This window comes from Zingiber officinale, chromosome 6A (assembly GCF_018446385.1).
Source record: "Zingiber officinale cultivar Zhangliang chromosome 6A, Zo_v1.1, whole genome shotgun sequence".
Classification (NCBI taxonomy): Eukaryota; Viridiplantae; Streptophyta; class Magnoliopsida; order Zingiberales; family Zingiberaceae; genus Zingiber; species Zingiber officinale.
Window position 1 is genome coordinate 99,150,657 of NC_055997.1, and position 70,471 is coordinate 99,221,127.

At 40.1% G+C, this 70,471-nt stretch overlaps 6 protein-coding genes across 11 annotated transcripts in view; 2 read left to right on the top strand and 4 right to left on the bottom strand.

Moving 5' to 3' along the window:
* Positions 1–22,673: 22,673 nt before the first annotated feature.
* Positions 22,674–26,686, bottom strand: LOC121997129 (glutaredoxin-like). The gene is made up of 4 exons (XM_042551388.1): positions 26,525–26,686; positions 25,198–25,286; positions 23,157–23,255; positions 22,674–22,939 (listed from the first exon to the last, which is right to left on the bottom strand). Exons 1-4 carry the CDS (start codon positions 26,578–26,580, stop codon positions 22,863–22,865), a joined length of 321 nt encoding a protein of 106 aa, XP_042407322.1. The 5' UTR covers positions 26,581–26,686; the 3' UTR covers positions 22,674–22,862.
* A 495-nt stretch (positions 26,687–27,181) lies between these two features.
* Positions 27,182–31,722, bottom strand: LOC121997126 (malate dehydrogenase, glyoxysomal-like). 4 transcript variants are annotated; one of them, XM_042551384.1, is made up of 10 exons: positions 31,504–31,722; positions 31,343–31,422; positions 30,707–30,916; positions 29,660–29,974; positions 29,422–29,511; positions 29,249–29,332; positions 28,697–28,732; positions 28,511–28,600; positions 28,344–28,438; positions 27,182–27,566 (listed from the first exon to the last, which is right to left on the bottom strand). In XM_042551384.1, exons 2-10 carry the CDS (start codon positions 31,412–31,414, stop codon positions 27,494–27,496), a joined length of 1,065 nt encoding a protein of 354 aa, XP_042407318.1. In that variant the 5' UTR covers positions 31,415–31,422; positions 31,504–31,722; the 3' UTR covers positions 27,182–27,493. The 4 variants fall into 4 exon arrangements, with proteins under 4 accessions (XP_042407318.1, XP_042407317.1, XP_042407316.1 ...); XM_042551383.1 differs by having other exon boundaries at positions 31,488–31,722; XM_042551382.1 differs by having other exon boundaries at positions 30,707–30,922; positions 31,504–31,721.
* A 148-nt stretch (positions 31,723–31,870) lies between these two features.
* On the top strand, positions 31,871–37,663 carry LOC121997128 (syntaxin-32-like). 2 transcript variants are annotated; one of them, XM_042551386.1, is made up of 6 exons: positions 31,871–32,104; positions 32,285–32,544; positions 33,814–34,064; positions 34,137–34,306; positions 34,749–34,946; positions 36,027–37,663. In XM_042551386.1, exons 2-6 carry the CDS (start codon positions 32,307–32,309, stop codon positions 36,184–36,186), a joined length of 1,017 nt encoding a protein of 338 aa, XP_042407320.1. In that variant the 5' UTR covers positions 31,871–32,104; positions 32,285–32,306; the 3' UTR covers positions 36,187–37,663. The 2 variants fall into 2 exon arrangements, with proteins under 2 accessions (XP_042407320.1, XP_042407319.1); XM_042551385.1 differs by having other exon boundaries at positions 31,872–32,104; positions 32,257–32,544.
* Positions 37,664–38,329: 666 nt separating this feature from the next.
* LOC121997130 (receptor-like serine/threonine-protein kinase ALE2) lies at positions 38,330–43,809 on the top strand. The gene is made up of 15 exons (XM_042551389.1): positions 38,330–38,479; positions 38,550–38,820; positions 39,423–39,542; positions 39,619–39,777; positions 39,955–40,068; positions 40,148–40,276; positions 40,356–40,544; positions 40,622–40,699; positions 40,788–40,856; positions 40,941–41,048; positions 41,122–41,493; positions 41,597–41,887; positions 42,044–42,430; positions 42,582–42,825; positions 42,922–43,809. The coding sequence occupies exons 2-15, from the start codon at positions 38,745–38,747 to the stop codon at positions 43,607–43,609; spliced, it is 3,024 nt and encodes a 1,007-aa protein (XP_042407323.1). The 5' UTR covers positions 38,330–38,479; positions 38,550–38,744; the 3' UTR covers positions 43,610–43,809.
* Positions 43,810–43,946: 137 nt separating this feature from the next.
* On the bottom strand, positions 43,947–56,833 carry LOC121997131. 2 transcript variants are annotated; one of them, XM_042551390.1, is made up of 4 exons: positions 56,663–56,833; positions 56,407–56,547; positions 44,457–45,377; positions 43,947–44,364 (listed from the first exon to the last, which is right to left on the bottom strand). In XM_042551390.1, exons 3-4 carry the CDS (start codon positions 45,362–45,364, stop codon positions 44,178–44,180), a joined length of 1,095 nt encoding a protein of 364 aa, XP_042407324.1. In that variant the 5' UTR covers positions 45,365–45,377; positions 56,407–56,547; positions 56,663–56,833; the 3' UTR covers positions 43,947–44,177. The 2 variants fall into 2 exon arrangements, with proteins under 2 accessions (XP_042407324.1, XP_042407325.1); XM_042551391.1 differs by having other exon boundaries at positions 56,407–56,576.
* Positions 56,834–69,690: 12,857 nt separating this feature from the next.
* LOC121994225 (uracil phosphoribosyltransferase-like) overlaps positions 69,691–70,471 on the bottom strand; it is a 5,595-nt gene continuing 4,814 nt past the window's right edge. The window contains exons 8-11 of the mRNA XM_042548331.1: positions 70,340–70,407; positions 70,197–70,252; positions 70,079–70,126; positions 69,691–69,989 (exon numbers count right to left, since the gene is read on the bottom strand). Of these exons, the coding sequence (XP_042404265.1) occupies positions 69,938–69,989; positions 70,079–70,126; positions 70,197–70,252; positions 70,340–70,407 (224 nt within the window). The 3' untranslated portion in view covers positions 69,691–69,937. The remainder of the gene's footprint in view (positions 69,990–70,078; positions 70,127–70,196; positions 70,253–70,339; positions 70,408–70,471) is intronic.

The window sequence follows — 70,471 nt, forward strand, 5'->3', positions numbered from 1 at the left end:
ACAAGGTGGTGGTGATGAAGGTGTGTGATGGCTGGACTATGGGGAGATCAAGAGTTTGCTAAGGAATCGTTAAGACTTTTCTGTTTAGAGTTCTTTAGTTTTCTTTAAATGCTATTATGAGTCAAGATTGTAATTAAGTTTATTCCGCATTTGTAGTTGGGTTCTATTGATGGAGTGATATTGTTGTTTGCTATTATCAGGGTAGTTTCCTTCTTTTATTTGTGATATTATACTGCGTGGTTGTGAAGATATATGTTCCAGCCGCCTGTGGCTGTGTATATAGTGTTTGTATCCCAGTTTGGGGTCACCGGTACAGGGGAGACTCTGCCGAAATTTTTCGGTAGGGATTTCTCGAAGTTAAGTAGCGTACCGGTTAAGTAGTAGTAAGAAGGGTGGTTGTTACAGTTGGTATCAGAGCGATATCGACCTTTACAGTTAAGAGGGAAAAAAAAATAGTAGTCAAGTAGTGGTCCACCTTTAGAGAGTAGTAGTAGTTTACAGGAGAAAGGTGGGTCATTACAGTTGGTATCAGAGCGATATCGACCTTTACAGTTAAGAGGGAAAAAAAAAATAGTAGTCAAGTAGTGGTCCACCTTTAGAGAGTAGTAGTAGTTTACAGGAGAAAGGTGGGTCATTACAATAAATATGAACATATTTGTCATAATGGAAGCGCAGATGAGCTACATCTCTTATGGTAGAGTTAAACCATATTTGGTTTAAACATGAATTAATCATGAACCAACTTGATTTAGTTGTAAATCAAACAAGAGGTTAATGAACTAATTTTTTGTTAAGGGATAATGAGTTAGATTTAGATTTTCTAATCTAACTCATTAAAGAGAATTATATATAGATGTAATTGGGAGAGAATTACATACAAATTTCATTATTTGGTTGATTGGATTTTGGAAACTCAATCCTCCTCTCCCTCTCCTCTCTCACTCGCCGCCAACAAGAGGGTGCTCCCTCTTGTTGCCGTGACCACCACCAGGGATGGATCCAGAAATTAAAAATATACTGGGCTTAAATTTGAGAAGACTCAAATTTAATATATTAAATTATATATATATATATATATATATATATATATATATATATATATATATATATATATATAATAGAAAAAATTTATTATTTATTCAACCAAATGTGATTATGAGATTTTGAAATATAAAAATCATTTATAATAAAATTTACATCTATATCCTTAACTTACTCTCGTTCAATAAATTAGACCTATATAATTAAACTCATTATATTAAGTAAAATTTTTATTTGATATTGGTATTGAAACATAGGATGGAAAAATAGGATGGACCCACTAGCATACACATAAGTGTATCCGATTGCGTCCACTCACACCTTGACATGTTACATCAATATCATGTCAAATTCGACTGACATAATTAATTGATTAGAAATTTAATTATTTTATAAGGTTGGATACTAATCCAAAAAAATCAATCTATCCAAATTATATATGTTTTATTATATTATTCATGTAATAAAATTATTATATGATTTGACCATTTAGATCGTCAATAAATTATTTTAAAGTATGATTTAAAAGGATAGTTAAAAAATCAATAATGAAAATATCATATGTTTTTATTGATTTATTTGTTTTTTCAGAATTTATTATGCAACGTGATTTATTTCTATTTGATGTTCAATGTGCAAGCTACGTATGGAAATGAATCAGGCTCATTTCAATGCCTCGGTGAGCAAGAAAGATTCAATAGGAAAAGTGTACTTGCTTGACTTTGGGGTGGGCTACAGCCTAGTATTGTCCTAATATAAATCCGTCTCTGACCACCACAAGGGAGAAAAATTCTCTCTTGTGAGCTTCTCTTCTTCTTCTTCTTGATCCCTCTTCTTCGCTCATGGCTAGTAACTTCTAAAGGAGAGACTTGTACTCAAGGAGTTGTTTTGAGGAGCTCGACGTGGATACGAATAGAGGTAAAGTTCGACAACGTCACTACAGTTGATACTTTATAGGTCATTCGTAAGGTATACTTAGCTTAAATTTACTTCACGTAAAATTTTAATAATGCGATTATATTTGACATGTTATATTCTTGTATATGTGTGGTGTGTGTGATGTAATAATTAAGAATTATTATTGTTTTAATTTTCTCTGCACATGTTTACGAAACATGTTCTAGCACACACCCGCATCGGACATATCCCAACAGTGGTATCAAAGTCTGATCATGCTTCAACATGATCATAAAATTATTTTACGGTTCGTAATTAGTGTTGTAATTAATTTTAGAATTTTTCTGGAATTATTAAGACTTTTTCTATTTTTGGAAGTTTGCTAAATTGTTAGAAAATTCTATTTTTGAAAAGTTTCTGATATAATTTTAGAAAATAAAATTTAGAAATATTCTGTTAATTTAGAAATTATTATTTCTAGATTTTTTTAAAATTTTTAAAAATATTTTATTTTTGAAAACTTTCCTACTTTGTTAGGTAATACCAAATATGGAAAGTTTCTTAAATTATAAAAAAAATCTAGATTTGATATATTCTAAATTAAATCATAGAATTAATCTTTTTTAGAATTTTTAGATTTATTAAAATATTTTTTTTGGAAAGTTTCCTAAATTGTTAGGAAATATCAAATTTGAAAAGATTTTAAAAATGATTAAAAATCTAGATTTGAGATATTCTAAATTAAATTATAGAATTAATATTTTCTAAAATTTTAAGATTTATTAAAATGTTCCATTTTTTGATAGTTTCCTAAATTGTTAAAAAATATCAAATCTGGAAAGATTTAGAAAATCATAAAAATCTAGATTTAAATTATTCTGTAATAACTTAAGAAATATTAATTATTTATTTCCTAAATTGTTAGGAAATTAATTTAGAAATGTATTTCTAAAATAATTAAATATTCTTGATAAAATATGTTAATTAAATTTAGAAATTTGTTTCCTAATTTGATTAGATAAATCTTGATTTATTAAAATCAGATTTATAATATATTTTTATTTCTAAAATAGAATTATAATATATGTAAATATATGTCATGTTCATACCATATTGTATGTCATATATGCATTAATTATAACATAATTAGATTTTTCCATATGTGTGATGTGATTATATATTACCATATGTGTAATGTGTCATGCTATGTCATGTGTACAATGTATCATGTCATCATTTATACCATGTGTGTGACGTGTCATGTCATCATTTATGTCATGCATGTAATGTCATGTAGATAAAATATTTGCATGATGTAGATGGGACTAAATCCCTTACTTAATATTAAAACATATATCTTCTGTTAATATGATAAGTACCAGAGTTTAAGTTCTTGTTGGAGTTGTTAACTAAAGTCAAGCTCAAACTTGAAATTAAATATATTTAAGCTATAAAGATACAATCTCATGATTAACGGGTTAATTTTAAACTTGAAACGTTGATTGTTTATGCGAAGATTAATCAGTTGCTAGCATAATGTGATAGTTATATATAAGTAATATGCAATCGGTAAATTTGTTACCTACCGCTATAGCTAATAATGACTTGTTTGCCAAAGTCAAGGTTATTCTTATCTGTAGTAGATATCAATCCATTTGGAGAAAACCTACCATCTCCTAAATTTAAAATAAGCATATTTGAATTTGATAAATAAATAGCAATAGGTAGCATGAACTCAACTAGCCATAGAAGTCAACTTCTTGGCGATCCACAAAATGTTTTTAAGTTTGTTTTTTTTCCACTAATCAATTATGAAATATCTCCTCGGCTTCCATCAATGCATCATTCTTGATTTTCTACTATAAATAGCTTAATATGAAATTCTATGGAATAATTTATAAGTAAATTAGTAACTGCAATAGTACTTATTATGTATGCATAAGTTGTTTGATATTTTATTTGGTTTTATTTCTAACTTATTATTGGTGACATCGGTTGTATGCATAAGTTGTTTGATATTTATTTGGTTTTGGTTCTAATTTATTATTGGTGACATCGGTTGTTATATGATGTCGATAAACATGGCATGATCATCACTTAACTATATAAGACGTAGATTAATGTGTACTTTATGGAGTATGTATGGAATACTCATAGTTTATTTGGTTGTCAAACTTTATCAAATTGTAATACTTGCATATCGTCAAATAAAAAGTAGGGAGAATAAATTGATTGTGCATGTGGAATGAATGTTTTGCCTTACAAAACATAGCGATGAAATACATATTAGTGAACTTTGAATGGATAGGAGAACATTTAGGATATTGTGTGATATGATACAAGATGTTGTGAGTTTAAAATTCATAAAAAAATACCACTATTGATGAAATTGTGGCCTTATTTGTTTACGTGTTGGCACATTATAAAAAAAATCGAACCATGAGTCTCCTTTTTAAACGAAGTCGGGAGATAGTGAGTCATCATGTCAATCTATGTCTATGAGGAATTTTACAATTGTACAACATATTGCTGAAGAAACTTGAATCGGTACGTGATTACTGCGAAGAATATAGATGAAAACCATTTAAGGTAAGAACTTTTTAATCACATATAATTCTTTAGTTTAATTATATTTTTATTTCAATATATAAATCTAATAATTACCTTTAACTATTATAATTAAAAATTATTATAGGATTATTTAGGTTCTTTAAATGATACTTTTATCCAAGTGACACTCCCTAAAGAAGAAGAACAGCGTTATCACATAAGAAAGGAGGGATTACAACAAATGTGTTGGGAGTGTGTTGCCCACAAATGCAATTCATATATATATGTTGCCTGGGTAGGAAGGCTCTATTGGATCGAGATGCATGTGAGAGGGGGAGCGGAGGGGGTGAATTACGTGGTTTTAAAAAACTTTTCTTTTTTCCCGTTTAAAAACTAAGTACGAGTGTACGATAATGACGAGAAAATAAGAAAAAAGAAAAACATGTTTTGTTTTACTTAGTTTGGAGCGTTCGACGACTCCTACTCCAAAACCAAGGTCCCGCAAACCTATCAATGGGTAATCTACTAATAATCTCTTCCGGAACTGCCAGAAGAGGGGATTGAGTACCAAAAAAAATAAGAACAAATGTAACACGCTACACTTTTTCTTTTGCAATAATTAAGTACATAATTAAACTTTGTTATCCAAGACTTTCAAAGATGATCAGATCAGGCTCGATATTGGATGACTTCTCAGTGGTAGTCAAGCATAGAAATGTTGTAGTAGAGTAGCAGTGAGAAGCTGGAGTAGTCAAAATGTCAAATGGACGCGTAGAAGATCATAGAAGAGATGTGTGAGAAGCCTTGGTCGATATACTCTTTTATAAGGGATGGAAGACGCCTTCCATAGCACAGAAGGCACCTTCCATAGGTAAACTTTTATCCCGACAAATCTGCTCCTTATCGTCAACGAAGCTTTCTACCTTATCCAACTGAAGGTGTCTTCCATGAACAGTACTCAAGGTATCTTCCAAGCTCCCGAAGGCGTCTCGGGTACTATTTACCTGAGGTATTTTATGTTCCTTTTACCCTATAAAATGTGTTAGTCCAACATAAAAAATCTAACCTATAAAACCAAGTTAGCATAATAATAATAAGCAGTAATAATTAGTTCCTGTCCTTCCAAGACTAGGAAATAGTGAATGTCTCAATTTAGGTTTTCGAAATGGACTTAAATTGAACTGACATCTATTGTCCTCTCAACCAGGGCACACCCTTACTGAATCACTCTCTTCTAGTGACTTACTTCTATTTACCTGCCAAACATCTGGTCATCCATACCTGTTTGGATTTTCTCTGGTCTTGCTTAGTATCCAACCAAGCTGGTCTACTAAGACTTATCTACAACATTGAGTTAGCACAATAGATAAAATAATAAAGTAAAACGGTGTTACTAGATTTCAGGATTCGCTAGTCTGGTCGACCAGAAATCAGTCGGTCACACATGCTTGGAGATTTGATATTCTTGTAATTTTATTATTATACAATGTATCATATTATGTAACATTCTTTCCCCTTCATATTATGTTTTATGTGACTTTGATATGACTTGAATAGTAGGATGGAGCATGATCATAAGGAATCAGTGGGAAAGAATGTAGCACAAGGAAGAGGTAAAAACAAAGTTTTCTGGACAGAAGAACAGAGTTGGACATTAATAAGATGTTTGTAAGATATGACAATCGATCCTCTTTGGAAAATAGATGGAGGGTTTAAGAACAACTACATGGTCAAGATAAGAAGGATTATGATTCAAAAGTTGCTAACTTTCATAAAATATGTTAGACACATTGAATCTAGGATCAAAATGTTAAATAGGAAATTCTACGCTATCAATGAAATGTACAGGCAAAGTGGTTATACTTGGAATGATGTCGGAAAGAAGATAGCTTGTGAAGAAACATAGTATCTCGAATGGATTAAGGTATGTGTATTAGTCATTATTGTTTTTTTTTCAAATTATAATGTCGTTTATGGATATGTTATGCTCTTGGCATAGGTATTTATGGTTACAAGTTTCTTGACTTTGTTAAATTGATTTGTTATGTTTTTTTTTTTTGACAGAATCACAATGATGTTAAAGGTCTCTATAATGTATCATTTCCTTATTTTTCAAAGTTAGAGATGGTATATGGCAAAGACAGAGCGACATGCCTTGTTGCGGAAGATCCTATGATGGCTGCACAAAATATCACTTATGTGGATACAAGGTTGACCATATCAGATGACATTCACTTGCTGAAAAAAGAGTTGAAGTTGATTCAATGTCAAATCAACAACCTTTTATTACATCAAGGGTATCTCACTCTAAGGAGAAAAAGAAATCATCCGGTGACAAAATTCAAAAAGTTTCGAAGAGGACATAGATTTCAATTGTGCAAAATATCGATTCTGACTTCAAGTTACTCAATGATCGGGTTGAGAGATTTATGTAAATTGTTAGTTCACACCTTGAGTTAATGTTATCTTGGGTTCAAGATAAATCTTCAAAAATGTCATAAGTTCTTGAGATGTTGAATAAGCATGGGTTCATTGGTAAGAACAAGTACAAGGTTGCTTAAGTATTTTATAAAGATTATGTGAAGGTTGAATTATTGTTCAATTTAGATCTATCTGAAGTTGAAGATTTTGTGCTCAACTACTTGAAATAGTATGTTTGTAATGTTGGATTTGATTAATACAATTTTTGCTTCTCACTTTTGATATTGTGGTAGATATTTTAATTATGTAAGATCATTAATAAAATTATTTGTATAAGTTAATATGTTACGATGATTTATTTTGGAGATAATTATTGTGCTTTATTATATCTTTGATATATTAGGATGAAAGACAAAATACCCACCATATTAAGTTTTTCTAATAAAATGATACTGACCATGGTTTTATAATTATTTTTTATTTTAGATAAAATAAGAATTTTTTACATTTTCATTTCATAATTTAAATTAAACCAAACATCATTAATCAATATTAATAGGAATAATATTCATTCTAAAAATGATTAATCAGGTTGGGTAACGTCGAATCTAGGGTGATCGGTCCGATCACACAAAAATTTCCCACTGGCTATCAAAGTAAATCGGGAAGCACTTGTAGCGGGCAGCCCAGGAGCCAGTATCCTTTAGTTGCGTGCCCCATTTGGAGAAAAAATTTCTGCAAATTCGCCATAGCTAGGGCTCGAACTGCGAGTGTTTTGGTGACAACCTGGATGCCCTACTGCTGCACCATAATCTCACGGGTGCCTGGGTAATAACTGAGCTAGGGGTGCTCTGGTTATGACGTTGTTACTCATTGGTTGATGTGCCAGGTTCGAGCCCCCACTTGCGCAGGCTCTTATCAATTAAAAGTTCCCAATTTGGGGCATGTTGACTGAGGTCACCACTTCGGTGGTAGGACGCTCTTATAAACCAAGTGGTACTGAGGCTACCAAAGAAATCCCTTCGAGGATTTATACGGTATGAGATCGTGAAGCGATGGACCCCGTCATTATAAAAAATTTACCCTATCTTAATTTAAAAAATAATATTCATTCTAATATCTATATCAAATATCATTAATTAAATAATTATTCATAGGAGTTATCATCATTAACCTTTCAATTAAAATTCATTATCATTCTCATTCATGAATGTATACCCAATCTTCCCTGGGAGTTTTACAATGAGAGTCTCATGATGGCAAAAGGTGAATATACTCGCCCCAAACACCCCCACCAATCCGTCTCAGGGCCAACACAGAGAAGGTAAATTATGGACGACTATTAACTTTTGGAATAGTGATCACTAGCACATAAGGGAAGTATTTACCTCGACTTTATTAAAATTTGAATCTCTGACCTCATGATTATACCATCTCATATGTTAACTACTAAACCTATCCGAAGGGACACAATATAAACCTCATGCAACTACTTTCTGGTACAAATATGCATGCATAATTAACGCCTTCATAAAGTCACATTTCAATTTTCAAACGGTCCATTTTATTAGTCACCAATATTATGGATCTTAAATTTAGTCTGGTAGGTGATGATGCTTGCTGATTTAGTTGCTTAGGCGAAGAGAACTGACAGTCAGTTCTACATTCATCAGATTAGTTCAAGAGAGATCCCTGTAGATTTTGTAAAGTTTGTTCAATCTTTTTCTTCATTTCCATTATAGGCCGAAGGCCTAGATAATAATAATAATAAAATTAATATCATTGATATATTAAGCTACTATTTTGAAGTATCACTTGTGATCCGGTGATAAGGACGGAGGATCCTCGTTGGCGGAAGGTCAATGGCATGTGGAGGTCAAAGGTCAAGAGATTCAGCCCTGAGACTGGCTGACCGGACAAAGCGGGCCGACCGTTCGGGCTATGCAGGCCGACCGGCCGTGAATCCCCCGAACCGAATGAAAGACAACCCGACTGGGGGTCAGGTTTTCGATGCTCAAAGGTAAAAAGGTCTTAAGGCCGAGCGGGATGTCCGTTCGGCCGGGGCACCAGGCAACAGAGGCAGGAGCAATCTCATACGAGCATACGACCGGGAGTTATCCCGGTCGGACCAATACCTATAACCGGCGACAGAAGTAATACGCCTGCCGAGCGGCCAAGCCGCTCGGCCCGGGACAGACAGGGAACGCAAGAGGACAAAGGAGATAGGGGATAACATCATCATCGAGATACCTGCCGCCGACAAGCGGCAGAGTTGGCGACCGAGCCGTACACAGGATCATACGATGGAAGCTTCCACCGTCACATCCGGGATATGCTCGGATGATTGTGGAATGGCGCCAGAGGTACTTTTCTGACACAGGCTCGTTAAGGTATGTTTGGGAAGCGTGCACACATCGGGAAGCGTGCCCGCGTTTCCCCGGGGCCCTATATAAGGACCCCCAGACGTCGACGAAGGTATGCACAACTCTTTACTGTAGCCACATTACGCTGCCTCTCTCGTTGCCTGACTTGAGCGTCGGAGGACCGTCACCGGGAAACCCCTCCCGGCTCGGCTTCTTTGCAGGTTCGCCGGAGAGCTACACCACCAGTCAGAGACAGCGGAGCGTGCCACGTCCCCAGCGTCCGTCGACTCAGCGCTCGGACAGGATCAAATTGGCGCCGTCTGTGGGAATGCACCTGAATCCGAGCCAAGAAGATGGAAGAAGTTGGACGTCAACTTCTGGTAACGCTCTCTCCCGAAGAGCTCGAGGCACTCGTCCAAGCGCGAGCCGCAAAATAGTGGAGCAACAACAGAAAGCTCAGGCTGAACGGGCAGCGCAGCAGGCGACATCAGCCTCGGGTGGCCGAGCGCCACCCGAAGATAGGCAGGAGCAGCTCTCAATATGGGGGTAAAACAAGGGGTCGGCCGACACTCAGATGGGGGCGCCGCCCGCCCCGATACCTTTTCATCGGGCTCTGTTCCAGACGCCCTCGGAGGTAGCACAAGCCAACCAAGACAAGGGATCTTCATCGGACGAAGCACCCATCCGGGACGTCAGAAAAGGAAAGGCACCCCGATCGGACTCGTCTCCCGAGCGGATCAACCGACAGTTCTCAAAGGCCATTCTTCGCGATCCACTACCGAGGCATTATGTGCCCCCTGCGATCGGGGAGTACAATGGGACAACCGACCCAGACGACCACCTGGGTAAGTTCGACAACACCGCCACTCTACACCAATACACAGATAGTGTGAAATGCCGAGTGTTCCTCACCACGCTTTCGGGATCGGCGCATCGGTGGTTTCGGAGACTGTCGGACGGCTCCATCACAAGTTTCAAGGAATTTCGAACGGCGTTCCTCCATCATTTTGCAAGCAGCAGGCGCCACCAGAAGACAAGCGTCAACCTGTTTGCCATCAAGCAAGGCGCGAGGGAGCCGCTCCGAGCGTATATTCAGCGCTTTAACCAGGTGGTCATGGACATTCCAACGGTCACCTCGGAAACAATGATGAACGCGTTCACGCAAGGGCTCGTGGACGGTGACTTCTTCCGCTCGCTCATCCGGAAGCCGCCTCGGGACTACGACCACATGTTGCACAAGGCCAACGAATATATCAATGTGGAGGAAGCCCAGGCGGCGAGAAGAAAAGAAGCCCTGAGTGACCAACTAGCTTCCGCCAAGCGGAAGCAGCCCATCAGTCACTAGCCACCCAGAGGACCGCGAGCTGAAGCCGTCCGTCCTCATCAGCACACTCGGCTGCACACCGTCCAGCAAGTCGCGGCTGATGGCCCAAACCCAGGGGGAAGGTATGGACCCCAATTTTTGTTCCCTCCATCAGTCGGCTACTCACAACACCCACGACTGTCGAAGCCTCCCCCCCCCCCATCGCTCATCCCGCGCCGAGGAGTTACCGCCGCCGATCGCCTTCACCAGACCGGCAACATCGACAATGGAGCCCCGTTCAAAGGATAGAAAGGAGATCCCCCGAGCGGCAGCTTCGTCAGCAGCCTGGAGCTCACCATCGGGCATCACACGAACGACCTCGACCTTCCGCTCGGGAGGAGGAAAATATGGGCAACGCGTCTCGGGGAGAGATCAACATCATCGTCGGAGGCCCGACCGGCGGAGATTCCAATAGAGCTAGAAAGACACACGCAAGGCAGCTAAGGATCCTCGTAGTCGGCTGCAGCCAGGAAAGGGTGAGCGGACCCGAAATTAGCTTCGGGCCCAGGGACCTCGAAGGAGTTGAAGTCCCCCACGATGACGCCCTGATCATTCGAGCGGTAATAGCCAATTATACTATTCACCGCATTTTCATTGACACAGGCAGCTCGGTCAACATAATATTCAAGAAGGCCTTCGACCAACTGCAAATCGACCGAGCTGAACTACTGCCAATGACGACCCCCCTCTATGGATTCACGGGAAACGAAGTCTTGCCGGTCGGCCAAGTCTGGTTGGCTATATGGCTGGGAGAAGAGCCGCTCAGAAGGACGAGGACCACAAGCTTCATTGTGGTTGATGCTCCTTCGGCGTACAATGTTATCTTGGGATGACCGGTGCTCAACGAGTTCTGGGCGGTCGTCTCTACCTTCTGCCAGAAGATCAAGTTCCCGGTGGAAGATCAAGTAGGGGAGGTGCGGGGAGACCAACTGGCGGCTCGGAGATGCTATGTGGAGATGGTCCAAGCCGAATCCAAGTCCGCTCGGAAAGTGTCGCGAGTCGAGGTAAATACTATAACCGAGAAACCTCCTTCTTTGGTTTATGAAGAGAAAGAGGAGGTGCAGATTGACTCTTCCCGACCGGAGGCCACCACCTTCATAGCATTCGATCTGGAGGAGAAGCAGAAGGAGAAGTTGATCAAATGTCTGCGGCGAAACTGCGACGTCTTCGCTTGGTCGACCCATGAGCTGCCAGGGGTTTCGCCAAGCGTGGCGCAGCATGAACTTCACGTCCAGCCAGACGCTCGGCCGGTGAAGCAAAGGAAGAGGGACTTCAGCGCGGAGCAAAATGTAATCATCCGGGCGGAGGTAGAGAAGCTTCTAGAGGCCGGCCACATAAGGAAAATACAATTCCCGAGTTGGCTTGCAAATGTGGTTCTGGTCTCAAAGCCGGGCAACAAGTGGAGGGTCTGCATCGACTTCCGGGACTTGAACAAGGCATGCCCGAAGGACTTCTATCCCCTACCTCGGATCGATCAGCTGGTGGACTCCACGGTCGGGTGCGAGCTGATATGCATGTTGGATGCATACCAAGGCTACCATCAAGTGCCGCTCGCCCGAGAAGACCAGGAGAAGGTCAGTTTCGTCACGGCAGACGGCACCTACTGCAACAATGTAATGTCGTTCGGGCTGAAGAATGCAGGAGCCACCTACCAGCGTCTGATGAACATGGTCTTCAGGGAGCAGATCGGACGCAACTTGGAAGTGTACGTGGACGACATACTTATCAAGTCCTTCCGGGCGGCCGATCTCTACACGGACATGGAGGAGACCTTCCAAACATTGAGAAGATATGGCGTCAAACTTAACCCTCAGAAGTGCCTGTTCGGAGCAAAAGGAGGACGCTTCCTGGGTTACATTGTGACCGAGCGGGGCATAGAGGTGAACCCCAGCAAGATAAAGGCATTTCAGGACATGCCGCCTCCCAGAAATATTCGAGAGGTACAACGTCTCACCGGTCGGATAACGGCACTGTCAAGGTTTATCTCTAAGACTGCCGACCGGAGCTTGCCATTTTTCAAGATTCTCCGTAAAGCCACCAAGTTTCAATGGGACGAGGAGTGTGATCGGGCGTTCGAGGAATTGAAGACTTATCTGAATTCCTTACCCGTGTTGGCGAAACCAGCTATAGGTGAGCCGCTCCGCATTTATTTATCTTCAACTGAGCATGCTGTGGGCTCAGCATTAGTAAGGTCGAGCGGCGAGGAACAACCAGTGTACTTTTTAAGTCATATCTTAAAGGATGCTGAGTCTCGCTACATCGGTCTCGAGAAGTTGGCTTTCGCTTTGGTCCTTGCCGCTCGGAGGTTGCGCCCTTACTTTTTGGCGCACACCATTATTGTGATGACGAATAGCCCGCTAGCAAGGGTACTCCTGAACCCTAAAGCATCCGGACGACTCATCAAGTGGACGACAGAGCTGAGCGTATTTGACATCCAATACCAACCCCGCTCGGCAATCAAAGCACAGTCCTTGGCAGATTTCGTGACCGAGGTACAAAAGTCCGAGCCCGAAGCTACATGGAAAATATATGTTGACGGATCGTCCACTCGGCTCGGAAGCGGAATTGGGATCCTTCTACTTTCGCCTCAGGGAGAGCGGATGCATTTGTCCGTCCGGCTGGACTATCGGGCAACAAATAATGAGGCTGAGTACGAAGCCCTCATAGCCGGATTGCAGGCCGTACGGCATGTTGGAGCCAGCCGGGTGATGATTCACTCAGATTCCCAACTAGTCGCTCAACAACTCATGGGTGCCTTCAAGATAAACAATGCAAGACTCAAGTTGTACGCGGACGCCTTTGAAAAACTCAAGACTAGCTTCGTCGAGGTGGTGGTCCAGAAGATACCCCGAGCGGAGAACCAGGCGACAGATGAATTAGCCAAGCTCGCGAGCTCGATATCGCCGGTCGTCATCCAGCAACCAATTGAGCAAGTATCCTTGGTAGCGCACATAGACCGGATGGAGGGCCTCACATTCCCGAGCGATTGGAGAACAACCATCACGGAGTTTCTGCGCTCGGGCGCCACGCCATCCGATCGGGAGGAAGCCCAGCTACTGAGGAGGAGAGCTGGCCGGTTCACGCTCATCGGAGATCAACTTTACAAAAAGGCATTCTCCCGACCTCTGCTGAAGTGTGTCAGTTTGGAAGACGCCGAGTACATTCTCCAGGAAGTGCACCAAGGATCTTGCGGAGGTCATCCGAGCGGTCGATCTTTGGCTAGGAAGATCCTGCAGGCCAGATACTTCTGGCCAATGCTACACGAGGACGCCGCTCGGACCGTCGCAACGTGTCTTTCCTGTCAGAAGTACCACAGCTTCTCACATAAGCCGACGGAAGAAATGAAAGCATCCACAGTGTCTTGCCCGTTCGACCATTGGGGCATGGACATCGTTGGACTCTTCCCTATGGCGACCGGACAACGGAAGTTTCTATTGGTGGCAGTAGATTACTTCTCCAAGTGGGTGGAGGCTGAGCCATTGGCCAAGATAACCGAGAACATGGTCAAGAAATTCATCTGGCAAAACATCATCTGTCGGTTCAGCATTCCGCGTTGGCTCGTGTCGAACAATGGACGACAGTTCGTTGGGAATCAGCTCGAGAAATGGTGCAAGGGATATGGCATTGAGCAGCACTTCACGTCTGTGGCGTACCCCCAAAGCAATGGTCAACCCGAAGTAGCCAATCGGGAGATACTCCAAATTCTTCGGGCTCGGCTCGACCATATGGGAGGGAGCTGGGTGGACGAGCTGCCGAGAGTCTTATGGGCAATCCGCACGACCCCCAAGGAGGGAACGGGATTGACACCGTTCCACCTAGTGTATGGGGGCGAGGCGATCGTCCCAGTCGAAGTCGGCGTGGAGTCCGTCTGGATAAAGAACTACGACGAAGATCATTCCGAGCGGAGGCAGCTAGAATTGGACTTAATCGACGAGGAGCGAGCCAAAGCGTCCGTTCGGCTGATGGCCTATAGGCAAAGAATGAAGCAGAACTACAACCGCCGCGTGATTCCTCGAGCATTCCAGGTGGGCGACTTGGTCTGGAAGAAAGTGAAGCCGGTCGGGGATGTAGGCAAGCTAGAGGCGCCTTGGGCAGGACCCTTCAAAGTAGTCGAGAAGCTTCGATCGGGAGCCTACTACTTGGAGGATGAGGATGGACGGCGGCTGGATAGGCCATGGAGCGCAAACCACCTCCAGCCCTATCGGGCCGGATGAAAGGTGCGCCGATGTAATATATTTTCATGAGTATTCTGTTCGGATGTATCTTTCGGCTACAGGAATGAAAGTTATAAGGACAGAGCAAGGGCATGAGCATTGTACGCCCATCGGATAGTTGTATAAAGGATGATGAAGACCCTGTGCCGTTCGGGCGGGCATATATTATCCGAGCCAAAGGCTCGATGGCGAAGACCCCGTGCCATTCGACCGGGCGTATATTATCCGAGCCAAAGGCTCGATGGCGAAGACCCCGTGCCATTCGGCCGGGCGTATATTATCCGAGCCAAAGGCTCGATGACGAATACCTCGTGCCGTTCGGCCGGGCGTATATTATCCGAGCCAAAGGCTCGATGGCGAAGACCCCGTGCCGTTCAGCCGGGGCGTATATTATCCGAGCTAAAGGCTCGATGGCGAAGACCCCGTGCCGTTCGGCCGGGGCGTATATTATCCGAGCCAAAGCCTCGATGGCGAAGACCCCGTGTCGTTCGGCCGGGCGTATATTATCCGAGCTATAAGCTCATTATTGAAGACTGTCAAGCGGCGACGTTAAACTCTAGAGTCGGACCGGCGACTATAAACCCCCCGGCTTGAAGACCGTCGAGCGGCGACGTTAAACTCTAGAGCCGGACCGGCGACTATAAACCCCCCCCCCCCCCGCTTGAAGACTGTCGACAAGCGACGTTAAACTCTAGAGTCGGACCGGCGACTATAAACCCCCCGGCTTGAAGACCGTAAAGCGGCGGCGTTAAACTTTAGAGTCGGACCGGCGACTATAAACCCCCCCGCTTGAAGACAATCGAGCGGCAACGTTAAACCCTAGAGTCGAACCGGCGATTGTAAACCCCCCCCCCCCCGGTCGAAAGACCGTCGAGCTCCGACGTTAAAACCTAGAGTCGAATCGGCGACTATAAACCCCTCGGTCGGAAGACCGTCGAGCTCCGACATTAAAACCTAGAGTCGAACCGGCGACTATAAACCCCCGGCCGGAAGAAGATAATGAAAAGGTCAACCCGTGAGTCAAAAGGCCGATCGGCCAGGTTACCAAAGGTACTTCGTGAACGTCTATCGAGGATTCCATTTAAAGAAGTGGGAGTGTTTAGGCGAACGACCTAGTTACAGAGAATACTTCGTGAAAAATTCCTTTGGAAAGCAAGGTAGGACGAGAGACTATTAACGAGAAGAAAAAGGGGGGAGACGCGAACGGCGGTAGTTCGCGCTCCGATCGGAAGACACAAGTATTGACAAAAAAAGAGTAAGCTAATAAAAAGACGACATATTTTCATTAAAATTCAGGCTGTTAGAGCCGATCAGAAGGGTTACAGAAAACACTACTCAAGGACATCATAAACGGTCTTTGGGATGGAAGAGAGGAGTGCCACGTAGTCTTCAGCCGGGATGGTTGTGGAGTCGGGAAGCTGACCCTTGGACTTCAGGTAGTCAGTCGTGGCGGTAATGGCCAACTCAAAGGCAGTATACATCCGCTCGCAGACCTTCTCAAAAAATTCGTTCGAGCGGATGTGCTGCTACTTCAGGGCTGCGATCCGGCCTGGCTCGGCCTCTTGATACTCCTTGAAGACAGCTTGGGAAGCTGCAAGAGCCTCCTGTAAGTTCTTCAGTTCGTTCTTATGTTTGATCGCTTCACCCGAGCGGCTCGCCTTCTCGCCGTCCAGCTGCTCCACCTGTTGGTTGCTACTCGGAAAACCTAATGGTTCCACTGTACAAAAATTTTGTATAAAGGTCTGAACCTTTTTCCTAGCTACCATGTGTTCTTTTAAATTAAACTTGGATCGCCTGCGGAACTTAACACGTTTGATCCAAATTTAATCTATTTGTTCTTTTAGGTTTTAACTTGGATCCCCTGCGGAACTTAACACGTTCGATCCAAATCACCTAGGTTATTAATTCCATTAAATATTAATTTCCATAATCGGTTCCCAGTACTGACGTGGCGAGGCACATGACCTTCTTGGATATGGGAGCAACCACCACCGACTAGACAAAACCTTTTAGGGAAAGCTAATATTTAATTTCCTAAAATAACTTTAGGCCAACCGAAAAGAACAATCAAATCACAAGGAAAAGAAAACAAAAGAACATTACATCGAAAATAAATTCGAAACACTAAAATCGTATGCCTCTTGTATTTGGTATTAATTCCAAAAATAACTAGTATGATGCGGAAAGGAAAAATACTAGTTATACCTTCTAGAAAGACCTCTTGATCTTCTACCGTATTCCTCTTCTAACCTCGGACGTTGTGTGGGTAGCGATCTTCCAAGATGAGGACCACCAAAACACCTTCTTCTCCTCCTTGCTAGGTTCGGCCAAATCAAAAGCTTTACCAAGGATGAAGAAAAAAACATCAACCAAACTCCAAGGGATGAAAGCTTTCTCTCCTTCTTCTTCTTCTTCTCCAAGAAGTATCCGGCCACCACAAGAGCTCCAAGCAAGAGAAGGTTTCGGCCACCACAAAGAGGAAGAGAGGGAGAGAGGATGGCCGGCAACAACACCAAGGAAAAGAGGGAGAGAATAATAGAGGTTATTTCCTCATGAAGGCACCATAACCCCCTCTTTTATATTCCTTAGCCTTGGCAAATAAGGAAATTTAATTACAATAAAATTTCCTTAACTTTCCTTGACAACGATTAATTAAGAAAAATTAAATAAAATTTCTTAATCAATTAATCATGGCCGGCCACCTCATGGAGAGCAAACAAGACAATTTTTAATCAACAATTAAAAATTCCTTATTTGTCTTCGGAAATTTTAAAAAATAAAATTTTCCTTTAAAATCCCTTTATGGTTGATAAAAAGAAATTTCTATAATTTTAATTTTTCAACATGTGAATAATTTACAAAAAAAAATATCTTTCCTATCTACAAATAAGGAAAGAGATCTAATCTCTTTTCTTAATCTTTTGTAGAAGAGATATTTTAATTTTAATTCTCTCCAATAAATTATATCTTCCACATAAGAAAATTTTGAAATTAAAATTCTTTTAAATTTAATGGGGGCCGGCCACCCATGAACCAAGGCTTGGCCGGCCCTAGCTTGAACCACAAGCTAGCTTGGCCGGCCCCCTTATCATGGGTATGAAGGTGGGTATAGGTGGGTATAGTACTCTATAAATAAGAGGCTACGATAGGGACCGAGAGGAGAATTGGTTTTGGTCTCCCGATAAAATTAAGCATCCCGTGTTCGCCCCGAACACACAACTTAATTTTATCAATAATAATTTATTCCACTAGAGAACTATTATTGAACTACCGCACCAATCCCAAATTACATTTTTGGGCTCCTTATTATGAGTGTGTTAGTCTCCCTGTGTTTAAGATGTCGAATGTCCACTAATTAAGTGAGTTACTGACAACTCATTTAATTAATATCTTAATCCAAGAATAGTACCACTCAACCTTATCGTCATGTCGGACTAAGTCCACCTGCAAGGTTTAACATGACAATCTTTATGAGCTCATCTTGAGGGCATTATCAACCTAGATTACTAGGACACAATTTCCTTCTATAATCAACAATACACACTATAAGTGATATCATTTCCCAACTTATCGAGCTTATTGATTGATCGAACTAAATCTCACCCATTGATAAATTAAAGAAATAAATATCAAATATATGTGCTTGTTATTATATTAGGATTAAGAATACACACTTCCATAATAACTGAGGTATTTGTTCCTTTATAAAATCAGTATAAAAGAAACAACCTCAAATGGTTCTACTCAATACACTCTAAGTGTACTAGTGTAATTATATAGTCAAGATAAACTAATTCCTAATTACACTATGACCTTCCAATGGTTTGTTCCTTTCCATTTTGGTCGTGAGCTACAGTTTATAATTTATAAGATACTGATAACATCATCTTCTGTATGTGACACCACATACTATGTCATCTACAATATAAATTAATTGAACAACTACAACTAAATGTAGACAATTTGACCAAATGTGATTCTTTATTTAAAATAAATGTTTACAAAAGCTTAGGCTTTCAGTATACACTCTGACACCACCAACTCCTTAACTCGTTGTTCCAGGCCCCGCGCCTCGACGTTTTTATTCTCCAGATCGGCGATGGTCGTTTTCTTCCGATCGATGGCTAGGCTTATTTTCCGGTCAAGTGTCTTGACCTGTCTTTCGAGTTCAGCCAGAGTATGGGCCTGGTCAGCCGTCTTCTTTCGCTCTGCCTCCAATAAATCTTGGGTCTTCTTGAGCTCTTTCTGCAGCTCAGCATATAAGGGACCCTGGGAGGGGGCACCACCCGAACTCTTTAGCCTCTTCAGCTCTTCGTCCACCATGACTAGCCGATTGGACACAGCAATCTCCTCCACCCATCTCTGACATAAACAAGAGTATTAATAACCGATCGGAAAGAGGGCGTAAAGGACTTCGGGAGAAAACACGCTTACCCCAGTGGCCTGCTGCATATGGCTGTTGGCCAGTTTGCCGAGCGGAATCATCGCGACTCGGGCCCGAGCATCGGCCCACATCTCGGCGAGGGGTCCCTTCATGGTGATCATATGCTCGGGCGTTGTCGGTCGATCAGACTCGGGCAAAAGTTCCTCGGTGGGAAGATGCAGGGTGGCCTTGATTGTGCGGCTCCGACCGGGAGACGTGTGAGCAGATGCAGAAGGAGCAGAGGCTGGGGCGGAGAATTTGGACAAAATAACCGAGCGCTGGACCCGGCTGGGGGCAGGTGGAAGAGCGCTTACCGGCACAGCCTCAATAGGGTGGGCGGGCGAGTGCAGTTGAGACGGACTCCGATCGGAGGATAATGCCTCCAGTACCATTGGAGTTTTCCCACGAGAATCGGACCCCGCCCGCTCGGATACGCGAACAGCAGAAGCAGCCGATCGCAACGGCATATCCGACCGACGCCTCTTTTGTCTAAGTGGCTGCACGTCTTCCTGACTGGAGCCTTCCTCTTGCACGGCTGGCTCCTTGTTTGAAGTATTGCCTCCCGTCACCTCCATGGGGGAGGCCTGAGCGGCTGACTCTTCCGCATGTGTCTCGCTCTCACCCTCGTGAGAGCCGACCGGAGTGATGCCCAGTCGCTCCATCTCTTTGGCGGTTGCCGCCTCAAGCGCCTCGGCTTTCCTCTTCAAAATCCCGAGCATCACGGACTCCATGACAATATTTGCTGCAAAGGAAAGAGAAAAAATTAGTTAGCACTCAAAGTATTTGTGCAAGTGAAATCCTTACCGAAGCTACTCGGAAGTGGAGTGCGGCTCGGACTCAGGCCGAATATATACAGCACGCCTTCAGGCAGAAGCTTGTTGATATCGAGCTTCAGACCGACAAGCAGATTCGCGGCCTCGAGATAATCCGGTCGGGTCTTATATCTTTTTAACTCGGGAGAGATAGGCGATCCAACCTGCCATTTAGTTCGGAAGGAAGCCCGCTCGGGGAGACGAAGATAGAAGTAATACTCCTTCCAGTGTTTATTGGAGGAAGGAAGTTTATCAAAAAAGACTAGACCGGCCCGAGCCTGGAATAAATAGGTACCCAGCTCGGACTGCTTGGGATAATAAAAATAGTAAAAAAAATTCGGTCGGAGAGGGATGCGGTGTATCTTGAACAGTACAATCACCCCACACAAAAGGCGGAAAGTGTTAGGAACTAGTTAGGCGAGCGGAAGACCAAAGAAGTTGCAAACATCAGCGAAGAAGGGGTGAAGAGGAAACTGCAGACCGGCTGTGAATTGGTCGCGGAAAAAACAGATGGCTCCGCTCGACGATTTGTGAGGCCCAGCGGTTGGTGAAGGTAGAATAAGTTCAAAGTCAGACGGAATGTCAAAACCATAAAGCAAAGCCTCGGCATCACGCCGGTCGAAGTGAGATTCCATGGTAGTATACCAAGGACCTAAAGCGGGATCTACGGGTCGGGATGAACTAGCCATTATCCGATCAGGCAAGAAAGCAAAAGCCAAGAGAGTAGAAAATGACACAAGGCAAGGAGAAGATGGAAATGGCAGTGACCAGAAGACGAGCACTCGACAAAAAAAGACGAAGAAAACAGAGAGGAAAGGCGGAGGAACCTTACGAAGAGGCTGGGGATCGAAGGAAGGCGGCGGGGAATCGTCGGAAAACAGTGAAGTGGAGTCGTCGGAACGCTGGAGCACCAAAGGAAGGCGGTCGGACACGAGAAGGCAAAGGTGTGACAGAAGAGGAAGATGACGACTTTATAAGGTCGGGCCCGATCGGCCTCGATCGTCCGATGCAGGTCAAAAGAACCGAGGCCCCCATCGGGTCGTTTATTTCAAACCGCCAATGTCCCATCGGACACATCGCCGAGTTGTACGATGACGCCAGCAAAGGCGCCACGTGGCATCATGTCATAAGGGCACATTTAATGAGCGCCATTACGGCGCACAGCGCGCGTGCTCGGTCTTAATGGAGAATATTTGCACGAATTCCGAGGAGATCCGAATGGCGTCAGCGAGGACCGTCGACACGGCAGGAAAGTCAGCGCTCGGAAGAGGCCGAGCGGCCATTTGGAAGAACATTCCCTAGTGGCAAGGCGGTATCACCTAGGCCGACCGGCAGTCCAGTCAGTCAGACTTAGCGCCTCCTTCGACTAGACTTGAAAGGGAGACATGTGATCCGGTGATAATGACGGGGGATCCTCGTTGGCGGAAGGTCAACGGCACGTGGAGGTCAAAGGTCAAGAGATTCAGCCCTGAGACTAGCCGACCGGACAAAGCGGGCCGACCATTCGGGCTATGCAGGCCGACCGGTCGTGAATCCCCCGAACCGAATGAAAGACAACCCGACTGCTCAAAGGTAAAAAAGGTTTTAATGCCGAGCAGGATGTCCGTTCGGCCGGGACACCAGGCAACAGAGGTAGGAGCAATCTCATCCGAGCATACGGCCGGGAGTTAGCCCGGTCGGACCGATACCTATAACCGGCAGCAGAAGTAATACGCCTACCGAGCGGCCGAACCGCTCGACCCGGGACGGACAGGGAACGCAAGAGGACAAAGGAGACAGGGGATAACATCATCATCGAGACACCTGCCGCCGACAAGCAGCAGAGTTGGCGACCGAGTCGTACACAGGATCATACGGTGGAAGCTTCCACCGTCACATCCGGGATATGCTCGGACGATTGCGGAATGGCGCCAGAGGTACTTTTCTTACACAGGCTCGTTAAGGTATGTTTGGGGAAGCGTGCACGCATCAGGAAGCGTGCTCGCGTTTCCCCGGGGCCCTATATAAGGACCCCCAAACGTCGACGAAGGTATGCACAACTCTTTACTGTAGCCACATTACGCTGCCTCTCTCGTTGTCTGACTTGAGCGTCGGAGGGTCGTCGCCGGGAAACCCCTCCCGGCTCGGCTTCTTTGCAGGTTCGTCGGAGAGCTACACCATCAATCGGAGACAGCGGAGCGTGCCATGTCCCCAGCGTCCGTCGACTCAGCGTTCGGACAATATCAACTTGTATCATGAAAAAAAAAAAAAAACAAAAACTCCCTCACCTCAAACATTCCTCACCGTAATCCCACAGCAAAACGAAGAAAATAAATTACCATAACCAAACCTCTTCCAAAAAAATTCAATAATCTATCATCCAAATTCCAGTCCGAGACAAATATCACTTGTACCAAAATATTGTTAACCTTTTTTTTTGTTTTTTTTGTTGATAACCTTGTTGCTAACTTTTACTTTAGACAATGTAATTAAAGTTTCTTAAGATCATTTCAAAGGTTGAATATCGATAGACTGTGATGGAGCATCTTGTTTTCTCTTGTTTTCGTTCGAAAACGCTGTTACGATTCCACCCAGTGGATGCCACGAGGGTAAGTAAAAAGGATATTAGGACCTCATCGGTCGAACGATGGAGCATTAGAACATTGCATAGAGCCATTGTATCCAACATTATATAGTTTCAGACACTAAAGCAGTTACCACATGCATCGAAAACATATCGAGGGGTTTAACCATTTATCTGGAAACACAATTTATTTATTGCCATCACAATTTAACGGGCTACGCAGGAGCAGAAACTACACCAGCTTCAACCAGCAACGGAACCAGCTTGCCTTCCTTGTGCTTCGCTACGCAAGCTGTAGATATCACACCCCAAATACAGGTCAAAAATGTTCTCTATGGCTAACATTCCAAAATTTTAACTTATTTAAGCGTGATTAGATTGGGATAAATCAATGCATTGAACTATGAGCAAATATTTATCATTATCCTAAATTTTTTAATTCCATAAGACAACAAAACCGAGTTTTAGTTTCGGAAAATAGGGCAAGATGAAAGAAATAAAGAACGTACTGTCACAGCCACCGATATGTTTCCCACCAATAAACACATTGGGCACAGTCCTCTGTCCAGTCCATGCTGCCAGCGCTGCTTGTATTTCAGGTCCATCACCTAGTCGTAGCAGACAAGGAGGCCAGATTATATGAATTAATTCCTTTCAAACTTTTTAAATGTTAAAGGATGAACAAAGTAGTTGTTACCACACAAATGGTAATTATGTATTAGAGCACAAACTGACTCCTCATTTTGAACCTTATGGGCTAGTAATATTAGTAGTAATCATACCTATAATACCAATTTGTTACCAATTATTATTACTGAGCCTAGATGTTTTACTTTTATTTTTCATGCAACTTTAAAACTTGCAGGCTAACCGAGGGAGTTTATAAATGAGTTTATAGTTAATTGAGATAAAACATTTTCAGCAGGAACTGCTACTCTAAGCTTGGTGGGATATTTCAATGGAAAAGAACTATGGTGGGAGAGTATTTCATAAGGCAATCACTTTCATCAGACAGGCATAAGACAAACCCATAGTGCAAGCACTGATTGAATCACACTAATATTTGGTTTAGTTTAGATTCTTCTGCTAATCCTTTGGTTAAACTGGCAAATTATAAGAGAACATAGATTAAGATAGCATGCGGTATGGGCATATTCATGAACCACCGATAGATTTTATTAGTGTGATAAATTATAATCAGTTAGGAGTTGAAAATGTAAGACTACGACAACTTAACTGAACATAATTAAAAGTTATTCAAAATACCTAGATATCATTATCAATATGACCTTACATAAAACTAAATCTTGGCCTGATCCCAAATAGTTATTGCTCATTATTTTATGCTGTCATGTTGCCAACTAATTGGGCGAAGATGAAGACTAGATGGCCTACTGCCATTTAACAAGAGCCTACTGTCCATACTCTAATGGTCCAAATTATCATTCAATTAAATGTCTGTCAGAAGTTGGAGAAATTTCACATTTCAGAAAATGGGACATCAAGAAGCTTCCATGCGGAGCAACAAACAGTGCTCAAAAAGGCATAAAAGTATGAGCACACTAACCAGATCAAAGTTTGTGAAACAGAGTCAGCAATGGTGGGGCTCTTATCTATTTACATTTAGATAAAGGTCATCTTATGGGTTGGATTAAATCACTTTAGCTAAAATCTGAAGATGATGATCCAAGGTTGACTGACACTGGTTGGATTAATAAGAAACAACACTTGAAAACACTGATCCAGAAGGCACAAAAGTGAGCACACTAACCAGATCAAAGATTGGGAGGGAAGCCATTTCGGCCTAGTAGACAAAAGTCATCTCATGTGTAGGAGACAAGTTGTTGAATGCATATAGTTGGAAGATGTTCTTTCATAAAAAAGAAAAGCAACTTGCACCATTCATCACTAAACCACTTGAATATTATCAAGTAAAATTTGGAAATGATGATTGAAAAAGGTCTACAGGATACTCGAATTAATAAGAAACAATTCTTGTAGAGTAAAATCACTGCTTCAATTGAATTAACTTAGGTTTACATGAAGTATGAAACCCAATTTAGTTCTCACCATTAAAAAGCCTTAAAAGCTTAGATGAGTGAGCCACAAATAAGTTGGGCTTAAACATTTTAAGTCAGTGGTTGAATGTCACAAGTTAATATATCAGTTCTCTCATCTGAGTAGTGAGATTAGGTATCAAAGCAGACCTAATTCGATACCACCATTGGATCTCACATATTGCCAACTAGGAATGATTTTATGTTATAATTTAGACTTTGGATTATGACAAGACGATTTGTGATAATCAAATTGCTCTATATGGTAAAGATAACAAATTAATGTGTAAATTCTCTCACATAGGTGGATCATGATATGAAAGGTAGTCAAATTTATAACTTTGCATATGATAAAGGGAAACCACAACCTAATGAAAAGGAGAAACAAGTTGTCATCCACTTCATCAGTGGCAAAAACTTTGCAAATATCCACAAAAGGGCATGTTAAAGTATAAGGTTTGCCGAAGTCTATAGTTCAATTATATGTACTCACTCTCAACATCCAACTCGACTGCCTTGTACTTGGCACCCAACTGATCAAGCAATTGTTTCACCTTTACACAGAATGGACAGTGTGTCTTGCTGCAAACATTGGAGGCCAAGATAAATTATAAGAGAAGCCACAATCAGCTAACAACAAGAAATTACAAAGAAAAAAAAAATGAAACAGAAAACTAGATTAAAGCAACAACAGATGAAACTTAGTATAACAAAGGTACCAGGACAAAAGGCATCAGATAGACTACCATAACCAATTTTCCACTGGGTAGGAATTAAAAAAGAATGTCATGCAAAAAAATTTATCATCAGGTCCCACTGGAATTATTCATGAGGTCATCCGTGATAATCATTTCTTCAGTTCATTTTTCATTCCAATCAACAAGAGTACCACCAATCAGAAAGCAGAACAATTGTTACTCAAGAGGCAAACTGATCGAAAGACTCAGAGCAAAAGAGTGAATTAAAAAAGAATGACAAGCATAAATGGTACCTTTCTAGCCGCAATAGTATAGGAGTTACTAATGAGATCAAATTTAAGTATGGGTCATCTGTTATTGTCACTTCAATTCATCACTTATCATTCCAACCAAGAAAAATGTCGTCAATTAGAAAGCACAACAAATTGTTAAGACCGAAACTGATCAAAAGATTTGGTCAAAAGCAGCGAATTAGAAAATAATAGCAAGCAAAAAACGACACTTTTCTAGTCCCACTAGTATAGGAGTTTTTCATGAGATCAGATTTAAGCGTGCCATCTGAGATGATCATTTCTTCAATTCATAATTTCTCATTCCAATCAACAAAGGTGTCATCAATCAGAAAGCACAGAAAATTGTTACTCAAGACCCAAACTGATCAAAAGACAAGAGCAAAGCAGTGAATCGGAAAAGAATGGCATGCAAAAATGATATCCTTCTACTCCCGTAACATAGAAGTTATTAATAAGATCAAACTTAAGTGTCGGTCCTCTGTCACGGTCATCTTTTCAGTTCATCATTTTCCATCCCAATCAATAAGAATGCCATCGATCAGAAATTTTTCGTCAAGACCTAAACTGACCAAAATACGTAGAGGCAAAAAATTTTACGGTATCATAACGATTCTAACACATCCATTTTAACGATCGAGAGAGAAATCCACCAAAAAAGAGACCGAATCGAACAAAGAGACCAAAAAGAGTACTGAAATGAAGAATATTCCTGGAGTTGGTGGCCCGTTTTAAACCATCAGAAAAGGAACACGCCTGAAACCTAATTTTACAATTGCCGATCTTCGCGATCAAACCAAATGAGGGGAAGATGAATCGCGACCGATCTCACCTGAAGACGACGACGGGGTTTGCAGCAACAATCTCCTTCGCCTTGTCGAGCGCCATCAATTTGTCAGTCAACTCCCACCTTCTCGCTCTTCCTTCGGTCAATCGTAAGCGGTGTAGCACCTGCAACGAATATATATAGCGGCGGAGAGGAACTTGCCACCACCACCACTTGTTTGCTTGCGGAGCACGCCTGATTTGTTAAATTTCATTTGTTATATTTATTCAAAATAAATTTTGTTCGTTTCATTAATCCTTTAAACTTCACAAATTTTTTATTTTTAATGAATCTAATTATAAATTTATTTTAATAGATTCATACGTATCTACAACTTTTATAGTAAATTTAGCAGTTTATTAATTTAATATTTTACTTAAATTCTTTATCTAATTTTCAATCAACTTGTATGATAATTTGATGGGTTTGAAAAAATAAAAAAAAATAGTAAAACATTTTATTTAAATTATAATAAATTTTTTTTTCTAAAACTGAAAAAGAATGGAAGATGCAGTGAGTTGATTTGAAAATTTATTGAAAAATACTTAAACTTTGAAACTTACATTTTCAAATAATATTATTTTTTATTTTATTTAATTCTCCAATAAATATATATTTTGAATGAACAAATCAAATGAATTCAAAAAGCACAACATACCTGAGTTAGACAAAGTAAATGAAATTTAAGTTAATTTACACACAACAAACAAACCATTAGTTTGTCTCATTCTTTACTCACTAAACATGATGGTAAAAAAATGAATACGTTCATCCCACTAATTCATCCCAGGACTAACGCGAAAGAGAGGTAATAAAGAAACAAAAATACTTCCTTAACAAGTTGCACCGTATACCGAAACATAGATCGTATACATATCGCAGCATGTTCGCGATCATTCGTCGATGACACTTGACCAATTTATACAAGCAACTGAAGCAGGAGATATTAACTTTATTGAATATTTTCTCAAGCTTTCACTTCCTAATGAAAGAAACACCCTTCTCGATGCTCCCTGCCAACTCTTTTTTCGCCTTCTCCAAGCCAACCCTGTGTAAATATCAACTCAAAGGTTCAGGCATGGCATGCTAACCCATCACAACAGTGACAAACAAAGATAAACTCTTTACAGCTTGCACATTCATCAGACTAATCCTCATAATTGTTCTGTAATATTGATGCCCATGTTAGTTTGGGTTACTCGTAAAGAAACTAGGAAGTGTTCAAAGGCTCTGGAGGGAGTTTCGGCAATAAATAGCACAAACCAAGTAGCGCACAGCTACGACTTAATCAGTTTGTTGCTGTTATAGGAAAAATCAAACCTAGCACAGACAGTTTCAAGGAATTTGGATTCGCTTGAGGTGAATAGAATTGGAGCCTAATTAATCTGAACTAGTAAAAATTTCAACTGAAAGCTTGAGTGGCCTAGTAAAATCAAATACAACTTGCTCAAAGTGGAATAGGTGGGGCAATGGTTGATAGCTAGGTTAAGGTGGGGGTTTGGTGTCGCCTAAGGTGGGGTTTGTATCATCGAAGTGAGTTAAATTTGCCGACGATGGAGTCAGATCTCTTGATTGTTTGTCTGGTCAATCTTTCTCTTTCTCAGAATCCCTTTCCACCTAGTTTCGTCTCCCTTATATGGGAGGATGCTATTAATAGGTAATTTTACCGATCGGTCAATGCTATTAGTAGGTAATCTTATCCATAATGCTAACTTATGATGAGCTTCTTGGCATACTTGCTAACTTCTATAATTCCAAAATTTTGCTATAACCAAATTAGTAGGATAAATCACGAACAAACAACATCAAAATGAGGTTTGCAAACCTTTCGTATTCGTTAAGTGGTCCGATAGGGAAGATTTCTTCTGCTCCACCTCTGCCTAATCGTACTTTTGTTGCGAAAAATGGGAGTTCTGTCACCTGCAGCATTTTCCCCCCTACTCATCAAAGAGTCTAAAACAATATCAGTGAATAGATAGTATATAATTCTACCTGTGAGGCAACAAATGCACATTCCACGACGCCCGCATCGCCTTTCAAACCCCTCAGACAGGAATTTGCAAATTTAGCAGCAGCATATGCCTGCAATTTATCACATGTTATTCTGGCATTAAGATATAGAATAAAAAAGCAAGCAGTAGTGTGAAAAGAAGGATAAATAACAAAAACTAGACAAACCATGGAAAGTGTTGCAGAACCAGTCCCTGCTTTGGCCTGACAACGAGGATGAAACCATAAGTTGAATATGACATAGATGAGCAAGAATTATGTCTATATATCTTTGACATTGCCAAGAATCTATTTAATACAATATATCACAGAATCTCTTGTGATTTTGGCAGTAAATTTATAGGATCTTGAAATATTGCAATAATGCTCCAAACATAAGGACAAGAAGAAAAATCATACCACCCTAATAATTAAAAAGAGTTTATACATGATAAACTCTGAATAAAATGAGAAGTCTGAACCATTTATGGCAAAATGATATCAATTAGTCTAACTTATTAGTTATTAGATGAAATTTACTATTCAGCTAAAATAACTTTGAACTATTACCCCTCACACGCAAATCCAAGATTAATGGATTAGACCACATATTCTATATCAAAACTTCACCGCTTGAATTAACATAGACATTTAACAACCTAAACATTTAAAAAGAACAGCCTTGAAAGTTCAAGGAACCCATATAGAAATATACTCAGGAAGTAGAATAATGCCCTTTACCTCAACTACTTCAGTTCCACCATTCTGAATTCGGTTAGTGAGGTAATCAATCTCTTCTGAGGTGAAAGAGGATGCAGGTTTAACCTATATAAACCAATAGCATGAAAGTGTGAATTTCAGACTGTAAAGATCTCAGAATGATTCAATGAACCAAAAAGTAGAGGCTATCGCACTTGCGACAGAAGAGGTAATATAGTAATGCCGGAATGACCACCAATAACAGGTACATCGACCTCCCTTGGATCCATGCCCAAAACTTCAGCCTGAAAGTACACCATGCGTAAGGAAACTATTCAATAGAAAGATACTACTAGGAGTTAAGAAATTGTAATACAAGAAAAAAAGTTATATTGTTTATTATTTCTAGAATTAATAGAAAACAAATAAAGCAAAGGACAATATGGAGCATACCACAAAAGTATTAGCTCTCACAACATCAAGGGTTGTCACTCCCAACAATCGTTTTGGATCATATGTCCCAGCTTTCTTGAAAACCTCCGCTGCAATAGGAACAGTAGAATTCACTGGATTACTGATTAAATTTACGATTGCATTAGGACAACATTTAGCAACCCCTTCACAAAGTGTCCTAACAATTCCAGCATTGATTTTGAATAAATCATCCCTAGTCATTCCTGGCTTTCTGGGCACACCAGCTGGAATTATTACAATATCCATTCCGGTAAGTGCATTCTCCAATTGAGGTGCCCCTAAGAATCCCCGCACCTGCATCAATACAGTAAGAACTCAGGAGTTTAACTACATTATTACAGCGACCAATAGAATAAAGATGTTCTCATGCTAGTTGACAAAGTTTATGTTTAAGTTGCAGGGAAAGGTAGACTTCTTATAAAAAAGGCAGCCTAGTGCACGAAACTCCCGCTATGCGGGGTCCCGGGGAAGGATCCATTGTACGTAGCCTTACCCTGCTTTTTGCAAGAGACAGTTTCTAGGATTCGAACCCGTGACCTTTTGATCACAAAGCAACAACTTTACCGTTGCGCCAAGGCTCCCCTTCAAAGGTAGACTTCCTATGCAGTAAAATAATACAATTAATATATTTCACACTTCGACTATACTAATTATAAAGAATGTGAAGAATTATATTTTACAAAGCCTATAGAAACCTTCATTTACTTATTTTAACATGAATTTACGTTCACAACTAGGGTTCAATTACTAAGGTGGAAAAATACAAGGGAGAGGAGGAAATGGATCATAAAATTACATATCTAGCTCCATCATTTATGTACATCTTTTTGTCAATTTCCCTCCTCACACTCATATCTTCCATCTAAGTAATCGACCCCCAGAGTTCCAGCAGGAATATAATGAACAGCGCGCAGGATAGAATTTCTGTACTTTGATATTGCAACAAACTCACTAAGACATTAACATAGCATCTCATAAGACAACAATTTCTGTCGATGGCCAAGCAAAGAAAGAGAAGAAATTTACCACAGCACCAGTATCCATGTGACTAACATCAGCTGTGACACCAGGTGAATTCACAACATCATAAAGGTGGAGAACAGACACCAGGGGGTTCATCTTCATCAGCAATGAAAGGGGCTGTCCAATTCCTCCTGCAGCACCTAATATTGCTACTTTGAATCCTGGCGCTCCTCCTTTTGCCCGACAGTTCTCTAGTCTCAATGGTGGAATTCCCTGCATCTTTTAGCAAGACAAATAACATTAAGTAAGATTTAGACAACTCTACTTAACTCCGTAATTGAAGTTACAAACTTCTATACACACAGTAAATCGAGAGACCAGCATGAAGTTCAACTGTCATAATTGCACAACCCAAAGCCATGAACTGAAGAGTCAATCGAAACCATAGAGAGAAATCGAATCAAATCAGACTCCAACCATTGCAATAGCTAAGCAAAAAGTTGATGCTACTTTATTTATTTGTTTATTTATTTATTTTGACGAACTATGCAAAACAACAACACTTTTTTTTCCTCAATCGCTCAGATTTGTCTCTCCTACTGCAAGCTAATCTTGGAAAAGACTTAACTTTCCAATCCACACGTTTGACGCAACGACCACCAACGATATAAACGCAGAGATTGATCCCTAGAAGCGGACCTGGAGGCCGGGTGGGTGGAGTTGCGCAGAGAGCGCGGCGATTCGTCGACTCGCCTCAGCGCTTTGCTGCATATTATCTCCTGCAGGGATGCTCGTGAGAGGGGCGGTAAAAGCGATCGATTTAGGTTGAAACCCAGTATCCTACTTGAATGAGGTCGGACCGGATAAAGGAACGGGAAGTAGGCTAAGACGACGGCGATGCTCGTGGTTAGTAGGGCGGAAGGATACGTTTGTGGAGATCAAACGCCCTAATTCCTCATCCTGTTGCTGTGGACACGATTGTCACTCGCATCCGAAGGACTTCGCTCGTTGCTTCGCCTTCCACATTTCTTATTCCTCAGATCCGTAGAAAAGACGTTTGACGTAATGCCGTAGAGAAGAATAAGCAAGACCAAATCGATCATTTGTGTTGAAAATAATTTTAAGATAGTTTTTTTTTTTTCATTGTGGCTTATTGGGCTGGAAGCCTGATACTTTGCGGCCCATTACGGCCCGGTGAAATCGAAGCGTTTCTGGTTTTTTTTATCTCCGAAACAAAGCACATCACCGGTATCCTCGGTTACCCGTCGACGGCGGCAACCGATCACTCACCGGCGTTTCTTGCTCACCCTCCTCGTTTACTTTTCATGCGCAAGGCGTGATTCGATTCTCGTTATCCTCGCGGCTATAGTATCTCCATCGAATTTCGTCGATGGCAGAATCCTCGCTGCGATCGATGCTGTTGGATCTTCAACTCCTCGAATGCGACGCGGCATTCTAGGGGTTATTATCTGATCTAAATCTCTTAATTTGCGATTTCCGACTTTTGGATTTTTTTTTTTCGCTGATTCGAGTCGTAAAAATCTTATTTTGGCTGACGATTTCAGATCTGCCAAGTGTATCTGATTTTTACTTATAATTATCAATTTATCCAGATTATTAAATCGGAAACCCTCGGATCAGATTTGGTGCTGCAGAGCTCAAGATGAATTCACGAGTCGGACAAGCGACTTATCGGGACCGGACTCTGGAATTCGTCAAGGCTGTCGAGAGTTTGAAGAAGACAGTTTCACTCGCACCAGAAGTACCAAGCGGAACTGATGCATTAAGTTTGGATGGTTCCAAAGCGGCTGTCTCGACCCAGTCGGAGTTCAACAAGAGAGCTTCCAAAATTGGGCTGGGAATTCACCAGACATCCCAGAAGCTTGCTAAGCTCGCAAAATGTGAGTGCATATCATCGTTCGTTAAATTGCATTGCTTCATAGGTTTGTGTTGAATTTCACAAAAATTATTTCCATCTGACACTAATGCCTGTTGAATTGAACTGTTTGGGTGCGACTGGCAACAATTGGGCTACTACAATGGTGTAGAAATTTCATAGCAGTTAATAATATCCAAAATCTTAAGTATTGTTTGTTCCTTCAGAAACGAAGTCTTTATTGGTATACCATGGTCAAAGTTGAATGCATTTTATCTGCTTCCACTTCTTTTCAGTAAGATGTCATGTGACATCCCAAGGAAGGCTGACAGCTATTGTTTCCTGAGAATGAACAAATACAATAGCCGATGGTCGGTAGTCATTATTAATTGTTATGTTAACTATTGCTATCAATTTACATGTATCTCCTTGTGAGTAGAAGCATAAACATGAGCTAAAGATGCCCTCAATTTTTACTAATGTGATAAAACATATGGCATTCGTGCCTTAGAACTAGCACAAATCAAAGAATAACAATTATTTTCTCTGATGCAATTGAGTAACAGAGGTTGAAATTATGGGTCTCTTTTATATGAGCCAAATTAGGTTTCTTTGAGTCCATTTATGTTTGAATAGTGTAATTATGATTGTTAGATTGCAAGACCATGAAAATTTGTTACTTGCATAACTTTTTTCAGTCATGTATTTTCTTTTAAATTAGGGTGTGTCGTGAATCATGATCAAATTGAATGATGGAGAACAGACAATAAGTTGACAATTTTTTGTTTTAACATCATTGTGAGTTAAGCCATCTTCTAGCAGCACACAATGAGATTTGCAGACTTCAAATCAAGAGCTATGCTCATTGAATTGCAAGATCATGAAAACAATGGATATTTTCATAGCCACGTATCTCCTTTTGTGAAATGTGTGAATTAGGGCATACCACAATCAAATTTCAAAAACAGGGTAATATTTTAACACATTGATATTGGTTTCAGTGACATAGGAGCTGAAGCTAGCAAGTAATTTGCAAATTTGATATAGATTTGCACAGATGAAATCATGAAAATTTCTTGAATGATTGAAGAGTTACTGGGTATGACCCTCTTGGCAGATGTTATTGATCTCAGTTTTACATGGAACACGTATTGGATGGGTTACTCTGTGACTGATAGGATGCTGTATTTTTACTGTTGGTCTTTTAGAACTAATGTCCATTGATTGTTTTATGAATTATAGATACATTGTTTTAGGCTTCAAATATTCATATGCCAAGACACTTCGTTTGCAGTGGCAAAAAGAACATCAGTATTTGACGACCCCAGTGTTGAGATTCAAGAACTTACAACAGTCATCAAACAGGACATTACCGGTTTAAATTCTGCAGTTGTAGATCTGCAACTCCTCTGTAACTCACAAAATGAAAGTGGGAATACGTCCAGGGATACTTCCAGTCACTCAACCACTGTGGTTGATAATTTAAAGAATCGTTTGATGAATGCAACAAAGGAGTTTAAAGAAGTTCTAACAATGCGTACAGAGGTGCATGTGGTACTTTTTTATGTCCTGAAAAGTCGTTGAAACCATTAACTAGGACTTTAATTATGACTACAGAACTTCAAGGTTCATGAAAACAGAAGACAATTGTTTTCCTCATCATCCTCAAAGGATTCGAGCAATCCGTTCCTTCGACAACGCCCCCTGGCCTCCAGAGGACATCATGACTCTTCCACCCCAGCACCATGGGAAAGTGACACAAATAATTCTTCTTCCTTGTTTCTTGGGTAATTTGCTGAAACACAAACATCTTCTTACATTTTACTGTCTGGATCTAAATTAGTATTTTTGCATGTCTCACATTCCATTGTTGTATCCTCATCATTTGACAACTACCATCATCATCATGAAGTCATGCTTGTTCCCTCACCATTTGATGAATATGCTTGCAAAATTAGTGTCGCTAGGTTCTGATCTAGTTCTTTTACCAAGGTTTTGCTAAAAAGTGAACCTTTTCCATTTTGTGTTTCTCCTCACCAATTGTCAAAGTTCATCATTGGATATTTCACCACCTAGAATGGATTACATTTCTGGTGATTCCTTAACTATTCCACATGCCTAAACTAATTGTAGTCAATCGAATATTTCTCTGTGATCATCCATTGTTTGTGAATTCTGATACTTATTTTTGTTGCTGCTGTGCAAATTCTGATACTTCTTGATTTATAGGAGGACAAATGCAGATCCTTCCTCATCAACTCAACCTTTGGTACAACAGCAGCAACAACAAATGGCTGCAGTGCAGGACAGCTACATGAACAGCAGATCAGAAGCACTTCAGGGTGTTGAATCAACAATTCATGAACTGAGCAATATTTTTACACAACTTGCTACAATGGTCTCGCAACAGGGAGAGCTTGCACTCAGGTTCCTCTTCTTATCGTCTTGAGTGTTTTTTTTGTTTATATTCTTAGTTGTACTTGATTCTGTGGCATTTGTTAAAGGATAATCTGGTAGAAATTTTATGCATGTTTTTCCTTCAATCAAGGATTAAAGTGATCCATATTCCTCATATTCCTTGGTTTAATAGAAGTTGATGGTGCATTTGGTTTGTGGAATATAATAAACAAGGAACGGAATAGGAATAAGGATTGCATAGTTATATTCATGGAATGAAATAAATATAAAATAAGCAGTGTTATGTTTAGGTTATAAAAATGTTATAAGGATTAGATAAATAATAATCTTCGTGATGATAAATTCTTTGTATGAGATATTCTATACGACTCCTCTAGTTTGCACGATCTTCTTATTCCTGTGCAACAGAGACATTTAAGCCCAATTCGCCTAATTAACCCATTGGTCTACTCTCCCAGTCTAATTGGCCCATCAAGTCAAATTGACCCTCTAGCTCGATCAACCCTTTCAACTCACTTGATCCGCTTTGCTCGATAGGCTTGATCAATATGCTTGCTTGGTCTACCCAATAACCTAGTGATCTGCTCAATCCAATTGCTTTGACTAGTCTGGTAGGCATGTCGACCATCCAACCTAAATGGTCTGTCACTCTCAATCTGCTATGTCTGGTCTAATTGATCCATCAGAATGATTTCCATTATCAACCTGCTCAATTCACTCAGCTAGCTCAACATCTTCTTATTAAGGAGATATATTCTTTAAAGAATGGAGTAGTTAAAGAATGACTTCCAAGAATAGATCAAAAAATTGCTATTCTTATGATTAGAGAACTACAATTCTTTGAAAATTAATATTCTGAATTTTTTTTATATTCAAATATAAACTTATTTTATGGACATTCGCAAGAATAACTACTCTAATAACCAAATTGATTTAATACTTTGTCAACAATTCTTGAACTTTGAAAAAGATTTTTAAATTTATGCTCAAACTTGTCCATTTTGCAATGAAGCATATAGCTTGATACTATCTACTTGCTAAGCATCTGATTTTTCAGTTCATTAACTAGTTTGCTATTGACCATGGAAGGATTGATGAAAACATGGATGACACATTGGCTAATGTGGAAGGAGCTCAAAGTCAACTTCTAAAGTACCTCACCAGTGTATCTTCCAACAGATGGCTGATGATCAAGATATTCTTTGTGCTTATGGTCTTCCTCATGATCTTCCTGTTTTTTGTTGCATAGGTTCCTTTAGAACCATATTTGTTATTATATTTTTCTCAGTGATCTTGTTTTTTTTACTGGGTTAGTGGCAAATTGCTGTATAATCCTGTGTTTTAACAGCTAAAACTTCAGAAATTACAAATACCAAAATAAAATAATGCTGTGGTCTTACTTGAACAAGATATATTTTTATAGTCGTACAACTGTATCCCTCTAGTGTCAAAGATAGGAATGATCCTTAAATATTATCAAAGCCAAAATATAAATGAATGCTTATTAGTTTAACATGGAATATGTTGAATTGTTGGATTCAAATTGGAAGTGTTAATTTATCTCCTAGTTTTGTCTAAGTGCAAAATTTATTTAAGGTTTATATGATTATGCAAGCCTGGAGAAGAAAAATTGGAACATTGTTTTATGTTTTTATTTCTTATTTGAAAAGTCTTAGTGCTAATCTGGTACAAAAATTGTAAAATAATGTCTACCAGTGAGATTATGAGATAATCTCTTTGATGCACACCTTGAAGGTTAAAAGGGGACTCGATTACTACTCCAGATACTCTACTGAAGATTTATTCTTGCTCAGCCAAGGTATGTTTCTAACTCCATACCATGCCACATTGAAAAAACTTATCTAATGTATAAACAGGGAACCATAACCTAATTAATTCACTTGTTCTTTCCTATTGCTCTCTCTGCTATTACTTTTGCTCTACCTGTAAATCTCAGTGAAGATCATGTACTGGAAATTATTGTTTAAGCCATATTATGAATCTAAGACCACCTCAGTAGCTTAAATCAATTAGAACCTGCCAAAATTCCATGTGATAGTAACTTGAGGGGGGAATATATTATATATGCACACCACCATGTTACCTTTTGATCTTTACAGCACAAGCAAAGAATACCTTGTTCTTGCAGCTTCCTGCCACAGCCTTTAATTGTTCCAATGGAATGAAACCATGAGCCAAAGTATATGTTTCATGTGGTTGCAAGCCATACCAAGGAGATTTATATGTGATGAAAATGACAATTTGTTACTGAACAATAAAGCTTCTCTCCTGCCACATGCAATTGGAATTCCTCTTATGCAGCACTGGACAGTAAAAGACTTGTTCAGCTTTTGTCTGTTCTTTCAGAGGAAAAAGGAAAAAAAAGGATTCTTCCAATCATGTAAACACTACAAGTTACTCTTAATTTTGATTAAGAGTTGAGCTTTGCTTGCTTGGCGCTCTTCATCAGAATTCGATCACCGGGTTGCAGCTTAACAAGTTCTTTGTGTCGCACCCCATTCCACCCGCCGATCGGCACTTGAGACGTTAAAACACTTGTGTTTTTTAGTTCTTCAACCAGTGTGAGTAGGCAAAGATAAGTGAAAAGCATGAACCTTTTAGTAGTCAATGAAGACTCATGTGGAACAAGATCCAAGAGAAATATGTGCCTTTTGCTCTGTCATATTAGTGGAGAGGGCCATATCAAAGGACCAATGGCTTTATGTCTTCTATGTTGTATATTTGAAATTTTGAGTTTATTTTTACATATAAAATATTATTTATGAAAAACAAAAATTCTTCTTCTGTTTCTTCTCACCCCAAATCTATTAAAAAAAAAAGATCAAATTAACATTAAAAACAAAGTTAAAAGCTTTAGGAAAGAAAAATCTATGGGACCCTTGGAATTGTATGATTGATTCCCAAAAGCAATATCATTGGACTCTTCCAATTATTATTGTTATTCACAAGATCCAAAATAATTTCCTACCAATCAAATATTTTCATTATTATTAATAAAATCAAATAAACAAATAATCTTCCTAGATTGAAGCTAAATATTGTAACATTATTTCATTTTGGAGGTTCTTTTGAGCTGTAAAAATATTGCCTTATCTGGGTCCCCATGGCAAGTAATTTCATATGCCCCCCTTTAACTCAATTAATTCACTTTCGACCTTATTAAGAAAAGAAATATGTTTCTCCCAAAAGAAAAATTATCATAAATCCAGGGGCTAACTAGATTAACTAATATCTAATATTTAAAGGACTTATGTATAAAAACGTGCTCAAAATTAGACTACGGTTCGAATTTTATAGATTGGTCCTCCCACTTTGGGAATTCTCAGACCTACCTTTCCTCGGTTCACTAACCGAACACATGGCGACGAAGCTACAAAACGCCGGGCTCAGTGAAGCAGTCACACTGCCTGGCAAAGGGAGAAAGATGATCTAAGACTTTGGCTCTCCTCCCGCGATCTCTTCCTTCGCGAGCACTCAATGCTCTCCTCGAATCCACCAACTCGTTCAGCAACTTTAATGCGGTAGTAGATCTCTTGCGCTGCCTTCTCCAAGTCAGATTCCTTCTTGCTCACATTTTGTTTTCTTTGATAGTTAAAGCGTGCTCTTTCTGAGCTCCCTCTTTGCCGCATTTGGCTATAAGCTTTCGTTCCACTCGACCCCCATTCCAAATCGCGGGCTCTGTGCCACTGCCTGATGCATTATCGGCGGAAGCGGCTAAAAAGGAGATATTTTCGTGCTGTATGAAGCCTATTCGAGCTTAAAGTTTGCTCAGCTGTTTTTCCATTAATGAGGATAGGTTGGCGATGGGAGCTTTCTTGTGTTTTAGTTGTGGTGGTTACTTCTGCTATTTTTCGACTGGAAGGTAACCCATTTTACTGTGGAAAAACGTTCCTTTTGTTTATCTTCTTTCCAGATTCTTGCGTGCGTGAATGGAGTGTGATATATCGCACATTTGATGCAATCCTCGCTCTCTCGTTTACCAATTCGATTACGATTGTCAAGACCTTGTTGTTTTTAGTGATTTAACAATTGTTATTCAGCCATTTATTTTGTTTTCCAACATGGGTTTGACGGATTTTACTTCAGGTATTATCGCAAATTGCATTGTATTACAACAATGTTTTGGCAGGAATTATTTTGGATGAAACTCATGTCTGAGTTTATGCTGAATTTTTGGTTGCGAAGAACTTCCTATGCTTTGTCAATATTTCAGCATCACAAACACATCATTTTATCTATTTTCTTTTCTTATGGCTCTTACCTAAAGCTTACTTTGGCAATTAAAATACACTTCATATATACCCACTGAGTGTACATATTTCATTACCTACAGTTCTCATATTGCACTTATTTATTGGCATTTTCTAGATTACTTTCTTCTGAAAGTATAATTGCAAGGTGTAAACAAAACTTATGCTTTGTGTCCTAACTTCTAACTTATCTTCTGTGTGCATTTTATTGCAGGGTTCAGCGTAGCTCCTTTGCCTGCTTCATTAGACTATCCATCACAGAAAGTGAGCAGTCCTGCACAATCTCCGGAAAATCGAAGTGCATTTGCACCTAGATCAGTTGCTTCCCTGAATGGTAAGAATGCTTTGATTACTTAGGTAAAAAAGGTTAGCATACTTTAATCCAAGTGTCTGTTTTTCTTTCTCATCAGTGTCATTGCCTACATATGATGCCGTGCCACCTAGCATTCGCCCTGTAATTCCTTCCGTGCTACCTTCTTCTCCCTCTACTAATGATGCTAATGGAGATAAATGGCCAAGAGATATAGCTCCATCAACAAGAAGTCAACCGAGCACTCCTGTTTCATCGGGTAATCAATGTTTTATTTCTTTACCTTGCAGAATGGGGATAATCCTTTACATACACACCTCCACCGTCACTGATGCTTGTCATAGAGAATTGAACGATGTCTTATATTAATACATTGTCACATGATCTTGGTTGATTATGTGTGTTCCAAGTTATAAATGTTTCATTTACTTTGCAGGATCCATTATATCGTCCCCAAGACAATCTCAACCTAGTCCATCCAACAAAACACCAATCATGCCAAGGATGGATCCAAAAGCTGCATTTGCTCCACATGCTGTCTATTTCTATGGTGAGCAAAGAGAAACTGGCATTTGCTTGTTGGAGCTCTAGATCGACATGCTTTGTTATTTAAATTATCTAATATGCAGGACCTTCAATGCCGCCTGCGGCAGTGGCTTCCCCTGTCGCTAACGGGAAGAGATCTGAAAAGCCAATTGCTTCACCCCCAGTTGGAGCCTATAAGCATTTGCCTCTGATAGATACTTCACCCTCACAAGGTAATTTGTTTGAGTAATTCAGTTTAAAAAAATGCAAATTGTGTGAGTTTTTTTATAATTGCCCTTCCCTTCCCTTCAGGATCTTCCCCTATGTTAAGCCCTGTGCCAGATAAAGCTAAGCCCTCAAATTCATTACATGGTTCATCAGTATCACATGCTCAACCTCCAGAAATACCTGCATCTCCAGTCCAACAGCGAAGAGCTAGAAAAAGAGGAAAACATTCATCTGCATCAGCTTCTCCATTTTCACCACCACCACACATTTCAGGTGGATATTGTGTTTGAAAACAAAGTGTTTTGTAGAGAATCCATGGTTAAAAAGTTCTTTTTATTTGGTTTATGAAGTTTCTACTGTTACTCCACCTCCTGAGATCTTCCCCAAGTACAACAGAATGCATCATGCTTCTCCACCCTCTCATAAAGGTATTGGGAGATAAAAGTTAAAGCAACAAAGGGAAAGGTGTAAATTTATAAGTCTGCTTCCTGTATTTAATTTTCCTTTTTGCTGCAGGCTCCTCTGTTTCCGTGACTCACACTCCGGCTCCTTCCTCGTCAACTACCCCTTATGCATCAAATGATTGTAAAACTCGACTTAGTTCTTCCCATATTCCTTAAAATGAATCAAACATTTTTTTTTTTTGTTTTTTATAATTTTTTGCTACAGGGTCAAATCTTTCCCCCATGCTCACTCCTCCTGCCTCATATCCTGAATCCTCAAGCTCAGTGGAGGCGCCACCTATGTTGTTCCTACCACCACCACCTCCAAACTTGGGTATTCAGATCCTCTGCACATTTGGTCAGCTAAAGTTGGTTCCTTTCTTAATATGTATGTTGTCATCATGCAGATTGTACATCATTAGTGTGTGAGGATCCTTTAGAAAATCCCCCTCCAGGATCGTCATGTGTCTGTGTATTGCCAATTCGAGTTGGACTTCGTCTAAATGTCACACTATATACATTCTTCCCCTTGGTTCCTGAGTTTGCAGAAGAAGTGGCTTTCGGGATCTATATGAACCAGAGTCAAGTGCGCATTATGGGAGCAAATGTTGCCACCGAACAGTCTGAGAGCACAGTTGTCCTTATTGATTTAATTCCTGTCAAGGAGATGTTTGACAATTCAACAGCATTGTTCACATTTGAGAAATTTTGGCACAAGGATATAGCCATAAACACATCCTTATTTGGTGACTACACTGTTCTCTATGTTCTTTATCCAGGTTAGTATACACTTGTTTTTAGTCATTTTATTGTTAATGGCGGCTTCATTTCTCTTGAGCTAACAGTCTTCGAATGGAATTTTACAAATGCTTATCTTTCCAGGACTTCCTCAATCTCCACCTATAGTTCCTGCTGATAGTAACGACGGTGATAAGGCATTTGCGAATAACAATAACTTAAGGGCAATGAAGCCTCTTGGTGTTGATGTGGGGAAACCAAAGAAGAGAGCTAGTGGAACACTAATTGCTGTTATTGTTCTATCGTGTTTTGTAACCTTACTTTTGGGCATGGGGGTGGGGGCTGTGTGGCTGCTTCAGTTAAAACAAAGTGATCGCAATCATCTTGCTGCTACAAGTATACAGAAAATGTTTCCATTATTTGTCGCTCCGTCAGGTATGGTCTTATAAAGATTGATAACTATGTTTTGTTTTCATATGAACTTTTTGTACTCAAAGCATCTCTTTGTGGATACATGGGTTTATTACATCAGTAGGAATCGCGATTTTCCTTGCGTTTGTTAATTTATACGTTTGTGATGATAACCTGCAGGGACCAGACACATGAGACTTGGAAGGCTTAGTTCAGAATCGGCATCAATAAACTCTAATGTTGCAACATATACTGGACAAGCAAAGACATTTACTTTAGCTGAGATTGAAAGAGCTACAAAGAGATTCGAGGAAAGTAGTATTATTGGAGAAGGTGGTTTTGGGCTAGTCTACCAAGGTACACTTGAAGATGGAACCAGGATTGCTGTGAAGGTTCTTAAGAGAGATGACCAACAAAGTGGTCGTGAGTTCTTTGCGGAGATTGAGATGCTTAGCCGTTTGCACCACAGGAACTTAGTCAAGTTGATTGGTATATGTGTAGAGGAGCACATACGATGCCTTATCTATGAACTAATACCGAATGGAAGTCTGGAGTCACACTTGCACGGTAAACAGTAGGATGATCTTGAATCCATTATAAGATGAGCCAAGTCTGCTCCACTTTGCAATTAGCTATGCTACAAGTGACTGGCAATTGATTGAATTGAATAGTGTGTTTAAACATTTCTTTTTGTTCACTCACTGTACTTTCTTGGCAGGGTTCGACAAGGAAACCTCTCCGCTGGATTGGGGTGCTCGTTTGAGGATCGCACTTGGTGCTGCTCGAGGCCTTGCTTATTTGCACGAAGATTCAAGCCCACGGGTCATACATCGAGATTTCAAGTCCAGCAACATCCTATTAGAGCATGATTACACCCCCAAAGTGTCTGATTTTGGCCTGGCTCGAGCAGCATTTGATGAGGGAAGTTTACACATTTCAACTAGAGTAATGGGAACTTTTGGGTAATTACCTAATATTGTTCTATAGCATCGGGTGAATTCACATATGCTTGAGGTTCGCTGCACCTTAACTTTAATCGTTTGTGTGTTCTTTCTTAGTTACGTGGCTCCCGAATATGCAATGACCGGGCATCTCCTTGTCAAGAGTGACGTCTATAGCTATGGGGTTGTGCTGCTTGAACTTCTTACTGGAAGGAAGCCCGTTGACATGTTACAACCCCCTGGCCAAGAAAACTTAGTTGTATGGGCTCGCCCTCTTCTAACAAACATGGATAACTTGGTGACAATAATTGATCCAGCTCTTGGCACAGACATACCACTTGACAGTGTGGCAAAAGTTGCAGCCATTGCTTCAATGTGCATTCAGCCTGAAGTCTCTCACCGTCCATTCATGGGGGAGATCGTTCAAGCCTTAAACTTAGTTTGCCAAGAATGCGACGGGAACAATGGAACAAGAACTTACGGGCATGAGAATCTGTCTACCCAAAATGCAGTGGCAGGGATTAGCAATGGATTAAGCATCGAAGCTGAGAGAGTGCTCTTGGAGTCCTGTCTTCTCAGTTCACCTATAAGTTTCAATAGTGAAGATTCTGATTTGTTTCGAAGGCAGTCAAGCTCTGGTCCATTAATAGCAAGCAAGAACAGGCAGTTCTGGCAAAAGCTAAGAAGTACATCATCAACTGGGAGCATGAGTGAGCATGGAGAAGAACTTAGGTTTTGGTCAAGAACATATCTCGATGAGCCATGGAATTATGAGGGCACAAATTGTAGAGTCCAAATCGATTGAGTAGTAAAATAAGAATAGGAATAAAAATTGGAAGATCAATTTGCAATTGTATTGTCTTGTGATGTTCTTGTATTTGTGATTGTTTTGTGTAGTATTTTGTGTTTATTTGGGACTTCAAAAAACTCTTTGGCTCTGAGATGTGTTTGTAGACTTTGTTTCTTCATTTGATCTCAAAGTAAATCAATTTTTGTTTGGGTGAATAACATGAATTTGAGATAGAATGATATACACAATCCACAAAATGGTTGCACATGAGAATCTAAAATGCATATGCAAGATTCAGTAACACATGTAAAACACAACCAGCAAGATTCAGTACTAAAAACAAGCAAGATTCTAAATCAACACAAGCATTGCGAGCCTTTCGCTTCATTGACATTGGAGAAAAGGTTTGTCATTGCAACTCCACTGTAATCCTTTCACCTTGAATGAGATACAGAAACTGAGAGAATACTAGTAGCAAAGTCATCTGTGGCAGTTCAGTTATACTGATTTAGAGGTTACTGTCAACAAGTGGATCGAAACAAATACGTTGAAGCTGAATGGAGAAACAATATGATTCACTAACTCAGCAACAGGATGAGCAGCAAGAAAAACAACATAGCGGTGATTTTCGTGCTTTAACAGGTTCTGCTCTTGGTGCTTCGGTCATTTCAGGAGGTGGTTGAGGCACAGGTGGTTGCATCTGACCTTCCTCACGAGAAAGATCTACCAATTCACCATTAACAGATCCACTTCTGCTATCGGCTGTCAATCTGTAACAACAAAGTTTTCAACATGTGTATTTCAATTCATATGAGTAAGGAGAAAAGTCAAATGGCTGCATAAATACAATGTGCTCATGTACATTGGAAATGCAAAGGAACGGTAGCTCTTCACACTGCCCCCATCAGATAACTGAGATGCGCTATCAGAATTACTAGTGCGATGAACTGTTAGAGGTTTGTCCTTTTCAGCATGCTTCTCTGTGGTTGCCTTGAGAACATCTTCCATGGCTTCAGCATTTGCAGTGTCAGCATCGACTGTTTGTTGTAAACTAGGTCCTGCTTCAGCATCTTTTAATGGAGAAGTGCTGCTAATATGGGGAGAAAGCGGAGGATATCCATCCAATTGGCTATTGTACAAGCTGCTCAGATCTCCAGATTTACCCACTTGAATACTGAACAATGATTCATTAGAGGCAACACTCCATTCCATCATAGCAGTGGATTTCGTCCTAGCAAATACTGAAGAGGGTATCCTCTTTGGATCAGGGACATTTGGTCCATATGGCATTTCAATTAGAGAATGATTCCCTTCAACAAAGCCAAAATTAACTGATCCAGGGGTACCCGAAGCATCATATGAGAATGATACTGCTGTTGATGATATACCTGGGGAAGTTGATCCAGAAATCATACCCTGAACCATCCCCAAATCCTTCAATTCTTGTTCACCGGAAACGCTCAAATTTGTATTTGATAGTGCATTTTCAATCGGCAGTGGCAGTTGTGAATTGTTTCTTGGTATCTCATCAAGCACTGCAATTGGCTTTCTGGGCTGACTCGTATCTATCAGGAAGAAATCATCCTCAGATGATGTGCCTGAAGAAGATGGAGTTGAGCATGATGACGTTTGCTCTGGGGTTTTAGGCACGACTCCTAGCTTGGGAACATCAGGCTTGTGTAAAACAACAGTTGCATTTGTATCTACCTTTTCTTGGAGAAGACTTGCATTGCCATTTTCAGCACTAGTTTTTTCATGTTCAGAAGCCATATACACCCAGTGTCTGCATGAAGTCGAGCATTACTGGCGGAACTATTATAATATTTACTATATATTAACTAGTATTTTGAGATACGATAATTAAATAATAAGGATTATTTAATAAATAACGTTACAGAATTTTCTAAAAAAATTTTTAAAAAAATTGAAATTTAAATGGAATCTGTTTGACACGTTTAAGGGGATGAATCGATTAAACTTAGAGAAAGTCTGTTTGGAATATCCACTTAGTTGGGAGTTGATTAATTAATTAACCTAAAGTTTTAAATATAAACCTAAGTTTTATATATTCATCTTCTTGTTATTTTTACCCGATACCTTTCACTCCCAATCTCACCGCCGCCCTCCTCCCTCACAACCTCGTCGCGCTGCCTCGCCGAACGCCAACGCCACTGTCGCCGGCCATCAACGCAAGACCAGCCGGCGAGCCTCATCTCCCGATCGCTACCTCTTTGTCGTTGGTGTTGATCCGCTCCTCCGTTGCACGGATTATCGTTGTCGAGCCATCCATGACCTACTCGCCGACCAAGTGACAGTCCTGGTGATGCTGCCCCATCTCCCGATCGCTGCCTCTTTGTTGTTGGTGTCGATCCGTTCCTCCGCTGCATGGATCATCGTTGTCAGACCTTCCCATGACCTAGCCGCCAACCGTGTGACAGTCGACTGTCACACCAACGTTGCCCCTGTTAGAACCCAGGGTGATTTTGATGTGGTCAACCAAGTTCAGTTAGGTCTTGTTGTATTTGATCCTTGTGTCTAAGTGCGCAGGAGCTTAGGAATACAAGAAGTCGAGTGGAAGACGTAGCTAGCGAGAAGGGTGGCACGAGAAAGGAGCCGACGGGCTCGGTGCATCCGAGAGACGAAATACTGTGAAAAAGTACACCGGTGCACGAGAAGAACGTGTGTGGCGTTCGAGGGACGAGAAGCCGAGAAAGAAGCTTACTCGAGGAGAAGGTCGAAAGATGGGTCTGGATGAGCCTAATTCCAGATAAACAAAATCACCCAGACGATCGGAGCAGCGAAAGAGCAAACGGAGCTGCTGAAGGCGCCTCCAACGCTGCTGGAGGCGCCGTCGCGCCTTTCTAGTGGAAGGCACCTTCGAGCCTTTACGGAAGGCGCCTTCAACAACTACTTGAAGGCGCCATTGTAAAATACCAAAAAATGACGAATAACCATCAGGGAATTTTTCGGAATTTTTATAAATTTTCTGGGAATTTTTCGGAGACCGTATGGACGAGTTTACGGGAATAAAAATTGGACCCCGGGAAAGACTATTTAGGCTACCCATTTAAACGAGAAAATGTTTATTTTCTTAATTCTTTTTTTTTCTTCTTTTTCTATTTTCTTTTCTTTGTTTTTCTTTCTTCCCCGCGAACCCGCGCGCTCGACGCCGTGCCCTAACTGCACACGGCGGTTTCTTCTCCCCTCTTCTCGTCTTGTCCCTCGCCGAACCCGATTCCCCCTCGCCTCTCCTCCTTTTCCTTCGCGCCGCCGCCACCACAGCCGACGCCGCACGGAGTAGTGCCGACCCAACGTCGCCGAACTCGCATGCCCTAGCCAAATCCCTCCCACAGCAGGCACCAATTCCTCCAGCGCCGATGGTCGAAGCACCTCTTGAAGTTCAGACGGTGGTCGTCCCGAGCATCACGGAGTTTCTTCTCCTCTGATTGCCACCCGATCCTATCCCTTCGGCCAAGTTTCTGTTCCCCATCTTTTCCTCCCTTCCGACAGAGTATCGCCGGCCTGCCCGTTCCAAGTTGATAGTGAATCGGAGTATATTACCAGGCGTTAGCCCAGTTTGACCTTTTCTAATGTGAGGGCACTGGATGAGGCTGGTTCTACACAGAGCAATCCACCCATCCGCTTTCAATAGTGGAAGGAAAATTGGCCGGTTTACACAAGTCCACTACATCCTCAAAACCGGCTGGCTGCTTCTATCAAACAAGCTATTTACGTGAAGAACAGACTGGATGTTGGTGTGGAGATGATGAAGGAACAGTGAGCTCTTTCTTCACAGATCATAGGGGAGTGCTTTGCTGCCCTGCTGCTAATTAGAGGTAAACACTAACTTTAGCAACTGATTTTGGTACATTGGTTGTTGGATTACTGATGTGGGCGAGTTGGGTTTAATTCAATCAATGAAGGTATTGGAATTAGTGTATGAACATGTTGGTATGTAGTAGTTTGGTTATTTAGAAAAGGTGAAGTAAGTTTGGAGATTTTATTTAGCTATATAGCTAAATACATTATGTTTGATATCACAGGACTTTGACGCGAAACGAATATCTCGACGTTGGATTTGGATCGGATTGGACTTTTCGATTGGAGGCGGGTACTTTGACTTATCTTTTTAGATTTGTCATTTGATATACATAGTAATGTTTTTAACAAATAGTAATGATTATGTTTCTTATCTACATCGGTTGGTCACTACCCGATACCTATTACATGTTTGTTTTGTTTACTTGTTATGCACTTCATGTTAGTACCTACCTGATTATACATGCTTAGAGGGGTAGTGACATAACCATGCTTCATTATGTTCAGGACCTAGGTTTTTATACCTTATCTTATCTGTGTACAGACCTTTGATTTGATTCTTTGTCCTATGGTACACATTATGTAGAGATGGATAAGTTCAGGATATTCCCATGCTTAGTATCATGCACCATCTTGCATGATTGCATGCAGTGCGATTGGTAGCCCCATTATTGTTGAGCTCATCGCCAGTTTCATGGATCTGCACACACAACCACTCATGGATTAGTGGTATATCAGGCAGATGTGTGGCAGTTTGCTCTGTCAGTGCTCCGCTGGTCCACTCATGGGTAGCGTGACGCAGCGTGGTAGCACGTCAGGGATCCCTCCTTTAGATTGTCTCAGGGAGATGAGAGCATTGCGCTCCCCCACTTATGATTTGGGGTAGGAGGATAGGTGTACTCCGACAGCATCCCGTTCACTCGGTCACTCATCAGGAGCAGTGACGGCAGAGTGCACGGTTGTCACAGTCCTACCCACTCGGTCTCACCATCGTGTGTGAGATGGTTGACTGGCAGTAGGGGTGACCAGGACATGTCATTGCCATCATACACATTGATGCATTTATTGCTTGTGTTTGCTGCACTTGTATGCTGCATATTGGATGGATGCATTTGTTTGTCATGCATACATGATTCCTATAGCTCTCGGTTTTATTATCCATACACCAGGTCCTGGTTAGTACAGTCTTCTCCTGTTTATTTCAATTGCATTTATCATTCTTATATCAGGAGACTGTACGCATAATTAATGCTAGTTGTTATTTTCTTTATTATGCATATCAGTAGTTACCCGCTGAGGAGTTGACTCACCCCGTGAATATTTATTATTTTCAGATTGAGGCTGTCTGGAGGAATTCCAGTCGCTAGTCCCCTGCAGATCGCAAGGATATGTTTTATCTTTTGTTTTCTTATTGTACTTTTTAGACTTGTTCTAGTTTTGACACTTGTATATCGTGTTATCTTTATTGTCAATGAGTGTTTTATTGGATATGTTTTTGTTACTTGCCTGCCTGGATGGTAGAAGAGATAAGATCGTTGTAATTTGTGTTTTATGGGTGTGGTGGAGTAGGATATCGGTTTTGAGCTTTATGAGTGCAGTTGATTAGGATTTTTGACTTGGTTTTCCTTATCGTTGCATTTGTTTAGTTTTACTATTAAACTGCGTGGTGATTGCTTATATTATATATATTGTTCCAACCGTGTTGGCCGAGATATCTGGATGATGTAGTAAAGTTTCAGATTGTCACCCGTACAGGGGAGATGCTGCCGAAATTTCTTCTGTCAGGGACTATCCCGTGGCGTGACAGCCTTAGACAGGGCAAAAGCGACCGTTGGCGAAGATAAAACATTATCTTCACCTGCCTCGCTGGAGGCGCCTTCCACCTTGTTGGAGCCGCCTTCCAACTTCGGATAAGATTTTTTAGGAGCTATAAAAAGACCCTTAAAGCTAAGAAATAGACAACAACTTCTGTATTTGTTTCCTAGCAACTTTCTGAGTGTTTAAAGTGTATAAAAGGCTTCTCCGCCTTTAACGAAGGAGATCGGTTAGTACTTTTCAACGTCTTGAATTAACAACCACCTACATTGTAACCAAATAAAACTTTGGCCTTTTACCTATTTTTTATTTTATTAGTTGCTTATTTATTGTTATTATAATTGTGCAATAGTGCTGCTAATCTACGTTGAAAAAATGAGAAGGGTTTTTCTATTTTATCTTATACAGGCAATTCCCTCCCACCCCTCTTGTCGGCCCTCGCTGCGCCAACAATTGGTAACAGAGCGCTTTAGAAGGGCTAACCGCCGACTGAAGCACCAAGACGATAGTAGGGGTATCTTCCCGCCTAAGTTCAAGGGGGAGTTCGCGATATGCAAAGAAAAATAGAGGTATTTTTTAAAATCAATTTTAATTTATTATTAATATTAAAATATAAATTTGTAGCACCGAAAGATAAAGAAGAGTATCAATGGACCAAGAAGGAGCAAGCAGATTTTGTGGCAAATGGACGAGCTGAATTCCATCTACTGAGCGTGCTACCTCCGCAAGAAGTCAACAGAATCGGCGTCTACGAATCAACAAAGGAACTTTGGAAGAAGTTCCTGAACTACACGAAGGTACGTCCGAAGCCAAACTCACGAGACGGGATTTGCTACGGAACCAAATCAGTAACCTTCGGATGGAAGAAGGCGAATCAGTTGCTCATCTACACGGAAGAATCAAAGAGTTAATCACCGGATTAACAAACCTCGAAGAAACGGTAAGTAATCGGGGCGCGCATAGGTATGCTTTAAATGCATTCCCGAGGACATCGGAATAGACATCTATAGTAGACTCCTACTATATCTCTAAAGACCTCGAGGTAAGTACATTAGAAAGCCTCTTTTCCACTTTCGAATTACACGAGTCTCGATGTGCAGGACAAAGAAAGGGACCAAGTCAGAACCTAGCACTACAAGCCCAGAAAAGCGGACTAGACCCAGACTCCAAAGCATCAATCGACACAGATGAAGCAGTATTATTGGTAAGAAAATTTAATAGATTTATTTGATCTAACAAATTCAAGTTGCAAACGAAAAAGGACTTCGGAAGCAAAAGGAAGATTTGATGCTACAATTGCTAAGAAGAAGGGCACATCAAGGACGACTACCCTAAATTGAAGAAAGACAAGGGCAAAAGACGAATAAGAGCGAAACTCAAGAATTTAAAGGCAACTTGGGATGAATCTTCATCCTCTGAATCCGTGATCAAGGCCTACACCAGACCCTACTGGCCGACCACCAAGGAAAAGATGAAAGCAGCTCAGAAATGAGCATCGATGAAGGAGGATGATCATCAAAAGAAAGTTGCGATGAAGAGGAAATATCAGAATACAAGGTAAGTAAGGTACGCGCCTTAACTGCTAAAAAGTAATTTCAATTTATTAAAGTACTTTCCAAGGATTTAGTAAAACTAGAAAGAGAAAATGCTAAATTAAAAATAATCTTATCAAAAATCTGTCCTTTAAAAATGTATGATAAGTTAAAAGAAGAAAATAAAAAATTGAAGGATTAAATTGAAAACTCTAGAAATTCTGCATGTCTTAATCAAACTGTCTAGAAAACTAATAGAAATCTAAATTGGTATTTTAGATACCATAAGGGTCAAATTAAAAAGTTATCACAAAATATGTTCCTAAAAGATACTTAATCAATCCAGTGGGAAGAAACCTATATTGGGTGCCCAAATCCTACTTAGAATAAATTAATTTTTTTTAAAGTTACAATTTACAAAAAGAAAATTAAATGTTTAATTTCTTTAAAAGACTTTGTCTAGAAGTGGTTATTGTTCCAATATCCAAGAAATTCTAGTGTCTTGTCACCCTGGAAGTCAATTATTGAAATAAATATTTAATAGACTAACTGTTATATATTTTTCCAAATCACAAAAAAAATTGTTAAAAAGATAGTTTTTAAATTAATTTTTTTTAATTTATTTTCTGCTTAAGTTAACTCCTTTGTGCAAAATTTTATAACTATTAAATAATGATTTTTCCATGGATTATTTGCCGAAAACTTCATTTCTAAATCTGAAAAATCTTGAAACTTATTTTTGAAAAAATTTAAATTATGTTGACCCTTAAGAAAAATTTTCCTTAACCCTTAGAAAATTTAATTCTTTATTCAACTTTGTTTTTCTCACTTATTTTTGATGTGATCAAAGGAGAAGAAATTAGTACAAGTTCAGGGGGAGTTTGGATATTTGCATAAGTTTCTTTTACTAAATTCTTTAATTCATTGTATTGCAATTGTTATTTGCAATTTACTTATGTTATTGCATTTTTTTAACCTTAACTTGAACTTAGTTGATACATATCAAAAAAGGAGAGATTGTTAGAACCCCAGGGTGGTTTTGATGTAGTCAACCAAGTTCAGTTAGGTCATGTTATATTTAATTCTTGTGTCTAAGTGCGCAGGAGGTTAGGAACACAAGAAGTCGAGCGAAAAATGTAGCTAGCGAAAAGGGTGGCACGGGAAAGGAGCCGACGGGTTCGGTGCATCCGAGGAACGAAATACTGCAAAAGAGTACACTGGTGGACGAGAAGAACGTGCGTGGCGTTCAAGGGACGAGAAGCCGATGAGGAAGTCTGCCCGACGAGAAGGCCAAAAGATGGATTCGGGTGAGCCCAATTCCGGATGAACAAAATCATCTAGACGATCGGAGCAGCGAAAGAGCAAACGGAACTGCTAAAGCTGCTGAAGGCGCCTCTAACGCTGTTGAAGGCGCTGTCGCGCCTTTCTGGTAGAAGGCGCCTTCGAGCCTTTACGGAAGACGCCCTTCAACTACTTCAAGGCGCCTTAGACAGGGCAAAAGCGATCGTTGGCGAAGATAATGGCAAAAGTGACCGTTGGCGAAGATAAAACATTTTCTTCGCCTGCCTCGCTGGAGGCGCCTTCCACCTTCGGATAAGATTTTTCAGGGACTAAAAACGACCCCTAGAGCTAAGAAATAGACAACAACTTCTGTATTCGTTTCCTAGCAACTTTCTGAGCGTTTAAAGTGTGTAAAAAGCTTCTCCGCCTTCAACGAAGGAAATCTACTAGTGCTTTTCAATGCCTTGGATTAACAACCACCTAGGTTATAACCAAGTAAACCTCTGGCCTTTTACCTATTCTTTATTTTATTAGTTGTTTATTTATTGTTATTATACATTGAAAGAACGAGAAGGGTTTTTTCTATTTTATCTTATACAGGCAATTCACCCCGTCTTGTCGGCCTCCGCTGTGCTAACAGCCTCGCCTATGCCCTATTCCAATCAGTGCCGCTCCAATCCATCAAATGGCGCCGATCCTCTATCTTGACGACCATTGTAGTCTACGCGGGTTGAGGTCGTGTGCTTCTTCTGCTGCTTGATCTCTCGACCTCTCATCCCTAGGGCTGTAAATGAACCAAGCGTTCGTGAACAAGCTTGGTGTTCGGCTTGGTAAGAGCTTGTTTATGTTCGTTCAATATACACAAGATTGATTAAACAAACAAGCTTGAACAGCTCATTAAGCTAAACAAACAAGCTTGAACACATATGTGTTCAGCTCGTTAACGTTCGTGAACAACGTTCGTGAACAATGTTCGTGAACAACGTTCGTGAACAACGTTCGTGAACAATGTTCACGAACCATATTCATTAATAAAACTCTTTTCAATATGCTAAATAAATAATAAAATAAAATAAAATAAATAAATAAATTTAAATTTCCAAGCTCAATAACCAATCAAATAACTAAAAGTTTCAAACAATCAAACAAGCTTGAATTGAAAACTCGATAACATCTAAATGAACCAAGCTCGAACCAAGCTCAAGCCAAGCTTGAATTGAGAGCTTGATAACATCTAAACGAACCAAGCTCAAGCCAAGCTTCAAACAAGCTCAAGCTCATAAAAAATAAACCAAGTCAAGCTTGAACACTCATTTCAAAAGCTTGGTTCATTTTAAGCTCGGCTCGGCTCGGCTCGGCTCAGTTACCTTATCAAACAAGCTTGAACACCCCAAAGCTTGGCTCGGCTCGGCTCGTTTACAGCCCTACTCATCCCCTTGTCGGCTAAAAAGATACATTTCGGTGATCCCCAGTGTCATTGCTTCGCCATAGTTGTTCTGATCATTGTAGCTCCGATTGTGAGCCACCAACAACCACATCTGAATTGGGTGAGTGCTAGGGATGAGTTATGGTTTTACCAATTCTCCTCTTGCCTTTATTTTGAGAGCTAAATTGTGAGATTACTTTGGCTTGTCATTGCAGCTTCGGCCATTGCTATCGTTGACGATGCACAACTCTAAGCATCTCTTCCAGCCATGGGCCACCTTCAATATGAGCCACCAACAGCTACTATCGCATTTGGTGAGTAGTAGGGATGAGTTTTGGCTAAAATTAATCTAATCAATAGAATGGATTTATTAGGGCCAACGATATAGCTAACCCAAAATTGGTTATTAAATTAGGTTAATCGAAGTTAACCAATAATTAGGGTTAGCCAATGATTGTTTCGATTAGGTTATTCCTAATTGGATTTGAGGATTTAAGTTAGCTAATTGATACATGATGAAATCAACTAAATTGTACATATGATTTTAAGACTTTAATTCAGGACGAGCATTTCGACGTAGGATTTATTTGACACGAGCTACATATTAAAGGCAGGTACTTGCTTTCATAGTTCATTGACCTTAGTGCATGATTCTGTTATTTATATGCATTACGTAGTATTTTACCATGATATCCACCCTATGTTACTTCCTGAGTTGGACCTTTCATTACTTGATCTTATATTTTAGTCTATTTTGAGATTCATGCAGTCTTATTGTTGTCCACGATATTTGTGACCATTTATGCTCGGACTATCATGCTAGCAATGCTATACCGTAGCATTGATGTAGAATATTGAACTAAGATATCCGCTTGATATTTATTCATGCCTGAGTATTAGTAGGACCACACCGTAGTATAGGATATCAAGTATCTTACCTAATCCTTGTTCGTTATTTCAGTTTAGATCTATACGTTAGTAAGGTCATACTGTAGTATAGGATATCAAGTATTCTACGAGGCCTTGCTTGTTATTTAGGCTAATGCCTAAATGCTAGTGAGGTTAGACCCTTCTATCAATACATTGTTATACTCGGTGTCGATCATTGTCTCCCCTTCGTGATTAAGAGAGTCATTAGCAACCGTTGTTATACTTGGTATATGTTAGTGTGACCATGCCACAGTGTAACTAACAGAATTCACTTTTAAATGTGATTGTTAGTACTTACTTATCATTTCTAATTTGTATAATTATATATCCTGTCTGCCCACGAGACCATCCGTGGTAGAGTGTTCTCTTGCAAACAGTGAATGTTTACATACCTGACTGCCCACGGGTCCATCCATGGAAGAGCATTCTCCTACAGTCAGTGGCTGGGAAGCTAGATAGCTACCTCATCCTATCTGCCAACGGGATCATCCGTGGTAGAGCATTCTGCTACGGACAGTGACTAGTTATATATCTTGACTGATCACAAGATCCATTCATGGTAGCAATTTAAGCTAGACAGAACTTGTTACATGCTTCCTGTATGCTAGTTATGCATATGTTCAAACAAGTTTAGAGGCACAATATGTATTGGTGTTAAGCAGGTTAGTGGAGTATTATTATTATTGTTATGCTTTTAGTTAACAAACGATTACAATGATACTCTTACTTTTGTAGTAAGTATTTTTCTGAGACCGCCCCCTTTGATCCCCTTATTATCATGCACTATCTTCTTGTACCTGCGGAGTATATTATACTCACTACTTCTTGCTTTCTCTTTTGTTTCTAGGTTAGCAGGTAGATGACATATCATGTCGCTCAAAGGTCTTGGCTGTCAATCCCACGTCGCATTGAGAGTTTTTATTTCTGCTATTACTCTTACTCATATTTTGGCTTTCCAACTAGTTCATGTATTATATAACTTGTGTGTGGATTTCTGGACTTGTGATGTCATTTTTGTCTGTTATGTATTTGTTGAGGTAAGTCGTACCGGTACACAGTCTAATTTCTTATTTTACGTGGTTGTGTTTGTTTTCAGCCATGTGAGTCGTAAATATTATCTTGTATTGCCTTGTGGCCATGTATCCAGGTTCTATATGTTGTCATAAGGGGAGAGATGCTGCTGAGCAGGGACTCCCTCGGGACGTGACAAGTATAATTAGAATACTCCAATTAAAGGGTAGCCTGGTGCACGAAGCTCCCGCTATGAGGGGTCCCAGGGAAGGATCCATTGTACGCAGTCTTACCCTACTTTTTGCAAGAGGTTGTTTTCATGATTCGAACTTGTGACCTTTTGGTTACAAAATAATAACTTTACCGTTGCGCCAAGGCTCCCCTTCAATTAGAATACTCCAATTGCAAAGATTATAAAACTAGAGAATAAACGAACATGACAAGTATGTACATGGAATATAAGATCAGCCTATAAATCTCAAGCAAATTCTTATGATTCCATCAGTCACTCAGAAAAAAATAAAAACCAACTACCATAGTTAAATGCCTTGCATAAAGTTGAGATCACTGAGTTCCATGTTTTTCTTCGGTCTCTATGAGGGAGTGATCCCTTGATACGACGGATTCTGTTTAGGAGCCTAACCACTTAGGAAAATGAGCCGATGGCTGAGTTGCATAATTTTGCAGAAGTGAAGGAGTTATTATCATTTAACAACACAATATCATCTTTTCTCAGCTATATTACTTTCTTGTTACCATAAAATCTTCAAACAATAGGGCTCATGCTTATTTTTAACCAAATTTGGAACATGCATTAGACCTTGGAAGCTCAGGGAAAATGGGAAGAATTCTGTGATCAAGCCAAAGTTTTGACTTTCGGGTTAACTAAGACAAACATGTAGCTAGTTTGTAATCTCAGAAGCAATGCAACTGTACTATTAAGTTGAATCACACAACAAAGTAGGGGGAAAATTCAGTAAAATAACCATGAGATTTACCTCAAACGGAGCAAAATCAATGCCAAAGGATGCAACTATCCACTTCCTCCTCGCTCTAACTCGAAATAAGCAGCAACAGGGGGTGCAAATGGAGGACCGGAAGATGTTTCATCCGCTTCATCTTCTTCCTCCATTTCCATCCTGTCCGAAACAGAAAACAGCATGATTGCCTATAATTGGAAATACAAGAAGATAACAACAATCTTATCGAAACAAAAACCCAAAAAAAATGAAGGAAAATAAAACGAACTTTTACCCTATTTGAGCGGCGCTAGGTCAGCAGCCACACGGGATGCGAAACGGCTCGTCTTGGTTGTAGCACCTCATTGTTTCGCCGGCCGGCCAGAAGGCTGCGCCACCCCTCCTGATCCGACATCCCCGTGTAACCCTAACACTTTTCCGGCAGCATTGACAGGTGACAGCCGTATCAGGCAAAATTAAAGGCTTGAGTTTATCTACTATTAAAAAAATATGAAAAATAATTCGGCAAATTTTCAAAAGGCGCATCAAAATTCAGAATTCCAAAAGACATTAATATTTCATTATTCCAAAAAGGCATACCAAATTATAATTTTACATATTTTTCTTGTTTTCTTCATCTCTTTTCTCATAAATTAAATTAAATCAATTTAAACATCATTTAAATTTTAATAAATACTTCTCTAAATTAATTTATTTTTATTTTTAAATCTTAAAAAAATAAGAGAATATAAAAAGAAGGTTAATAAAATATTAAAAATATTTTTTCATGTTTTTAAATATCTTCAATTTGTAATTATAAAAGAGTAAAAAAAATAAAAAAAAATCAATGACGAGTTGATTTTATTAATAAAAATAATAAATAATAAAAATATACTTTGGTGTTAATTTGACCATTATCATAGTGTTCTAAAAATTTAAAATCATTTTAAGCACTATTGAGAGGACTTTAAAATTTTAAAATAATAAAAGAGAGGTTATTTGGACTCATGTTCACCTGATAAATCCAATGAAGTTGGAATAAGCCTGATTGAAGTTTTTTGGTTCATCAATAGATTTCGATTGAAACTCATTGATAGATCTAGACGACTTGGATTTCTAAAATTTTATAATGAAGTGGAAGTGTAGAATCTTTAGAAGGTATATATGATGAAAAATCTTAATTTTGAGTCTCTTACATGAAGTGATAGGCCTATGCTAATTTGCACAAAATCTAAAATTTTCTAAACTTTTCGAGAAATTCTAGAAATTTTTTACTATGATAACAGTCAACAGATGGGACATTTGGACTCCTAGGCACTATAGAAACCTACATGAGTTAGAATGAGTCTAATCATAGTTAGGGGTGTAAACGAATCGAGTCGACACGTGAACTTTTGGAGTCGGCTCAAAAAATATTTGACTCGTATTCGAATTTATCGAATTTGAGCCGAACTCGAACATGTTCGAACTTTTTTTTTGAACCAAACTTAAGTTCAAATTATATTGTTCGATAGTTTACGAGCCGCTCGCGAGCCTTAATATTTTATTAATATAAGTTAAATATATATTAAATAAATAAATTTTGAGCCTTTTGAGTATCTATTTTCAAGCAATAATTCAAATAGTTAGCGAACATGTTCAAACCTTTCAAGCCGAACTCGAACCCAAGCCCTAATTTGAACTGAACTCGAACAAAAAAATTAGAATTTTTAGAGCTTCGAATCGAGCTCAAACTCGAACATACCTATTTGGAGTCGAATTCAAGCCTTAGATTTTTCTACATATTCGGCTCAATTCGGTTCATTTATACCCCTAATTATAGCTCTCTAAGTCTATCAATGAGTTTTGACCGAAACTCATGATGGACCTCGACGACTTACATTTCTGAAATTTTATAATTGGATGAAAGTGTGGAGTGTCTAGAAGGAAGATATGGTAAAAAAATAGTAGTCCTAATTCTCCTACATAAAGTTATATATCCTTGCCAATTGGTACAAAGTCTGAAATTTTCTAAACCTTCTTAGCAATGCTGGAAATTTTTTACGATGATAATAAAGGACGCCCTTGGACTCTAGGGCACTGTAGAAATTTACAATAGTTGGAATGAGTTCGATCAGAGCTCTCTAGGTCTATCAATGAGTTTTGATTAAAACTCCTTGATAGACCTAGATGACTTGGATGTCTGAATTTTTGTAATGAGATAAAAATGTGAAGTGTGTAGAAGGTACATATGGTGAGAAATCTTGATTTTGAGTCTCTTACATGAAGTTATAGGCTCATGTCAATTGACACAAAGTCTAAAACTTTCTAAACTTTTTGAGTGATGCTGAGAATCTTTTACAATGATAACGGAAGACACCTTTAGACTCTAGGAAACTATAGAAATTTGTAGGAGTTCGAATGAGTCCGATCATAACTCTCTAAGTCTATCAATGAGTTTTGAGCAAAATCTATTGATGGACCTAGACGACTTGAATTTCTAAAATTTTATAATGAGATGAAAGTGTGAACTGTACAGAAGGTATATATGATGTCCAATCCTGCTCCTGATACATGTAGGCAAAGTTATGATCGCTTGCCAACTAACACATACTTTGGTGTTGGTTTCCGAAGATCAGCACCATAGTGGTGCTGATCTTCGGAAACCAACATCACAATGTGTGGTCAAAACCAACACTGTGGTGCTAATCTTCAAAAACTAGCACTACAGTTTGTGCTAGTTGTCAAGTGATCATAACTTCACTTACGTGTATTAGGACCAAAATTGGACGTCATATATACCTTCTACACACTAACCTCTCTCATCTCATGGCAAAATTTTAAAAATCTAAATGCCCTAGATCCATCGATGAGTTTCAGTAAAATCCCATTGATGAATTAGAGAGATTTGATTGGGCTCATTCCAACTTATGTAAGTTTCTGTAGTGCCCAGGAGCCCAAATGTGCCTTCGTTATCTTCGTAAAGGATTTCCAACATTGCTCAAAAGATTTAGAAAGTTTCAGATTTTGTATAAATTGACATATGCTTATAACTTCATGTAGGAGATTCAGGATCAAGATTTCTCACCATATCTAACTTCTACGCACTTCATGTTAGGACCAAAAGTAGCTAGAGGGGGGGGGGGGTGAATAGCTTGTCGCGTTCGCTCGGTGCTCGGTGTTGCTTGTTTCTTCAAGAATGCGCAGCGGAAAATACATAAACAAACACAAACACGCTAACACTAGGAGTTTACTTGGTATCCACCTCACAAGAGGTGACTAGTCCAAGGATCCACACCACGCACGCACCCTCCACTATGGAAACACTCCTTTTCGGTAACTACCGAGGGCGGAGAAGCCCTACAAGACTCTCAGTACAAGAAGAAAGGAAAGGGAAACAAAATACAAGCTTACAAGCTTACAATGAGTACGAAACCCTAACCCTAGCTTCTCTTCTTGCCTTTGATCCGCCTCTTGACTTGGAAAGCTTCCAAGATCCTTCAAGAACTGGCGATCTGATCTTTGAGAGCGCTGTGGAGAAGCTCGCAAGTGATCTGGAGTGAATCGGAGAAGCTCTTCTGCAGCCATCGAACGCCTGCAGCTATAAACGACGCCAACGGTCGGATCCCGATCGATTCGAATGTTCCCAATCGATCGGGGAGGCTTTGGATCGATCCACGGATCGATCCAGAGCGCCTCTGTGCTCTGGAAACGCGCCTGGATCGATCCACGGATCGATCCAGCGCTTATCGCGCGAAGCGCCAATCGATCCGCGATCGATTGGGACCTCTGAATCGATCCACGGATCGATCCGAGTTTCTGGGAATGGCCGGATCGATCCATCGATCGATCCGGTCCTGAATCGATCCACGGATCGATCCGGACTTGGTTTTGTCCAAAACCAAGTCCCAAACATCCTAACCAACATTCGGTCAACCTTGACTGTTGGTATGTCATGCCTAGCATCTAGTCACTCCTTGACCTGCTAGGACTCCCTTACCAAGTGTCCGGTCAATCCCTTTGACCCACTTGGACTTTTCTCTGCAAGTATCCGGTCAATCCCTTTGACCTACTTGGACTTTTCTTTCATGCCAAGTATCCAGTCAATCCTTTGACCTACTTGGACTTCCCAACACCAGATGTCCGATCATCCTTGATCCATCTGGATTTTCCCTTGCCTGGCTTCACTCACCAGGACTTTCGCCTAGCTTCACTCACTAGGGTTTTCCATCTGCCTAGCTTCACTCACTAGGACTTTCACCTGGCTTCACTCACCAGGGTTTTCCATCTGCCTAGCTTCACTCACTAGGACTTTCACCTGGCTTCACTCACCAGGATTTTCACCTGGCTTCACTCACCAGGATTTCCATCTGCCTAGCTTCACTCACTAGGACTTCCATCTGCCTAGCTTCACTCACTAGGACTTTCATCTGCCTAGCTTCACTCACTAGGACTTTCACTTTGCCTAACATCCCAGTTAGGACTTCCCAGTCAAGTATCCAGTCAACCTTGACCTACTTGACTTTTCATCAATCAATATCTTATTGTCAAACATCTAAACCCAAACCAAGACTCAGCTTGGTTACCCAGGTCAACCTTGACCTGAGGGATATTGCACCAACAATCTCCCCCTTTTTGATGTTTGACAATACCACAATAACACTTACAATCCCATATGTAAGTTAGGCTAATCCCATAGCCTCCTTCTTCATGCCACTAGGTAATGAAAGTATAAATTAAGCTCTTCATTCTCCTCCTAAGAGGGCAAACTCCCTATGACCTTCCCATAGGTAATGAAGGACTAAGCTTAACCATACATTCTCCCCCATTGGCACACATCAACCCATCGTTGGACACACATCAACGTATGCTCCAATTCTGGGCACACTTCAACAAATCCATTTGTTGAAGACTCTCCCCCTGAAGAGTTGCTCACCGTTGTTCACAACATCACTCGTTGTGATCAACACGATAATGAAGGTCCCATACCCTTCATTTATCCTTAACTTCTCCCTCAATGTAGACAACTACCCAACCTTCAGTATTATCTACCACTTGAGTGTCCACTTGAAATAATTGAGGATATCCACTCCCCATTTCTTCCCATTTCAAGTTTAAATGCTCAACCTTGAGCAAGTTCACAACAGAAGGTTAACCACCTTCCAAGGTTCATGAAAAATAATTTTCATGTCTTTAAAGAGTCCCTCCCCCTAAAGACATGGTGGTAACTTCTGTCATTGCACCAACAATGACTTGGAATCCCTAAAACATTAGGAAACCCAAATTTGGAAGTTTTGAGATTCAAATATTCAAAATTTGAAACAACCTCAACCTAAACTTCTACTTAGTCTTCGTTAACCAATCCATCCTTGTTTTCAACATGAAAACACCCTTTGTATGTATACAAATGTATTTAAGGGGTTTGGAATGGTTACCTAGACTCAAAGAGGTTCAAAGATGCTGAAATCAGGCCTTCCCAGCCAAAATCAGCAACTTGGATCGATTGGAGTTGGGTTCCAATCGATTGAACCTTTCTGAATCGATCCACGGATCGATTCAGACTCCCTGGATCGATCGGCTGATCGATCCAGCGAGCTTCTGCTCGCGGGAATTACCGTTTGAATCGATCCATGGATCGATTCATGGAACTCCAATCGATCCATGGATCGATCGGAGCTCTGATAGTTGCTGAAATTCCTTTTCAGTCAACTTCAGAAACCCCTAGAAAATTCTACAAAAATCCAAAAATTATGAAATTTCGTGTAGACATTATTTAGGGCATACTTAATCATGGAAAAATAGTTTTCTATGAAAATACATCATATTTTCAAAGATTGACACAAACTTGAAAACTTGCAAAAACTTTAGTGTTTTCTTCAAGTTTGTGTCTAACTATTCAATGGTGATTACTATCAAAAGATAGCCTTCACCAAGGTTTTCCAAAACCATTTTAAAAACATTTTCAAAACCAATATCCCATCATGTTCCTTGGGCATAATGCACATGACTTGTACATTAGCTTTCCCAATGATGGGAAAACACATAACTATGTGTTTTGATGAACTTAAAACTCAAAAGAATGCACTAAATCAACATCTTGAGTTTTGTTCATCATCCTAACATCTCACTTGTATCTAATGTGCACTGAAACACATACAAGTCATCTTATAGGTCTTTGTGAGATGTAAGATTTTGGTTTTGCCCTATTCTAGGGATCATGCATATCTATCTAGGCATTTTGAGAGGTAGACATCCACAAAGGATGTTACTTGTTGATTACTTGTTAAACAAATGTCACTTGTTTATTCCACTTGTTGTAAACAAATGCCACTTGTTTAACTAATGCCATATGTCCTTAATTTTTAAGGAAATAAACATAATGCATGATAATGTTATGGCATACATCAAAATAAAATAGCTTTCAAAAGAAAGATTCCTATAACTACATGATGTATGTATGGCATGACATGATATTTTTATATTTTTCATGATAAGTCATGAATGCAAAATACAAATAAGATAAAATATGATGTCATGGCATATTATGAGCAAACAATCATGGCAAGGTTTAGCATAAATAAAATATACCTAGATTACCTATCTAAGTATCGTTAATCTTAGCTAATCCTAAGACTTAAACCCTAGCTTGTCCAAAGTGCTTCAAGAAAATGCCAAAGCCTAAGTTTGCATTTCTTATTCCCTTTCATTAATTTATGCCAATTAAAATAAACATGTCCTCACATGTTGGCATAATCCATTTTTCCTCAAGAGTAGCACTTTTAAATTTAAGGCCCGGATTGCCTTAAATTGCCTAAGAACATACCAAACTCCCAACTTGATAGTTCTTATGAATTTCCCAATATGTGCCATTTAAGATTAAAATCAATTCTTCCACCATTAGGCACATTTTACTCTTTCAAGGAGTAATCAATAGGTCCATTTCATTTTCAAAGGTTAACTAAACCTTGAAAATGCTCCTTGAGTGTCAATTTCCTCAAAGTTGGGTTAACTACCCTTCTAATCGGAGTTGACACTCTCTAACCCATCTATGGGGTAGAGAAGATGCTCCTGGGAACCCAACACCTATTGGTGCTCCTTGGATGCTCTAGGTACTCACTAGGGATAACATCCCTAGATACCTTCCTAGTGACCTTGTTGGGCTTCTTAGAAGCCTTGGTCACATTTTCTAGGTCAACTCTAGGGATAACCTCCCTTGTGACCTTGTTTGTGACTTTCTTAGACTTCTTAGAAGTCTTAGTCACATTTATTGCAAAAATACTCTTAGGGATGACTTCCCTAGTATTTTTGGCTTGACCACTAGACCTAGGGTTTGTTCCATAACTATATGGAACCCTATGATAACTAGGCACATTCTTCTTAGCTTTTGGTTTGTATCCCAAACCTTTATGGCCATTGGATGGCTTTGATTTTCCTAAACCTAAGTTATGCTCACTTTGCCCTAATAGGATATTTTCCATCATTTTTAGGGTCTTCTCCATTTTATCAAGTCTTGACCTCAAGACTTGATTTTCTCTCACTAAGTCCTTAGTATTTGATTCATGAGCATTTTTGTTTCTAGGCTTGTATCTTACATCCTTAGAGTTATCGCCTAGGTTTTTACCTACAATCCTAGCCTTAGGTGTAGTAGTTTTAGCATGAAAAGCTATATGTTTTTCCTTAAAGCCCTCATGCTTCCTATTCTTATGGTAAATCGCATTAAAATGATAAAAGTTAGAACTATCATGCTTTTTACCATAATGTAAAGAGGTAGGCTCAATAAATGTTACCTTCTTCTTTACCTTGGAGGCTCCCCTTTGCCTAGTGCCTCCTTGAGCCTTGACCACTTTCTTCCCCTTGGGGCATTGACTTCGATAATGCCCTTTTTGTTGACACAAGAAGCACACAATGTGCTCCTTGCTCTTCTTTGTCCCGGGGGTGGTCACCTTGGGCTTCTCCTTGCCCTTTTGTGCCACTTGGCCCTTCTTCTTGGCCAAGTTGGGACACTTGCTCTTATAGTGCCCATTTTCCCTACACTCAAAACATATTATATGATTTTTATTATTAATTGAAATATTTATACCTTTGCTTGTAGGGGTGGCATCTTTTTCTTTGGATCCGGAGGTAGAAGCTTCCTCTTGATCGGACCTTGATTCTCCTCCATTTGATTTTTCTTGACTTGTGGAGGTAGAAGCTTCTTCCTCCTCTTCTTCTCTTGACCCGGATGTAGAAGCTTCTTCTTCTTCTTGATCCGGTGTCACCAAGGATTGCTCCCCCTCAATCCTAGAGGTGGAGGCTTCATCATCTTGAATATGAAACAAGGAGTATGCTCCCTCCTTGTTCCCTTCGTTGCATTCCCTTGAGGATGAAGCTTCTTGGATTTCCTCTTCTTCGGAGGTTGAGCATCTCTCAACCTCGGAGTCCTCCTCTTGGTCTTGCTCCAAAGAGTCACCCTCTCTGGATTCTTCATGATCTTGTACAGTGGAGGGGATCTCTTCATGAAGCTTGGCCAATTTGCTCCATAGCTCCTTTGCATCTTCAAACTCTCCAATTTTGCAAAGGATGGTGCTTGGCAATAAATTGACCAAAAGCTTGGTCACTTTGTCATTTGCCTCGCACCTTTGGACTTGCTCCGGGCTCCATTTGCTTTTCTTTAGAACTTTGCCCTTTGAATTGCTTGGAGCCTTGAAGCCTTCCATTAGAGCAAACCATTGCTCTATCTCCATCATAAGAAAATTTTCGATTCTTGATTTCCAAGAATCGAAACTCGTAGAAGTGTATGGTGGAGCCACCCTTGTGTCAAATCCAAGCCCATCTTGGAATTGCATCTTGAAGTTGAGCTTGATAAAGTCTTGAACTTGAAGAATTTGCTCCAACTTCTTCACCCTCTAGCTTTTCTTGTTATGCTTGACCCTTCCGGCGATGATTCCGGTGAAGAGCGGCCTCGCTCTGATACCACTTGTTAGGACCAAAAGTAGCTAGAGGGGGGGTGAATAGCTCGTCGCGTGCTCGTTGCTCGGTGTTGCTTGTTTCTTCAAGAATGCGCAGCGGAAAATACATAAACAAACACAAACACGCTAACACTAGGAGTTTACTTGGTATCCACCTCACAAGAGGTGACTAGTCCAAGGATCCACACCACGCACGCACCCTCCACTATGAAAACACTCCTTTTCGGTAACTACCGAGGGCGGAGAAGCCCTACAAGACTCTCAGTACAAGAAGAAAGGAAAGGGAAACAAAATACAAGCTTACAAGCTTACAATGAGTACGAAACCCTAACCCTAGCTTCTCTTCTTGCCTTTGATCCGCCTCTTGACTTGGAAAGCTTCCAAGATCCTTCAAGAACTGGCGATCTGATCTTTGAGAGCGCTGTGGAGAAGCTCGCAAGTGATCTGGAGTGAATCGGAGAAGCTCTTCTGCAGCCATCGAACGCCTGCAGCTATAAACGACGCCAACGGTCGGATCCCGATCGATTCGAATGTTCCCAATCGATCGGGGAGGCTTTGGATCGATCCACGGATCGATCCAGAGCGCTTGCTCGAAAGCGCTGGATCGATCCACGGATCGATCCGGCGCTTATCGCGCGAAGCGTCCCAATCGATCGATCGATTGGGACCTCTGATCGATCCACGGATCGATCCGAGTTTCTGACATCCGGATCGATCCAGCGATCGATTCCGATCTGAATCGATCCACGGATCGATCCGGCGCGGTTTTGTCCAAAACCAAGTCCCAAACATCTAACCAACATTCGGTCAACCTTGACTGTTGGTATGTCATGCCTAGCATCTAGTCACTCCCTTGACTGCTAGGACTCCCTTACCAAGTGTCCGGTCAATCCTTTGACCCACTTGGACTTTTCTCTGTGCCAAGTATCCGGTCAATCCCTTTGACCTACTTGGACATTTCTTTCATGCCAAGTATCCATCAATCCTTTGACCTACTTGGACTTCCCAACACCAGATGTCCGATCATCCTTGATCCATCTGGATTTTCCCTTGCCTGGCTTCACTCACCAGGACTTTCGCCTAGCTTCACTCACTAGGGTTTTCCATCTGCCTAGCTTCACTCACTAGGACTTTCACCTGGCTTCACTCACCAGGGTTTTCCATCTGCCTAGCTTCACTCACTAGGACTTTCACCTGGCTTCACTCACCAGGATTTTCACCTGGCTTCACTCACCAGGATTTCCATCTGCCTAGCTTCACTCACTAGGACTTCCATCTGCCTAGCTTCACTCACTAGGACTTTCACTTTGCCTAACATCCCAGTTAGGACTTCCCAGTCAAGTATCCAGTCAACCTTGACCTACTTGACTTTTCTTCAATCAATATCTTATTGTCAAACATCTAAACTCAAACCAAGACTCAGCTTGGTTACCCAGGTCAACCTTGACCTGAGGGATATTGCACCAACACTTCACACTTCCATCTTATTGTATAATTTTAGAAATCTAACTCATCTAGGTCTATCAATAGGTTTCGGTCAAAATACATTAATGGATTTAAAGAACTCTGACAGGGTTCATTCCAACTTATGTAGGTTTATGTAGTATCTAGGAGTTCAAATGTGTCTTCTATTATCATCGTAAAAGATTTCCAGCACTGTTTAAAAGGTTTACAAAATTTCAAACTTTGTGCAAATTAGCACGAGCCTATAACTTCAAGACTTAGAATTTAGATTTCTCACTATATTTGCCCCCAATGCGTAGTACAGACGGTAGGCGCATGACATTTCTGGCGTAATGGACAAGGGTCGATTTTCAGGAACTGACGACCTGGAGTTTACCTCACCATGCGTCTGACGCCTATGTACCTGCATGTACCTCCCTCTATATTCATGAAGCCGGCACTAGAGGGTCGTTAATGTAGACTTCTCACTATATCTACTTTTTCAAATCTCACACTTCAATCTCATTATAACATTTCAAAAATACAAGTTATCTATATGTTTAGATCGAAATCCATGGATGGATTAGAGAGATTCGCTCGAACTCATTCAACTTTATTAGGTGAATATTATCGCGCTGATCTTCAAAAACCAGCACCACTATGATATTGGTTAAATCAGCACCAAAATGATTTTACATTTTTTATTATTTTTATTAATAAAATTAACTCTTATTATTATTATTATTATTTATTTTTTTATAATTACATATTAAAAAATAGGAAAAAATATTTTTAATGTTTTATTAATTTGTTTATATTTTTAATTTTTTATTATTAAAGTTTTAAAATTAAAATTTAAAATAAAAATAAATAAATTTAGAGGATTATTTATTAAAATTTAAATGATGTTTAAATTAATTTAAGTTTAATTTAGGAGGAAAGAAAAATGAAGAAACAGAAGTTGCATGAGAAAAAACAAACGAAAAGAAATATTTAAAATGGTAAAATTATAATTTGGTGTGTCTTCTGAAAATAATGAAATTTGCCGAAAATAATTTCATACGTTAAAAAAAATATATATATGAAGAAATCTAAAATAATCCTGATACACTCCATGCTCAGCAGCCACGAGAGTTCAACGACACCGTGACGTCGAGCAGAGCCCACAGTGTGGCGGAGCTTACATGGCCACTGGCCCAGATTTTTTATTTTTTATTGTTAAATTTTACACCGTGGAGTGGCGATGTTAAAGACATCGGTTTATTTTTTTAATCGAGTACACGGTAACGGATTAATTTTGAATACGATCGATTTGTTCCATAAAAAATTTACACCGATAATAAAATAAATCGAAAAGTACTGTCTATATGCGGTGGGCGTTTTTAAATTTATCATCTCAGAAAAAAAAATTATTAAATCTTAATAGTTAGAATCTGACTGGCTGGTTAGAAAATAAATATAAGATGTTTAATTGATATATATTATTTTTAAAATATAATTAATCATTAATTTGAAATAAATAATTTTTAAAAATTAAATATAAAAATAAATGAGAAAGAATATAATTGATTTATAAAATATGATATTATTGGAACATCCTCGTAAAAATTAGAAAAGAGTCCAATTTAACGGGTTATATTCTAGTCATTTAGGAAAGAGTCCATCCTAAAATATGATATACCATAATTAAAATTTAAACCTTAAATATTTACAAATCACTTAGAGAGTCTAATCAGACACCATTTCTTTTCTTTACCAATAAAATGCTCTAGTAAATGGAATCCTATACCAATAAATACAAAGTAGAATAAGATCATTCAATATCAATTAATTAATTATAAATTTTATTTAAAATTAAATCTGTAAAAACTAAAATGGGCACATAGATATGATAATTTAGATTGTGCCTTCATTTATGGGTCGAATAGAGGCCCATGCATAAAATCTAGTTTATATAGCACAAAGGTTGAGTGTGGTGCCTATGTGGTGGAGTTCGAGAAGAGGAAGGTGTGCGTAGTCGAGTGCACCCACTTTGGCCTCCTCCGGTCCTCAAGCCGCTGCAGTGACACCTAGGGCTCATTCAACAGGTTCATTGGCCTCTTTTGCACGACCTACTATGAGAACACAATAACGGCAAGCGGAGATCCCAACCTAATTTTTTACCATGAGAATTATGAAAGACAAGTTGAACAATTAAATGAGTGATGTTTAGATAAATAATAATTTTATTCTCAATGTAGAGAAACATATATTCCTTAATAGTTGGTAATGGAATTATTTACAAAGATTTACTAAAAATAACAATTGTAAAGTATTTTTTTACTGAGGTTTATGATTATAATTTTTTATTTTATTAATTATATTATTGTCTATACTAAATCAAGATCCTAGCTCCGCACTGAGCCCACAAACCAGCTCCGGAAGACCGTAGACAAGCTGGTTGTGTGCCCAATTAAGCACCTCAAGGTCGGCGAGGCAGAAGATGGAGCTCGGCACATAGTCTATCAAAGAACTGAAGCTCAAGCCGAGCACTTGGATGTCAGTGAGGAGGCATAGATCGTCGGGGATGCAACCAGTGAGGTCATTATTGAGGAGGGGAGTTCTTTGACGCCGGAGAAGTGGTTTCTGTGCCTACCTAACCCAATGAGCCTTTCCAACTTGCTCAACTCGTCTAGTTCAATTGTTTAGAGAATTAAACTTGTTAATATTTTGACCAATTAATGCCTTCTGAGTATATATTCAAATAAATTTGTGGCAAATTGAATTGTTTGTCAGATTGTGTCTAATTGCAATCTTCTACGATTCACGTAACCATGAACAACGAGGATATGGCTTCTTCACCCGTGGGTTCCTCATGATAAATCAAGCCAAATAATGAGCCAATTGCAGTCATGGGAAGTCATCTCATGGTAGATGGTTCAGTTAATGTAAATTCTCTGAAAACTAAACACGGTTGATCAAGTATCATGCATTTGCTGAGCCAAACTTTAAATATGCTCTGAAAAAAGGGGGAAATATATCCAAATAAAATGATTCCTAATCAAAACATTAAACATCCACCACCTTGTGGCATCATGCGATTTCAACTTGCGATTTCTGAAGATACTGTTGTGTAGTATCGAATATTAAGGTTGAAATAATGTCACAGAGGCAGAGGTTATGCTACCGAAGGATGAATGAAGGCCCATGATTGCGACGTTCTAAGTGTCAAAGCTGCGGTCACCGGCATCTCCTAAACCGGGGACTATGAACCTGACAACGAAAAGCTCACAAGAAAGTTAAAAGCATTCGAATAATGGCACACGACTATACGACAGAATTTCTGTTTGGATAAAGCATACCCTTTCTCGTTAAGAATGGGATCGATAACTGCAGTGTACACACTAAGCCTGGAAAGAAAACAATTAGTCAGTAGGTAAATAAATCTATGCAATGTTACAGCAACAAATTTAGCCCTACCCTGGAAACCTATTGCTAAGCTTCTGAAGTGCTGGAGGTGCGACGATAGCAGAAATCTAGAATGAAGTGAGCGAAGATAAACATGACGTAGATAATGCACATATGATCGGGAAAAAAAACAAAAGTAAGCCTTTTGAATTTACAAGTGTAATTTGTTTGTTGACAACACCACGGTCATTTAGCAGCTCGATTGCTGCGACTACGGTGCCACCTGAAAGAGATCAGAAACACATAGAGGTGAGTGATAATGATTTGGTCTAGTATAATTCAGTAAA

Bases quoted from the DNA above. Each gene is read 5' to 3' on its own strand.
- LOC121997130 (XM_042551389.1), top strand. From the start codon at position 38,745: ATGAGGATAGGTTGGCGATGGGAGCTTTCTTGTGTTTTAGTTGTGGTG. The intron at 39,543-39,618 runs GTAAGAATGCTT...CTTTCTCATCAG, and splicing joins ATCAGTTGCTTCCCTGAATG to TGTCATTGCCTACATATGAT. The intron at 40,277-40,355 runs GTAATTTGTTTG...CCTTCCCTTCAG, and splicing joins AGATACTTCACCCTCACAAG to GATCTTCCCCTATGTTAAGC.
- LOC121997129 (XM_042551388.1), bottom strand. From the start codon at position 26,580: ATGGCGCTCGACAAGGCGAAGGAGATTGTTGCTGCAAACCCCGTCGTC. The intron at 25,287-26,524 runs GTGAGATCGGTC...CAATGTTTGCAG, and splicing joins AACCCCGTCGTCGTCTTCAG to CAAGACACACTGTCCATTCT. The intron at 23,256-25,197 runs GTGAGTACATAT...TGCTACGACTAG, and splicing joins AGTCGAGTTGGATGTTGAGA to GTGATGGACCTGAAATACAA.
- LOC121997128 (XM_042551386.1), top strand. From the start codon at position 32,307: ATGAATTCACGAGTCGGACAAGCGACTTATCGGGACCGGACTCTGGAA. The intron at 34,065-34,136 runs GTGCATGTGGTA...TTATGACTACAG, and splicing joins TTCTAACAATGCGTACAGAG to AACTTCAAGGTTCATGAAAA. The intron at 34,947-36,026 runs GTTCCTCTTCTT...TGACCATGGAAG, and splicing joins CAGGGAGAGCTTGCACTCAG to GATTGATGAAAACATGGATG.
- LOC121997131 (XM_042551390.1), bottom strand. From the start codon at position 45,364: ATGGCTTCTGAACATGAAAAAACTAGTGCTGAAAATGGCAATGCAAGT. The intron at 44,365-44,456 runs GTACATGAGCAC...TTGTTGTTACAG, and splicing joins CGTTCCTTTGCATTTCCAAT to ATTGACAGCCGATAGCAGAA.
- LOC121997126 (XM_042551382.1), bottom strand. From the start codon at position 31,414: ATGCAGCAAAGCGCTGAGGCGAGTCGACGAATCGCCGCGCTCTCTGCG. The intron at 28,733-29,248 runs GTAAAGGGCATT...CCTCGTTGTCAG, and splicing joins GTGGAACTGAAGTAGTTGAG to GCCAAAGCAGGGACTGGTTC. The intron at 27,567-28,343 runs GTTTGCAAACCT...ATATTTACACAG, and splicing joins CCACTTAACGAATACGAAAG to GGTTGGCTTGGAGAAGGCGA.